The sequence below is a fragment of the Cibotium barometz genome, chromosome 13, assembly GCF_041138505.1.
Source record: "Cibotium barometz isolate CiBa-2024 chromosome 13, ASM4113850v1, whole genome shotgun sequence".
NCBI classification, from domain to species: Eukaryota; Viridiplantae; Streptophyta; class Polypodiopsida; order Cyatheales; family Cibotiaceae; genus Cibotium; species Cibotium barometz.
The window spans coordinates 58,125,055-58,197,143 of record NC_141058.1 but is presented as its reverse complement, the minus strand read 5'-3'; positions in this window follow the sequence as shown (position 1 = coordinate 58,197,143).

The following is a 72,089-nucleotide window of genomic DNA, read 5'->3' as shown; positions in this document are numbered from 1 at the left end:
GTATTTCATGAATATTGATGATTCAATCCATTATGGATTAATGATCAAATTAGGGATCATTCTAATTATTTCCTTAATGATAAGCTTTATCCCTTAGAAAAATTGAGATTTATCAGTCATAGCACCAGAGCTATGGCAAAATTTTTATAAGAATTACACATAAAATAATTTCATTCAAAGCATAAAAAGAGGACTTCCTACCATATTCTAGGAATTATCATCCTAGATTAATTGAAAGATATTTATTGTAATCCTAGAGAAATTATTTTTTATATTATGCATAATTGATTTTCATGCATAGAGGTATGCATAAAAGATTATTATTTTAACATAAAAGTGTTACTTTTATCATAATTGGATTTCATGCATAAAGGTATGCATAAAAGATTATTATTTTAATATAAAAGTGTTACTTTTATCATAATTGAATTTCATGCATAGAGGTATGCATAAAAGTTGATTATTTTATTGTAAAAGTGTTACTTTTATCATATTGGATTTCATGCATAGAGGTATGCATAAAAGATATTCTTTTTGTACTAAAAGTGTGATTTTTCATCATAAATGGATTTTATGCATAACTTAGATGCATAAGAGAAATTCTTTTATTCTAAAAGTGTAATTCCTACCAAATTGAATTTATGCATAAGAAGATGCATAAAAGAGGTGATAAGATGCTTATGAAATAAGTTAGGAGGTGATAAGATGAACTAAGATGTGATAAGATGCGTATGGGATGAATTAAGAGGTGATAAGATGAATTAAGATGTGATAAGGTGTGTATGGGATGAGGTAAGGCGAGAATGGATGTGATGTAAAAGATTAGATGTGAAGACATATAGGGTTATATGAATGGGAATGTAAAAATGGATGTATGTATGTGGATGTGTGGATGTGGAGATGGGAGTGTGGATGTATGAATGTGAAAATGGATGTATATATGAAGATGTATATGCATAGATGTGAATGTGGATGTAGATGTGGATGTATAGATGTGAATGGGAATGTGGATGTAGATGTATGTGAATGTGGATGTAGATGTGGATGTATAGATGTGAATGAGGAATGTGGATGTGGATGTATGTATGTAGATGTATAGATGTGAATGGGAATGTGGATGTGGATGTATGTGAATGTGGATGTATAGATGTGAATGTGGAATGTGGATGTGGATGTGGATGTATGTATGTATGTGGATGTATAGATGTGAATGGGAATGTGGATGTGGATGTATGTGAATGTGGATGTATAGATGTGAATGTGGAATGTGGATGTGGATGTATGTATGTATGTGGATGTAGATGTGGATGTATAGATGTGAATGGGAATGTGGATGTGGATGTATGTATGTATGTGGATGTGGATGTATGAATGAGGACGTGATAAAGGATGTATGCATGTGGATGTGGATGTATGGATGTGGATATGGATGTGTATGTATGAATGTGGATATGGGATGTGGATGTATAAATGAGGATGTGAAAATGGAGGTAAGCATGTAGATGTGGATGTATGGATGTGAATGTGGATGTGGATGTGGATGTGGATGTGGATGTGAATATATGATATGTGATGTGAAGGAATCTGAAGTGAAGAGATGGAAAATGATGTGATTGGATGAGTACACGTATGAATGGAATGTGGAATAAGTAATGTGGATTAATGAGGGATAATGTGGAAAAATGAGAGTTAATATAGAAACTGTATTTGTAAATGCTGTTTGTAAATGGCTGTTTTATATGTCAAGAATGATGGGGAAGCATTTTGACCGTCTTGTGATTAAGGTCGTGGAGACCTAACTGATAAAGTTGCAACTGCTGGACGGAGAGTCAATGGAGGACGTCTCGCGTAGCAAAGTCGGCCGAGGTCTTGACCAGCCTCGGTTCGATTAAAATGGTGAGCTTCCGGTACGGTGGATGAGGGACCAAGGAAGCGGCCTATGAGTGAAGCGCTAGGTCACCTGCGAAGGATGCTAGAGGGTGCTGACCATACGGTGCTCGGGCTCTGGGTCGCCTAGGATACCCACGCGTGCGTTGAGGAAGATATCGGAACAAGGAGTAAGAGTTGTTTTCTGAAACCGGGCATGGATTTGGTTGATTGACCTTGCTGGTCTTCAATGGATGAGTCCATGGCTCTTTTTATGGATCTCTTGGTTGATCTTGCTGATCTTCAACGAGAGTCCATCTTGATTGTTATAAGTGATTATATTGCCGAGTATTATGGGCTAGGAATTATTGAAAAGGCTCCTGAGTGGACAGGTGGTGAGCGTTCTAGTTGCCAATGATGCCCTAGATACTCCGATGAAGGGATGATGGGAAATTAAGAATCAACCGGATAAATTGGAAGATTGTGATCAGTGGTACTATGGTTTCATTAAAAGATCGTTTTAAAGTTAGCTGATGCTAAGAAAAAGGCAATTTCACATTGGGTGTGTAAGTGGTGTGGCTAGTTTTATGTTTGCATGAACTTCCGGCTAGGGGGCCTGGGAACTCTTTTCCTTGGTACCCGGGACAAAACCTAACCAAATTTCAAATTTGATCCCATCACTACAGTGGTTGGGCGGTTGGCTAACCCATGGGATCGGATGGGGTTAGGCTGGACTGATGGATCCATAAATCGAGACTCAATTTTTGTTACTACGATAGATAAAGTAAATCCCGGATAGTAATTGTTCTATGGATAGGAATCAACGGCTGTGCCTCTTGATGGGGAAAAAAGCGTTGATCCCAATGATCCAAGTGCAAGTTTCTCCTTGATCTGACCGAGTATCTTTATAGGTGCAGTCGGATCAGTTTGATCACTAATGGTCTTGACTACGTTAGAGTAAAAGTTATCCTGGAGGAATCACCCGTGCTTTCCGGATAAGGGAAGTTTTTCCGGGTCGGTTTTGGAAAAACCGATGGATTAGTCTCTTGTCCGGATATCCCTGGGCGAGGCCCCGAGTGTGGGACCCCTGTCCCGCACGAGAAGTGCTACTTCCGCTGCTAGTATCTTGAATCCGTTGCTCGGTGGGAACAGGGATCTCACAATGTAATATGGTACTTAACAAATTATCATGGAAAACGTAAGGGAATCAATCCTTTACGCAACCTAACCTATGATAGCAATTTTATAATCTTAGTATCGTCTTGTAGAATACCTCTATTCATCATGCACATTACTTCACATAAATCTTGCACCAATCCTCTTCTATTTACTCATAGAAATACTTGTTGAATTTGATTATCTTTAACCATGCTATCTCTATTTCTTGACCTAATTTTTGCTCTAGCTCATGATTCCTTGTAGCCAAGGGTGGGCTTGACGTTCCTCTTGAATTAGGGGACCTCTTCTTGATTAACATGGAAGGACTCATGTCCTTCTCGACACTTTCTATATATATAAAAAAACTCTATCAAAGTCTTTGGTTATAATTATGGCTTCTAAAATAGAGGATGGTTTTACATTCTTGATGAGGTTATTCAAAAGTAGATTAAGCTTCCAAATGAATCAATGGAGAAGAGTTACCTCATCCATCTTTGGAGCAAATCGGAGAAGTCTAACAAAAGTTTGGTGGTATTCTTTTAGGGTCTTCCCTTCTTGGATTAGCTCCAAAAATTCATTCATTTTATCCTCTCAAAATCCTGGAGGACAAAACCTTTCACGAAGGTGTAATTTCATGGCATCCCATAACTGATTCTGGTACTAGTGGGGTTAGATTGACAACAATGCTTCCAACTAATTTGGCATTTCTTACGATTTTTAGACATGAGCAAGGGTGAGCTTGCTTCTTTCATTGTATCCAATAAAAGTTCAGAACTATCAAATACTTATCATAGCACCACATTTGAAGGCAGTCATGATGAATACATCTAATATCTTCATTTTTTTGAGAATTACACATCTGGTGCCTTGGGATTGACACATCCAAAGATTATCAGGATTGACACATCTGAGATGATTAGTTTTCTGAAAATTACACATCTAGTATCTTGGGATTAACACATCTAAGAGCATGATCCTCTAGGAATTACACATTCGAAGTTAGACCAATGTTTGTCTGAGATGGGTTCAAGATCTTGGATGATCGTCCTAGTGTAAAGCATCCAATGGATGGCATTCACACGTCAACTATTCAAACCTTAATGAAGTTATAATCTTAATAATTTATAATATACAAGTTAATGAGATATATCCTGAAAATTTCTCTAAACAAAGTTTCGGTCTATCCTTCTAGTCATTCAGTCTCTAACTAGTTTCTTAATTTGATCGCCCTATGTTTTTCCTCAAAAGGTTTCCTCCCCAATCTTATTTCTCAAATTTATTGTACAAATATCTTGCGTGTGCACCCCCAAGATACAAGCATAATTTCATAGGATGATTGTCTCAACATGTGAGAATATTCAAATCACTTCTATGGCCAGTAGAGATGTTTGATTCATCCTCATATGATAAACAATCACTTGTTTTAATCCCTTGAGAGTTAACCTTTGAAAAACAAATCCTAGGAACTAAGATCGGCTCTGATACTACTTGTAAGGTTCCCCCCTTCCAAAAATAGGGGAAACACCTAAGATAGTCCACTAAGTCTTAACTTGGAGAAAATTTCCTACTCATCGACACCTTGACCATGCAGAGATTCAAGGATACGATTCATAGGTAAGACCTAATTCTATCCCGCAGAGGGAGCATGGTCTTCTAAAAATCAAATCACCCATAGGGTAATTGATCATAAATTGGGCAACTACAAGACTTGATTTCTAGAGGCAATGCTTTTTTCCTCATCCATGATGCCAGGCACAGCCCGCTGGCCTAGTCTTCTAGAATAGATTGCCCGAGAACCTATTTATCTAACGTAGGGCTTTCACTTAATATGTTGGAAAGCTACCCGACTAATCGGGTCCACCCGTCCGTAGGATGGTGCCGTCAGGGCATTCCATCCTCCCACTTTCCACCCTACTCATGCGTTAATTTTTTTTCTAATTAATCCTACCACATTGTTGACATAAATAAACATGTTTCTTAATTAAGGCCTTTTTCACAAGGTTTACTCACAAGGTTTACTAAAACAGCCTTTTTTCACAGTACAATAATGCCAAGACAAGATTTATACCTGTATCTTAATTTAACCAAGATATCAATCCATTTACTCACTAAACCATAGGACTAGGATCCATGTCACCTTCTTTAAGAAAATAATCCTTTTCACAAAGATTTTAGCATTTCAACTTGAGATTGCGATAAGACATTCTTTATTAGGGCATATGCTATTGCTTAAAAGAATACAAACTTTAAATAGTAAATCAATCAAACAGATCACTATTAACAATTAATAGAGAAGCCGGGGCCATACCTCAACCCCTAAGAATGATATATAATTGCAAAACAAAATATGTATATACCTTAAAGAAATTTGTTGTTTATCGTTGTCTTTGCTGGTTAACAAGAGCTTTAGAACTTGACATATGAGAATAGAGCCTTCTAATACCTTATCTTACGATTGAAATCATCCAATCATTCCCAAGCTTTATCTCTTCTTACTCATACTGTGACTCTTCTCTCTTTCTAAGGTCTATGGCAAAATAGCCTTCTCTTACAGGACTACGGCATACTATTCTTTCTCTAAAAGAATTTTGTTGAGAATTATTGGGTAGATATGTATACTAAGTATGGCTTACTTGCAAAAGTACATACCTTTTGTTTTAGCCCATCAAATCAAAACAAAGATATATAGGCAGCCAAAGCATTCTAGATTTCTGAGTTAAGCCCAGAAGTGCCCTTCTCCCTCCTTGTTAAGAGGATTCTCCATGGATTCCTCACTACTTGATGATTCCGAGATAGTTTAGCCAGTGCACAAAAAACACACTACTTTGTATGTGCTGGCCACGCGTTGCTTCCTTGTTGGGAGGAGGATCCTGGTTGGCTAGATGCATTGTATCATCAAAGGAAATGTTGTCACAAGCCTTCCAGACCTTACGTGCATGAAATGGTTTTCATTGTCTAAAAAGTTAGATTTGCACAGATCCATCCTGTAAGGTTCCCCCCTTCCAAAATAGGGGAAACACTTAAGATAGTCCACTAAGTCTTATCTTGGAGAAAATTTCCTACTCATCGACACCTTGACCATGCAGAGATTCAACGATACGATTCATAGGTAAGACCTAGTTCTATCCCGCAGGGGGAGCGTGGTCTTCTAAAAATCAAATCACCCATAGGGTAATTGATCATAAATTGGGCAACTACAAGACTTGATTTCTAGAGGCAACGCTTTTTTTTTTCTCATCCATGCAAGGCACAGCTGCTAGCCTAGCCTTCTAGAATAGAATTGCCCGAGAACCTATTTATGTAACGTAGGGCTTTCACTTAATATGTTGGAAAGTTACCCGACTAATCGGGTCCACCCGTCCTTAGGATGGTGCCGTCGGGCATTCCATCCTCCCACTTTCCACCCTACTCACGCGTCAATTTGTTTTCTAATTAATCCTACCACACTGTTTGACATAAATAAACATGTTCCTTAATTAAGGCCCTTTTCACAAGGTTTATTAAAATAGCATTTTTCCATAGTACAATAATGCCAAGACAAGATTTAAAAGAAAAGTTTATACATGAATCAATTTCATACAAGCTAAATCGGTTCTCTTATTCTTTTCCTTTATACCGCCGATGATCTAGAATTCGGCCTTCCAGCCTCTACATGCTGGGCAAAACCCTACGGGACCATACACCTCGTCGTCGGCCCCGCTGGCGAGGACTCAAGCCGGCCTGTCGCCCTCTGAGGCTCCATCGCTCGATCCTCCCGCCCCTCAGAGGGATGTCTGCGCACTAGGGTGGGCTAATTCACCGCACTAGCCTGGGCCCTCAGAACTAGGCAGCATCACAATCACTCGCCTCAATCGGCAAACCTCATTCTCCCAATGGTATGAGGGATACCATGGGCCAACTCCGGGCCTTACTAACATCTCCGTCATCTGGCTATACAAGCACAAGAACGGGGTAGCGTCAAGGCAAGGAGAGTTGTACCTGTACCTTAATTTAACCAAGATAACAATCCATTTACTCACTAAACCATAGGACTAGAATCCATGTTACCTTCTTAAGAAAACAATCCTTTTCACAAAGATTTTTGCATTTCAACTTGAGATTGCGAGAAGACATTCTTTATTTAAGGCATATGCTATTGTTTAAAAGAATACAAACTTTAACTAGTAAATCAATCAAATAGATCACTATTAACAATTAATAGAGAAGCCGGGGCCATACCTCAACCCCTAAGAATGATATATAATTGAAAAACAAACCCATGTATATATCTTATAGAAATTTGTCGTTTATTGTTGCCTTTGCTCGTTAACAAGAGCTTTAGAACTTGACATATGAGAATAGAGTCTTCTAATACCTTGTCTTTTGATTGAAATCATCCAATAATCCCCAAGCTTTATCTCCTCTTACTCGTTTTTTCTCTAAAAGAAAAGCTATGAAGTTTTGGTCTCTTCCTTCGAAAGACCATAGAAATCTAGCCTTATTTTCTAAGAAATTAGATAAGAATGAAGGGATATATACATCTCAAGCTCTAGGATTACCTTGAGGCTACTTGCTGCCTTCTTACAGTTTTCCCTGTGTAGAGACCCTGACAGAATCAGCAAATTGTTTCAGCCATAACTCTGATAAAAACTCAGAATATGGTCATATAACCAGTCAAAAGAACCGGAAGGCATCTAGTTTACAAAGATCCGGAAGGCATCTAGTCTACAAAGAGCTAGCGTGGGTAAAATAGGCAAAAACGTCTCTATATAGCCACAAACGCGCCATCTTTAGAAACTTATTGTTTTTCCACATTTTTAGTATGCATGGACTCTAAATATGTAAAAGTACTCTAAATACGACCTCCTATCACCTAAATTCCAATTTCTATTTTTGGAGATACTTATCTCTTAATAGAACTATTCTTATCTTCGTATTTCTTTTAGGATTTTTGGAGCTAATATTTTTATTCTAACACTTTCTTAATGTTTCTAGCCTTATTGTCTCACTCTTCTCTAAGTGCACTCTCTTTCCTTCTTGAAATCTATATAAAAGAGACACATACATACGTGGCTTGGGAGAGACCTTACACATCCAGAATCATGCTCGTGTGATAAGAAATTGTGGGCGTGATCACGACAGGAATCACATCAAAATTACTAGTTATTCTCAGACCTCAAAACTTAACATAGTGTTAAGAAGTCCCTACGTGCTTCTCTTCTGGATTCTGAAGATATTAGTGAGCTTGATTTTGCAAGGTTTAGAGTCACAGCCATGATCCTCTTTAGAATCACAATGATGGTCTTCACCCAAAGCAGCCCAACAAATTGTTCAAATGGGTTTCCTGATACCCCTAAGAAGTATTTCAGATGTCTATCTTATTAAACTATCAAGTTTACGCGGTGGTGTGCTTCCGCTTTGTTTTGTTGCTTGTATGCATGTTTGGAGGGAAGAGTTTGGGTGTCATAGGTATGCATCTGGTCTCTTGGAATGCACTTATCGCATGATATTACCAACTATTTTTTTAAGAGGATTCAATGTCCTAACCTCTATTTTGACGAAGTGGGGTTGGTGGGAAATAGTGGTGTCACCGACAACATATTGGGCTTGGTGGGAAATAGTGGGTGTGAGATCCCTGTTCCCACCGCGCAACGGATTCGGGGTACTAGCAGCGGAAGTAGCACTTCTAGGGGCCTCGTCCACGGATATCCGGACAAAAGACTAATCCGTCAGTTTTTCCAAAACCGAACCCGAAAAAATTTTCCTTATCTGGAAAGCACGGGTGATTCCTCCAGGATAACTTTTTACTCTAACGTAGTCAAGACCATTAGTGATCAAACTGATCCGACTGCACCTATAAAGATACTCAGTCAGATCAAGGAAGAAACTTGCACTTGGATCATTGGGATCAACGCTTTTTTCCCCATCAAGAGGCACAGCCGTTGATTCCTATCCATAGAACAATTACTATCCGGGACTTACTTCATCTATCGTAATAACAGAAATTGAGTCTCGATTTACGGATCCATCAGTCCAGCCTAACCCCATCCAGTCCCATGGGTTAGCCAACTACCCAACCACTGTAGTGATGGAATCCGATTAAGAATTTGGTTAGGTTTTGTCCCGGGTACCAAGGAAAAGAATTCCAAGGCCCCCTACTAGCCGGAAGTTCATGCAAACATAAAACTAGTCACACCACTTACACACCCAATATGAAATTGCCTTTTTCTTAGCATCAGTTAACTTTAAAACAATCCTTTAATGAAACCATTATGTCACTGATAACAATCCTCAAAGTCTCTGGTTGAATCCTTATTTCCGGTCATTCATTCATCGGTATACTTATGGCATCATTGGCAACCAGAACGCTCACCACCTGTTCACTCAGGGGCCTTTTCCATAGTTCCTAGCTCATAGTAACCGGCAATATATTCATATAATAGAATGGAATCTCCATGGAAGATCAGCAAGATCAACCCATAGATCCATATAAAAGAGCCATGGACTCATCTGTTGAGGACCAGCAAGGTCAATCAACCAGATCCATGCCCGGTTTCACAAAACAACTCTTACTCCTTGTTCCAATATCTTCCTTGACGCACGTGTGGGTATCCTAGGCGACCCAGAGCCCGAGCACCGTATGGTCAGCACCCTCTAGGATCCTTCGCAGGTGACCTAGTGCTTCACTCATAGGCCGCTTCCTTGGTCCCTCATCCCACCATACCCGAAGCTCACCATTTAAATCAAACCGAGGCTGGTCAAGACCTCGGTCGACCTTGCTACGTGAGACGTCCTCCATTGACTCTCCGTCAGCAGTTGCAACTTTAACAGTTAGGTCTTCATGACCTTAATCCACAAGGCGATCAAAATGCTTCCCTAGCATTCTTGACATAAAACAGTCATTTACAAACAGTCATAAATACAGTTTCTAAATCGAACTCTCGTCTTTCCACATTATCCCTCCTTAGTCCACATTACTTATTCCACATTCATTCAATGTGTACTCATTCTCATCCATTTCCTCATATCAACAACGACACATTAATTCACATACACATTCACATTCACATCCATACATCCACATCTACATGCATACATCCATTTTTACATCCTCATTTATACATCCACATCCCATATCCACATTCATACATACACATCCATATCCACATCCATACATCCACATCCACATTCACATTCACATCCATACATCCACTATCACGTCCTCATTCATACATCCACATCCACATACATACATACATCCATATCCACATTCCCATTCACATCTATACATCCACATCTACATCCACATACATACATACATCCACATCCACATTCCACATTCACATCTATACATCCACATCTACATTCACATTCACATACATCCACATTCACATTCCCATTCACATCTATACATCCACATCTACATCCACATCTACATCCACATACATACATACATCCACATCCACATTCCACATTTACATCCATACATCCACATCTACATCCACATTCACATACATCCACATCCACATTTCTATTCACATCTATACATCCACATCTACATCCACATACATACATACATCCATATCCACATTCCACATTCACATCTATACATCCACATCTACATCCACATTCACATACATCCACATCCACATTCCCATTCACATCTATACATCCACATCTACATCCACATTCACATCTATACATATACATCTTCATGCATACATCCATTTTCACATTCATACATCCACACTCCCATCTCCACATCCACACATCCACATACATATATCCATTTTCACATTCCCATTCATATAGCCCCATATGCCTTCACATCTAATCTTTTACATCACATCCATTCTCGCCCTATCACAACCCATATACATCTTATCCTATCACATACACTTCTTACCTCATCCCATACACATCATATCACATCTTAATTCATCTTATCACCTCCTAACTTATTTCATAAGCATCTTATCACCTCTTATCCCATCCTACACCTCTTATCACATCCTATCACATCTCATATCTATTTATAGAGTACAAGAGAATTCTTATATTTGATATAAGATTTCTTTACACATTTATTTATGCATAAATTCCATTTAAGGAGATTAATACTTTCGAAGTAAAAATCAATCTTTTATGCATCTTCCTATGCATAAATTCATTTTAAATGAAAATGACACTTTTGAATTAAAATTCAATCTTTTATGCATCTTCCTATGCATAAATTCACTTTATATGAGAATGACACTTTTGAATCAATCTTTTATGCATCTTCCTATGCATAAATTCAATTTGGTAGGAATTACACTTTTAGAATAAAAGAATTTCTCTTATGCATCTAAGTTATGCATAAAATCCATTTATGATGAAAATCACACTTTTAGTATAAAAAGAATATCTTTTATGCATACTTCTATGCATGAAATCCAATATGATAAAAGTAACACTTTTATAATAAAATAATCAACTCTTATGCATACTTCTATGCATGAAATTCAATTGTGATAAAAGTAACACTTTTATAATAAAATAATCAACTTTTATGCATACCTCTATGCATGAAATTCAATATGATAAAAGTAACACTTTTATAATAAAATAATAATCTTTTATGCATACCTCTATACATGAAATCCAATTATGATAAAAGTAACACTTTTACATTAAAATAATAATCTTTTATGCATACCTCTATGCATGAAATCCAATTATGATAAAAGTAACACTTTTACATTAAAATAATAATCTTTTATGCATACCTCTATGCATTAAATCCAATTATGATAAAAGTAACACTTTTACATTAAAGTAATAATCTTTTATGTATACCTCTATGCATGAAATCCAAATATGATAAAAGTAACACTTTTATGTTAAAATAATAATCTTTTATGCATACCTCTATGCATGAAAATCAATTATGCATAATATAAAAATCAATTTCTCTATGATTACAATGAATATCTTTCAATTAATCTAGGATGATAATTCCTAGAATATGGTAGGAAGTCCTCTTTTCATGCTTTGAATGAAATTATTTTATGCGTAATTTTTATAAAAATTTTGCCATAGCTCCGCTGCTATGACTGATAAATCTCAAATTTTCTAAGGGATAAAGCTTATCATTAAGGAAATAAATAGAATGATCTCTAATTGGATCATTAATCCATAATGGATTGAATCATCGATATTCATGAAATACATAAACTAAAAGCATAGAAAAAAACCATTAATTTGGCCTCAAGTATAGATTAATCTTGGATTAAGGAAAAGCTTTATGAAAAGCTTCATTTGGATTGAGAATGGGTCATGAGTATGACCATTTCTTGAGTGAGAGAGAGAAATTACATAAAAACCATTTGAATTAAGCATAAATAGAAATTTATGTAATTCTTAACTATCATTAATCAATTAACTTCAATAGCATTCATCAAATTATGTAACTCTTCACTACCATTCATCAATTAACTTCAATAGCATTAAAAAACCATTCCAATTAAGCTTCTCAAGCTTGAGAGGGGTTGAGAAGAGAGAAACATTGAGAAATTATAGAAAAGATCAAAATTCATCATTTACCTTACAAATTGCTTGATTCTTTGTTCACGGTAGAGGCCCCCAACCAATCAATTGGTTAAGTATGTTGATGGAGCCACCAATGGGGATTGAAGAAAGAGGGAAGCTCCAATTTCTTCAATTTGGAGAGAATTTTAGAGAATAGTAGAAATTAGCATTATTTCAGCACATAACTCTAGTATAGTAAAATTCTTTCCTTTTTTCAAAGGACTCATGTTCTATTTATAGGAGAGGGAAGCTCTAACCAAAGCTAACTAAATTCTAGAATTTTCCAGATTCAGTTTGGTTGAATTTGGACTAGATTTGGATCTAGTTTGGTTACTTTTTGATTCGGTTTGGTTTCATTTTGATTTGGTTTGGTTCAAGAGAGAGGAGAGATAAAAATATCACATTATTTTTGAGTTTAAAACTCATTCAAGCATGTGAAATATGCACCTCCTTTAATGGACTCCCCTTCCTTATATATGTGTCAAAATGGAATCATTATACCCAAAATATCTCATATTTTTAATATTGCTCATAGTTTTTTTACTAATAAACCTTGTACATTTTCAACTCTTCATCTTGTGTGAGCATTTACTCATTTTTGGATACCCAAAATATCTCATATTTTTAATATTGCTCATAGTTTCTTACTAATAAACCTTGTACGTAGTCAATTCTTCATCTTATGTGAGCATTTACTCATTTTTGGGTATCTTCTTTTACAAATTGAATTTATCTCCTCCCCACACATGGATTGATGCTATTGGCCCATAGGAACCTTAATTGGACCATAACCCAAAATTTTTTAAAAATCTAGACCCTTAGGCTAAGGTCCTTTATACCCATTTCCAATAAATTTCAATTGCACATTGGAAAGTTCTTTTTGAATTTCTGTTTTAGGGAAATTTATTTTAATAATATGAGAAATTTTTCTATCTAAAAATATTCAAAATCTGAATATTCTCTCTCTAGAATATTTTCTCTCTCTATGTCAAAATAGGCAGAGACAAGATCTTTTATATTTCTGAAGAGGGGATTGATTACAGGGAAAGATGCTGGACATCTTGAGATGCTGGGGAGGAATCTTACATTCTCTCCCACTTGAAAAATGCGAGATGTCCGCATCTCGCAAACTGGGGGTAATTTTGCAAGATGCACGAATATGAGACTGAGAGAAAATTTAATTAAGATTAACCACCAAGAAAAGTCTCAAAGAGAGCAAGATTCAAGACAAGAACAAGATTTCAACTTTATTCATTCTTGGAACATATACAGTAAAGATGGAAGAACTCTTTACACTTCCATAAGCCCGTCCATCATATGGTCACAAAAACAGCACTCACAAGCTGCGCACGTATAAGGTAACTCATCTATGGGAATAATTCGGCTGGTTATTGCTGCACCTACCTCAGTGGTATGAGGTGATCTAACAAAAGAACCTCTGAGAGGCAAGCCAAAAAACGGGGTAAAGGTATATCTTCTGATGAGGAAGAAAACATGCCAGTAAGAAGACCCGCTCAGAAAATCCAATATGCCTTGATCTCATCACGCAGTAGTATCGGGGACCCAAACCCAAAGCTTCAATAACCATAGCCAAGCGGACATTGTTACGAAAGTGCTGTTGACCCCACGGTGTTACCCTAGTTATGTCTTGATAGGTCCGCCATTTGGTCTGAGCTACTGAAGTTCCCAAGTGAGGGAAAAGTGAGCGCTCATACAGTTCTATAAAATCCTTCTTCACAGACTCGCTTGCGTCTTGAAGGTGAGAAATCATCATGGATAAAACCAATTCCTGCTGCCAAGCCATAAAGGAGATTAAGAAAGAAAGGAGATCGATGGAAGTAAGATTACTGCGAGCGGCAAGTAAAAATTACGACTTATGTAAAGGAAGTAGATAGCGTAACTTAGAAGCCAACGGTATCTTGCCACTAAAGTTTTACCGTCTTTCCATGATTTGGTTTTGGCACATTTTTCTATAGAAGGCATTAAGAATTTTGAGATGAGGAGATAAAAGAAGTTCATAGGCTAAGTCACCTACTTTCTTTGGTCCACAATATCTGGGGGATAACTACTTATACTCCCCAAGAGATAAAGAACTTCTTTTGGTCCGTACTCAATGAAGACCATATGTGCTTCTTTGAATTCTCTGACAGTCCTCTTCTTATCTGTATATTGTTTCTGTCGATCCTGGGCAGCTTTTATATCTTTATGAATTGCCTGCATCTGCTGCTCCATGTCGTCAAGCATTTGACTGGTCATCTCGACCCTGATCAATGGGTCGGACCTAGTTAATGGAGTTAAGCAATCTTGTCCGAGACGGATCCTTGATTAGATTGGTATGAAGGAATTGGTCTCTGAATTTGGGTTCTAGACTTCCCTATGCCCTTTTCATGGTAGGAGTCGGGCAGTCTTTTAACTGATGACCAAAACCTTGGCATCCAAAACACCGGTTCTCACTTCTGAACTTGTAAGATTCCTCCCCCACCCCCTTTTTGATGTCTAGTATCTTCCCCTATAATCAATCCCTCTTCAGAATTATAAAGACCTTGTTTCTCACTATTTTAACCTAGAGAGAGAAAATATTCTAGAGAGAGAATATTCAGATTTTGAATATTTTTGGATAGAAAATGCTCACATAAGATGAAGAGTTGAAAATGTACAAGGTTTATTAGTAAAAAAACTATGACACATATGTAAGGAAGAGGAGTTCTTTAAAGGAGGTGCATATTTCACATAAGATGAAGAGTTGAAAATGTACAAGGTTTATTAGTAAAAAACTATGAGCAATATTAAAAATATGAGATATTTGGGTATAATGATTCCATTTTGACACATATGTAAGGAAGGGGAGTTCTTTAAAGAAGGTGCATATTTCACATGCTTGAATGAGTTTTAAACTCATAAAAATTGAGATATTTCATCTCTCCTCTCTCCTCATTCAAGTCTAGTTCCAAAAAGTTAGCTTAACTGACCTAAAAATGGTCAAAAATTGACCAAACTGATTTGGAAAATGCTAGAATCAGTTTGTTTGGTTAGGAGCTCAATTTTTCCTATAAATAGAAGCCTACCCCTTGTTGAAAAATATATAGTGTTTATGCATCGTTACTCTACTCCACCTAAGCCAAGAAGAACTGTGAATTCATTAATAATTCACTAGTTTTTGGAGCTTCCCTCTTTCTTCAATCCCCATTGGTGGCTCCATCAACATACTTAACCAATTGATTGGCTGGGGGCCTCTACCGTGAACAAAGAATCAAGCAATTTGTAAGGTAATTAGTGAATTTTGATCATTTTCTATAATTTCTCAATGTTTCTCTCTTCTCAACCCCTCTCAAGCTTGAGAAGCTTAATTAGAATGATTGATGAATGGTAGTGAAGAGTTACATAATTTGATGAATGCTATTGAAGTTAATTGATTAATGATAGTTAATTAATTAATGATAGTTAAGAATTACATAAATTTCTATTTATGCTTAATTCAAATGGTTTTTATGAAATTTCTCTCTCTCACTCAAGAAATGGTCATACTCATGACCCATTCTCAATCCAAATGAAGCTTTTCATAAAGCTTTTCCTTAATCCAAGATTAATCTATACTTGAGGTCAAATTAATGGCTTTTTTCTATGCTTTTAGTTTATGTATTTCATGAATATTAATGATTCAACCCATTATGGATTATTGATCCAATTAGGGATCATTCTAATTAATTCTTAATGATAAGCTTTATCCCTTAGAAAAAATTGAGATTTATCAGTCATAGCAGCGGAGCTATGGCAAAATTTTTATAAAAATTACGCATAAAATAATTTCATTCAAAGCATGAAAAGAGGACTTCCTACCATATTCTAGGAATTATCATCCTAGATTAATTGAAGATATTCATAGAGAAATTGATTTTTATATTATGCATAATTGATTTTCATGCATAGAGGTATGCATAATAGATTATTATTTTAACATAAAAGTGTTACTTTTATCATAATTAGATTTCATGCATAGAGGTATGCATAAAAGATTATTATTTTAATGTAAAAGTGTTACTTTTATCACAATTGAATTTCATGCATAAAAGTATGCATAAAAGTTGATTATTTTATCATAAAAGTGTGACTTTTATCATATTTAAATTTCATGCATAAAAGTATGCATAAAAGTTGATTATTTTATCATAAAAGTGTGACTTTTATCATATTTGAATTTCATGCATAAAAGTATGCATAAAAGTTGATTATTTTATTATAAAAGTGTGACTTTTATTATATTTGAATTTCATGCATAAAGGTATGCATAAAAGTTGATTATTTTATTTTAAAAGTGTGACTTTTATTATATTTGGATTTCATGCATAGAGGTATGCATAAAAGATATTCTTTTATACTAGAAGTGTGATTTTCATCATAAATGGATTTTATGCATAACTTAGATGCATAAGAGAAATTCTTTTATTCTAAAAGTGTAATTCCTACCAAATTGAATTTATGCATAAGAAGATGCATAAAAGATTGATTTTTACTTCGAAAGTATTAATCTCCTTAAATAGAATTTATGCATAAATAAATGTGTAAAGAAATCTTATATCAAATATAAGAATTCTCTTGTATTCTATAAATAGATATGAGATATGATAGGATGTGATAAGAGGTGTATAAGATGTGACAAGAGGTGATAAGATGCTTATGAAATAAGTTATGAGGTGATAAGATGAATTAAGATTTGAGAAGATGTGTATGGGATGAGGTAAGAAGTGTATGTGATAGGATAAGATGTATATGGGTTGTGATAGGGCGAGAATGGATGTGATGTAAAAGATTAGATGTGAAGACATATGGGGTTATATGAATGGGAATGTGAAAATGGATGTATGTATGTGGATGTGTGGATGTGGAGATGGGAGTGTGGATGTATGAATGTGGAAAGGGATGTATGCATGAAGATGTTTATGCATAGATGTGAATGTGGATGTAGATGTGGCTGTATAGATGTGAATGTGGAATGTGGATGTGGATGTATGTATGTATGTGGATGTATAGATGTGAATGGGAAGGTGGATGTGGATGTATGTGAATGTGGATGTAGATGTGGATGTATAGATGTGAATGTGGATGTAGATGTGGCTGTATAGATGTGAATGTGGAATGTGGATGTGGATGTATGTATGTATGTGGATGTAGATGTGGATGTATAGATGTGAATGGGAATGTGGATGTGGATGTATGTATGTATGTGGATGTGGATGTATGAATGAGGACGTGATAGTAGATGTATACATGTGGATGTGGATGTATGGATGTGGATATGGATGTGTATGTATGAATGTGGATATGGGATGTGGATGTATAAATGAAGATGTAAAAATGGAGGTAAGCATGTAGATGTGGATGTATGGATGTGAATGTGGATGTGGATGTGTATGTATGAATGTGGATATGGGATGTGGATGTATAAATGAGGATGTGAAAATGGAGGTAAGCATGTAGATGTGGATATATGGATGTGAATGTGGATGTGGATGTGTATGTATGAATGTGGATATGGGATGTAGATGTATAAATGAGGATGTGAAAATGGAGGTAAGCATGTAGATGTGGATGTATGGATGTGAATGTGGATGTGGATGTGGATGTATGGATGTGAATATGAATGTGGATGTGGATGTATGGATGTGGATATGGATGTATGGATGTGAATGTGGATGTGGATGTGGATGTATGGATGTGGATATGGATGTGAATATATGATATGTGATGTGAAGGAATCTGAAGTGAAGAGATGAAAAATGATGTGATTGGATGAGTACACATATAAATGGAATGTGGAATAAGTAATGTGGATTAATGAGGGATAATGTGGAAAAATGAGAGTTAATATAGAAATCATATTTGTAAACTGTTTGTAAATGCTGTTTGTAAATGGCTATTTTATGTCAAGAATGCTGAGGAAGCATTTTGACCATCTTGTGATTAAGGTCGTGGAGACCTAACTGATAAAGTTGTAACTGTATTTGTAAATGCTGTTTGTAAATGGCTGTTTTATATGTCAAGAATGATGGGGAAGCATTTTGACCGTCTTGTGATTAAGGTCGTGGAGACCTAACTGATAAAGTTGCAACTGCTGACGGAGAGTCAATGAAGGACGTCTCGCGTAGCAAAGTCGGCCGAGGTCTTGACCAGCCTCGGTTCGATTAAAATGGTGAGCTTCCGGTACGGTGGATGAGGGACCAAGGAAGCGGCCTATGAGTGAAGCGCTAGGTCACCTGCGAAGGATGCTAGAGGGTGCTGACCATACGGTGCTCGGCTCTGGGTCGCCTAGGATACCCACGCGTGCGTCGAGGAAGATATCGGAACAAGGAGTAAGAGTTGTTTTCTGAAACCGGGCATGGATCTGGTTGATTGACCTTGCTGGTCTTCAATGGATGAGTCCATGGCTCTTTTTATGGATCTATTGGTTGATCTTGCTGATCTTCAATGAGAGTCCATCTTGATTTTTATAAGTGATTATATTGCCGAGTATTATGGGCTAGGAACTATTGAAAAGGCCCCTGAGTGGACAGGTGGTGAGTGTTCGAGTTGCCAATGATGCCATAGATACTCTGATGAAGGAATGATGGGAAATTATGAATCAACCGGATAAATTGGAAGATTGTGATCAGTGGTACTATGGTTTCATTAAAGGATTGTTTTAAAGTTAGCTGATGCTAAGAAAAAGGCAATTTCATATTGGGTGTGTAAGTGGTGTGGCTAGTTTTATGTTTGCATGAACTTCCGGCTAGGGGGCCTTGGAACTCTTTTCCTTGGTACCCGAGACAAAACCTAACCAAATTCCAAATTAGAATCCCATCATGGAATTTGGAATCCCATCACTACAGTGGTTGGGCGGTTGGCTAACCCATGGGATTGGATGGGGTTAGGCTGGACTGATGGATCCATAAAGCGAGACTCAACTTTTGTTATTACGATAGATAAAGTAAATCCCGGACAGTAATTGTTCTATGGATAGGAATCAACGGGTGTGCCTCTTGAATGGGAAAAAAAGCGTTGATCCCAATGATCCAAGTGCAAGTTTCTTCCTTGATCCAACCAAATATCTTATAGATGCAATTGGATGAGTTTGATCAGAAATGATCTTGACTACGTTAGAGTAAAAAGTTATCCTGGTGGAATCGCCCGTGCTTTCCGATAAAGGAAGTTTTTTCGGGTTCGTTGGTTTTGGAACAACCGACAAATTAGTCTCTTATCCGGATATCCGTGGGTGAGGCCCCGAGTGTGGGACCCCTGTCTCGTGCGAGAAGTGCTACTTCCGCTGCTAGTACCCTGAATCCGTTGCTCGGTGGGAACAGGGATCTCACAGAACTCATCGTTCTGAATCCTTAAAACAGGTGGGCTCCTGAGAAGGTATTCTGGGGAAAGTGTCTTCCCTTTTTAAACAGAATCTTTCTTTTATTTTAGAGAGGGAATAATTATAAGATCAGAAAGGGAGATTCTTACTCCTGCATACCTCGAAGGTGGGGGAGGAATCTTACATTCTACCCCACTTAAAAAGTGCGAGATGTCCTCATCTCGTAAGGTAGAGGACAACTCTTTTTCTTAAGATCCAATTTATTATGGGGTTCCTTATATTCTGGTCAACCCAACAGGATACGGGGATAAATATCCCTTATATAGAACTCATCATTAAATAACAATTCATTTAGATCATATCATCCATATTTTTAACACGATAATGGTCCATTAGACCGAAAAATTTCATTCTAAACATTCCTCCACGGAAATTTCAGTCAAGCAAGTTCTCAATTTGTCATCCCTTAACTTGATCTACCAGTCAAGTGTTAACAGTAGCAATCTGATAGCACAATCCACTAATCTCATAGCGATTTGCTGAACTCATTATTATCATTCCAGTTATGAATATCATCACAGGGACTTGTCCCATTCATCCTCATTGTGGTTTCGCTCAGGTTATTATATTTCCACTAAATTTCAGAGAAATCATCATTTTTCAATCAGAATCCAAATCAATTCATCAATTCTCAAACAGAATTAAAAATCATATCAACCACATTCGAATTCATCATCTGGATAGCATTAACGCTTATAATTTCAAGTCTTAGATTTACTCATATATACTGTCAGTAAAGAGCTGTAGTTATACTCTCGGTATATACGGTAGTCACGGCCCTTGGAATTATAAGGTAAATACCATCATGTCTAGGCCTCAAGCAAGTCAGAGATTCTATATCATTGCGGTACTTCCATCTGAAGACCCAATTACCAAATTACGAATTTCAGTTTGAATATCAAATTGTATGAATTATATCACACAATTATAATCTTTTTGTGCTTCTTGATAAATTTTTGACATATTTGGCTTCTCAATTAATCTTTATTAGCCAATTGCTCTGATACCAGAATACCTTCTCAGGAGCCCACCTGTTTTAAGGATTCAGAACGATGAGTTCAGAAGTGAGAATCAGTGTTTTGGATGCCAAGATTTTGGTCATCAGTTAAAAGACTGCCCGACGCCTACCATGAAAAGGGCACAGGGAAGTCTAGAACCCAAATTCAGAGACCAATTCCTTCATACCAATCTAATCAAGGATCCGTCTTGGACAAGATTTCTTAACTCCATTAACTAGGTCCGACCCATTGATTAGGGTCGAGATGACCAGTCAATTGCTTGACGACATGGAGCAGCAGATGCAGGCAATTCATAAAGATATAAAAGCTGCCCAGGATCGACGGAAACAGTATACAGATAAGAAGAGGACTGTCAGAGAATTCAAAGAAGCAGAATGGTATTCATTGAGTACGGACCAAAAGAAGTTCTTTATCTCTTGGGGAGTATAAGTAGTTATCCCCCAGATATTGTGGACCAAAGAAAGTAGGTGACTTAGCCTACAAACGTCTTTTATCTCCTCATCTCAAAATTCTTAATGCCTTCTATAGAAAAATGTGCCAAAACCAAATCATGGAAAGACGATAAAACTTTAGTGGGTAAGATACCATTGGCTTCTAAGTTACGCTATCTACTTCCTTTATATAAGTCGTAATTTTTACTTGCCGCTCACAGTAATCTTACTTCCATCGATCTCCTTTCTTTCTTAATCTCCTTCATGGCTTGGCAGAGCAGGAATTGGTTTTATCCATGATGATTTCTCACCTTCAAGACGTAAGCGAGTCTGTGAAGAAGGATTTTATAGAACTGTATGAGCGCTCACTTTTCCCTCACTTGGGAACTTTAGTAGCTCAGACCAAATGGCGGACCTATTAAGACATAACTAGGATAACACCGTGAGGTCAACAGCACTTTCGTAACAATGTCCGCTTGGCTATGGTTATTGAAGCTTTGGGTTTGGGTCCCCGATACTACTGCGTGATGAGATCAAGGCATATTGGATTTTCTGAGCAGGTCTTCTTACTGGCGTGTTTTCTTCCTCATCTCAGAAGATATGCCTTTACCTCGTTTTTGGCTTGCCTCTCAGAGGTCCTTTTGTTAGATCACCTCATACCAGTGAGGTAGGTGCGGCAATAACTAGCCGAATTATTCCCATAGATGAGTTACCTTATACGTGCGCAGCTTGTGAGTGCTGCTTTTGGGACCATATGATGGACGGGCTTATGGAAGTGTAAAGAGTTCTTCCATCTTTACTGTATATGTTCCAAGAATGAATAAAGTTGAAATTTTGTTCTTGTCTTGAATCTTGCTCTCTTTGAGACTTTTCTTGGTGGTTAATCTTAATTAAATTTTCTCTATCTCATATTCGTGCATCTTGCGAAATTACCCCCAGTTTGCGAGATGAGGGCATCTCGCGTTTTTCAAGTGTGAGAGAATGTAAGATTCCTCCCCAGCCTCTCAAGATGTCCAGCATCTTCCCCTGTAATCAATCCCCTCTTCAGAAATATAAAAGATCTTGTCTCTACCTATTTTGACATAGAGAGAGAAAACATTCTAGAAAGAGAATATTCAGATTTTGAATATTTTTAGATAAAAAAATTTCTCATATTATTAAAATGAATTCCCTTGAAACAGAAATTCAAAAAGAACTTTCCAATGTGCAATTGGAATTTATTGGAAATGGGTATAAAGGACCTTAGCCTAAGGGTCTAGATTTTCAGAAATTTTTGGATTATGGTCCAATTAAGGTTCCTATGGGCCAATAGCATCAATCCATGTGTAGGGAGGAGATAAATCCAATTTGTAAAAGAAGATACCCAAAAATAAGTAAATGCTCACATAAGATGAAGAGTTGACTATGTACAAGGTTTATTAGTAAGAAACTATGAGCAATATCAAAAATATGAGATATTTTGGGTATCCAAAAATGAGTAAATGCTCACATAAGATGAAGAGTTGAAAACTTACAAGGTTTATTAGTAAAAAACTATGAGCAATATTTAAAATATGAGATATTTTGGGTATCCAAAAATGAGTAAATGCTCACACAAGATGAAGAGTTGAAAATGTACAAGGTTTATTAGTAAAAAAAACTATGAGCAATATTAAAAATATGAGATATTTTGGGTATCCAAAAATGAGTAAATGCTCACACAAGATGAAGAGTTGAAAATGTACAAGGTTTATTAGTAAAAAACTATGAGCAATATTAAAAATATGAGATATTTTGGGTATAATGATTCCATTTTGACACATATGTAAGGAAGGGGAGTTCTTTAAAGGAGGTGCATATTTCACATGCTTGAATGAGTTTTAAACTCAAAAATAATGTGATATTTTTATCTCTCCTCTCTCTTGAACCAAACCAAATCAAAATGGAACCAAACTAGATCCAAATCTAGTCCAAATTCAACCAAACTGAATCTAAAAAATTCTAGAATTCAGTTAGCTTTGGTTAAAGCTTCCCTCTCCTATAAATAGAACATGAGTCCTTTGAAAAAAGAGAAGAAATTTACTCTACTAGAGTTATGCTGAAATATTGCTAATTTCTACTATTCTCTAAAATTCTCTCCAAATTGAAGAAATTGGAGCTTCCCTCTTTCTTCAATCCCCATTGGTGGCTCCATCAACATACTTAACAATTGATTGGTTGGGGGCCTCTACCGTGAACAAAGAATCAAGCAATTTGTAAGGTAAATGGTGAATTTTGATCTTTTTTATAATTTCTCAATGTTTCTCTCTTCTCAACCCCAAAGATTATTATTTTAATGTAAAAGTGTTACTTTTATCATAATTGAATTTCATGCATAGAGGTATGCATAAAAGATTATTATTTTATTATAAAAGTGTTACTTTTATCATATTGAATTTCATGCATAGAGGTATACATAAAAGTTGATTATTTTATTATAAAAGTATTACTTTTATCACAATTGAATTTCATGCATAGAAGTATGCATAAGAGTTGATTATTTTATTATAAAAGTGTTACTTTTATCATATTGGATTTCATGCATAGAAGTATGCATAAAAGATATTCTTTTTATACTAAAAGTGTGATTTTCATCATAAATGGATTTTATGCATAACTTAGATGCATAAGAGAAATTCTTTTATTCTAAAAGTGTAATTCCTACCAAATTGAATTTATGCATAGGAAGATGCATAAAAGATTGATTCAAAAGTGTCATTCTTATCTAAATTGAATTTATGCATAGGAAGATGCATAAAAGATTGAATTTTAATTCAAAAGTGTCATTTTCATTTAAAATGAATTTATGCATAGGAAGATGCATAAAAGATTGATTTTTACTTCGAAAGTATTAATCTCCTTAAATGGAATTTATGCATAAATAAATGTGTAAAGAAATCTTATATCAAATATAAGAATTCTCTTGTATTCTATAAATAGATATGTAAGATTCCTCCCCAGCCTCTCAAAATGTCCAGCATATTCCCCTGTAATCTATCCCTCTTCTGAAATATAAAGACCTTGTTTCTAATTGTTTTAACCTAGAGAGAGAAAATATTCTAGAGAGACAATATTCAGATTTTGAATATTTTTGGATAGAAAATTATCTCATCTTATTAAAATAAGTTTCCCTGAAATAGAAATTCAAAAAGAATTTTCCAATGTGCAATTGGAATTAATTGGAAATAGGTATAAAGAACCTTAGTCTAAGGGTCTAGATTTTTAGAAATCTTTGGATTATGGTCCAATTAAGGTTCCAATGGGCCAATAGCATCAATCCATGTGTAGGGAGGAGATAAATCCAATTTGTAAAAGAAGATACCCAAAAATGAGTAAATGCTCACATAAGATGAAGGGTTGAAAATGTACAAGGTTTATTAGTAAAAAACTATGAGCAATATTAAAAATATGAGATATTTTGGGTATCCAAAAATGAGTAAATGCTCACATAAGATGAAGAGTTGAAAATGTACAAGGTTTATTAGTAAAAAACTATGAGCAATATTAAAAATATGAGATATTTTGGGTATCCAAAAAGGAGTAAATGCTCACATAAGATGAAGAGTTGAAAATGTACAAGGTTTATTAGTAAAAAAAACTATGAACAATATTAAAAATATGAGATATTCTGGGTATAATGATTCCATTTTGACACATATGTAAGGAAGGGAAATTCTTTAAAGGAGGTGCATATTTCACATGCTTGAATGAGTTTTAAACTCATAAAAATTGAGATATTTCATCTCTCCTCTCCTCTCATTCAAGTCTAGTTCCAAAAAGTTAGCTTAACTGACCTAAAAATGGTCAAAAAGTGACCAAACTGACTTGGAAAATTCTAGAATCAGTTTGTTTGGTTAGGAGCTCAAATTTTCCTATAAATAGAAGCCTCCCCTTGTTGAAAATAGATAGTGTTTACACATTATTACTCTACTCCACCTAAGCCAAGAACTGTGAATTCTTTAATAATTCACTAGTTTTTGACACTTCTCTCTCTCTTCAATTCCCATTGGTGGCTCCATCAACATACTAAACCAATCGATTGGTTGGGAGCCTGTACCATGAATAAAGAATCAAGCAAATTGTAAAGTAAGTATGGTGAATTTTGATCTTTTCTCAATGTTTCTCTCTTCTTAACCCCTCTCAAGCTTGAGAAGCTTAATTGGTATGGTTTTTGAATGCTATTGAAGTTAATTGATTAATGATAGTAAAGAATTACATAAATTTTTATTTATGTTTAATTCTAATGGTTTTTTCTCTCTCTCACTTAAGAAATGGTCATACTCATGACCCATTCTCAATCCAAATGAAGCTTTTCATAAAGCTTTTTCTTAATCCAAGATTAATCTATGCTTGAGAATAAATTAATAGTTTTTTTTATCTATGCTTTTAGTTTATGATTACTTTTGATTAAGGATTAATGATCCAATTAGGGATCATTCTAATCATTCCCTTAAAGATAACCTATCTTTTAAAATAATTGAGATTTATTAGTTATAGTAGCGGAGCTATGGTAAAATTTTATAAAAATTTACACATAAAATAATTTCATTCAAAGCATGAAAAGAGGATTTCCTATCATATTCTAGGAATTATCATCCTAGATTAATTGAAAGAATTTCATAGTAATCATGGAAAAATTAAATTTTTATATTATGCATAAAAGATAAATATATTATTATAAAAGTGTTACTTTTAACATAATTGAATTTTATGCAGAGGTATGCATAAAAGATAAATATTTTATTATAAAAGTGTTACTTTTAGCATAATTGAATTTTATGCATATAAGAGGTATACATAAAAGATGAATATTTTATTATAAAAGTGTTGCTTTTAGCATAATTGAAATTCATGCATAGAGGTATGCATAAAAGATGAATATTTTATTATTTTATTATAAAACTGTAAAGAAAAAATGATGATTATTTTATTATAAAAATATTATTTTCATCATATTGAATTTCGTGCATAGAAATGAAAAAAATAAATAAATTATTATTATAAAAATATTATCAAAAAATGATTATTTTATTATAAAAATGTTATTTTCATCATATTGAATTTCGTGCATAGAAATGAAAAAAATAAATAAATTATTATTTTATTATAAAAATATTACAAGAAAAAAATGATTATTTTATTATAAAAGTGTTACTTTTATCACAATTGAAATTCTTGCATAGAGGTATGCATAAAAGATGAGTTAAGATGTGTATGGGATGAGATAAGAAGTATATGTGATGAGATAAGATGAATATGGGTTGTGATAGGGTGAGAATGGATGTGATGAAAAAGAATAGATGAGAAGGCGTATGGGGTTATATGAATGGGAATGAGGAAATGGATGTATGTATGTATGGATATATGCATGTAGATGTGAATGTATGCATGTGGATGTGTATGTATGGATGTATGTATGTGGATGTGGATGTATAAGTAAGGATGTGAAAATGGATGTATGCATGGATGTGTATGAAGAATAATGAAGGTGAATGTGTATGGGAAATAATGTGTCGTTGATATGAATGAATGGATGAGAATGAGTACATATGAAGGGAATGTGGAATAAGTAATGTGGATTGAGGAGGGATAATGTGGAAAGACGGAATTCGATATAGAAACTGTATTTTGTGACTGTTTGCAAATGCTGTTTGTAAATGACTGTTTTATGTCAAGAATGCTGGGAAAGCATTTTGACCATCTTGTGATTAAGGTCGTGGAGACCTAACTGATAAAGTTGCAACTGCTGACGGAGAGTCAATGAAGGACGTCTCGCGTAGCAAGGTCGGCCGAGGTCTTGACCAGCCTCGGTGCGATTAAAATGGTGAGCTTCCGGTACGGTGGATGAGGGGCCACGGAAGCGGCCTATGAGTGAAGTGCTAGGTCACCTGCGAAGGATCCTAGAGGGTGCTGACCATACGGTGCTCGGGCTCTGGGTCGCCCAGGATACCCACGCGTGCGTCGAGGAAGATATTGGAACAAGGAGTAAGAGTTGTTTTCTGAAACCGGGCATGGATCTGGTTGACTGACCTTGCTAGTCCTCAACAGATGAGTCCATGGCTCTTTATATGGATCTGTTGGTTGATCTTGCTGATCTTCAACGAGAGTCCATCTTGATAAGTGATTATATTACCGAGTATTATGGGCTAGGAACTATTGAAAAGGCCCCTGTGTGGATAGGTGGTGAGCGTTCTAGTTGCCAATGATGCCATAGATACTTTGATGAAGGAATGATGGGAAATTGAATCAACCGGATAAATTGGAAGATTGTGATCAGTGATACTATGGTTTTATTAAAGGATTGTTTTTGGTTAAATCTGTAAAAAGGCAATTTCATATTGGGTGTGTAAGTGGTGTGACTAGTTTTATTTTTGCATGAACTTCCGGCTAGGGGACCTTGGAACTCTTTTCCTTGGTACCCGGGACAAAACCTAACCAAATTCTTAACTGGATCCCATCACTACAGTGGTTGGGCGGTTGGCTAACCCATGGGACTGGATGGGGTTAGGCTGGACTGATGGATCCGTAAATCGAGACTCAAATTCTGTTACTACTATAGATAAAGCAAATCCCGGATAGTAATTGTTCTATGGATAGGAATCAAAGGCGGCTGTGCCTCTTGATGGGGAAAAAAGCGTTGATCCCAATGATCCAAGTGCAAGTTTCTTCCTTGATCTGACCAAGTATCTTTATAGATGCAGTCGGATCTGTTTGATCAGTAAGGGTTTGACTACGTTAGAGTAAAAGTTTTCCTGGTGGAATCACTCATGCTTTCCAGTAAAGGAAGTTTTTTCGGGTTTGGTTTTGGAACAACCGACGGATTAGTCTCTTATCCGGATATCTGTGGGTGAGGCCCCGAATGTGGGACCCCTGTCCCGTACGAGAAGTGCTACTTAAGTTACCAGTATCCTGAATCCGTTGCTCGGTGGGAACAGGGATCTCACAAGATATGAGATGTGATAGAATGTGATAAGAGGTGTATAAGATGGGATAAGAGGTGATAAGATGCTTATGAAATAAGTTAGGAGGTGATAAGATGAATTAAGATGTGATATGATGTGTATGGGATGAGGTAAGAAGTGTATGTGATAGGATAAGATGTATATGGGTTGTGATAGGGCGAGAATGGATGTGATGTAAAAGATTAGATGTGAAGGCATATGGGGTTATATGAATGGGAATGTGGAAATGGATATATGTATGTGGATGTGTGGATGTGGAGATGGGAGTGTGGATGTTTGAATGTGAAAATGGATGTATGCATGAAGATGTGAATGTGGATGTATAGATGTGAATGGGAATGTGGATGTGGATGTATGTGAATGTGGATGTAGATGTGGATGTATAGATGTGAATGTGGAATGTGTATGTGAATGTGGAATGTGGATGTGGATGTATGTATGTATGTGGATGTAGATGTGGATGTATAGATGTGAATGGGAATGTGGATGTAGATGTATGTGAACGTGGATGTAGATGTGGACGTATAGATGTGAATGTGAAATGTGGATGTGGATGTATGTATGTATGTGGATGTAGATGTGGATGTATAGATGTGAATGGGAATGTGGATGTGGATGTATGTGAATGTGAATGTAGATGTGGATGTATAGATGTGAATGTGGAATGTGGATGTGGATGTATGTATGTATGTGGATGTAGATGTGGATGTATAGATGTGAATGAGAATGTGGATATGGATGTATGTATGTATGTGGATGTGGATGTATGAATGAGGACGTGATAGTGGATGTATGGATGTGAATGTGGATGTGGATGTATAGATGTGAATGGGAATGTGGATGTGGATGTATGTGAATGTGAATGTAGATGTGGATGTATAGATGTGAATGTGGAATGTGGAATGTGGATGTATGTATGTATGTGGATGTAGATGTGGATGTATAGATGTGAATGAGAATGTGGATATGGATGTATGTATGTATGTGGATGTGGATGTGGATGTATAGATGTGAATGAGAATGTGGATATGGATGTATGTATGTATGTGGATGTGGATGTGGATGTATGAATGAGGACGTGATAGTGGATGTATGGATGTGCATGTGGATGTGGATGTGGATGTATGGATGTGGATATGGATGTGTATGTATGAATGTGGATATGGGATGTGGATGTATAAATGAGGATGTAAAAATGGATGTATGCATGTAGATGTGGATGTATGGATGTGAATGTGAATGTGTATGTGAATTAATGTGTCGTCAATATGAGGAAATGGATGAGAATGAGTACACATTGAATGAATGTGGAATAAGTAATGTGGACTAAGGAGGGATAATGTGGAAAGACGAGAGGTCGATTTAGAAACTGTATTTGTGACTGTTTGTAAATGACTGTTTTATGTCAAGAATGCTGGGGAAGCATTTTGACCGTCTTGTGGATTAAGGTCATGAAGACCTAACTGTTAAAGTTGCAACTGCTGATGGAGAGTCAATGGAGGACGTCTCGCGTAGCAAGGTCGACCGAGGTCTTGACCAGCCTCAATTCGATTTAAATGGTGAGCTTCCGGTACGGTGGATGAGGGACCAAGGAAGCGGCCTATGAGTGAAGCGCTAGGTCACCTGCGAAGGATCCTAGAGGGTGCTGACCATACGGTGCTCAGGCTCTGGGTCACCTAGGATACCCACACGTGCGTCGAGGAAGATATTGGAACAAGGAGTAAGAGTTGTTTTCTGAAACCGGGCATGGATCTGGTTGATTGACCTTGCTGGTCCTCAACGGATGAGTCCATGGCTCTTTTATATGGATCTGTGGGTTGATCTTGGTGATCTTCCACGGAGATTCCATTCTATTATATGAATATATTGCCGGTTACTATGAGCTAGGAACTATGGAAAAGGCTCGTGAGTGAATAGGTGGTGAGCGTTCTGGTTGCCAATGATGCCATAAGTATACCGATGAATGAATGACCGGAAATAAGGATTCAACCAGAGACTTTGAGGATTGTCATCAGTGACATAATGGTTTTATTAAAGGATTGTTTTCAAGTTAGCTGATGCTAAGAAAAAGGCAATTTCATATTGGGTGTGTAAGTGGTGTGACTAGTTTTATGTTTGCATGAACTTCTGGTTAGGGGGCCTTGGAACTCTTTTCCTTGGTACCCGGGACAAAACCTAACCAAATTCTTAATTGGATCCTATCACTACAGTGGTTGGGCGGTTGGCTAACCCATGGGACTGGATGGGGTTAGGCTGGACTGATGGATCCATAAATCGAGACTCAATTTCTGTTATTACGATAGATGAAGTAAGTCCCGAATAGTAATTGTTCTATGGATAGGAATCAACGGCTGTGCCTCTTGATGGGGAAAAAAGCATTGATCCCAATGATCCAAGTGCAAGTTTCTTCCTTGATCTGACCGAATATCTTTATAGGTGCAGTCGGATCAGCTTGATCACTAATGGTCTTGACTACGTTAGAGTAAAAAGTTATCCTGGAGGAATCGCCCGTGCTTTCCGGATAAGGGAATTTTTTCGGGTTCGGTTTTGGAAAAACCGACGGATTAGTCTTTTGTCCGGATATCCGTGGACGAGGCCCCGAGTGTGGGACCCTGCCTCGCGCTAGAAGTGCTACTTCCGCTGCTAGTACCCCGAATCTGTTGCGCGGTGGGAACAGGGATCTCACAGTTGGTATCAGAGCAGGTTTAAAACTAATACGGATAAGCAAATTCTTATCATAAATTGATAATAAAAATTCAGAAAAAGCATTTTTCATAATGTATTTTCATTCCGTAAGCCTCTTTAATGAAGAATTTTTAATCAAATAAATTTTTTTATAGATGGAAGTTCCCTACTTATCTAGTATTCCCGACCTCACCCAGTCTCAAGATATGACTGCGTTCGCCTTCGAACATCTCATCTCTTCCGCTTCAACCCAAACAAGCCGAGCAAGACTCGCACGCCATTTCGCGGATTTATATTTTCCTACCCCAGCGAAGAGAATACAGCATAAGTGGTTTGCAAGGCAATATGTCCACGCCCCTTGCGACCACCGTACAATGCTGTGGCAGAATCTCTCATTGACTATGATCCTATTAAAGCTGAAAATGGTGCGTGGTGTCATTCTATATCATTCGACGCCTCGAAATTTCAGACTTTCATGTCAAATTTATAGACTTAGTCGATTTATCCCTAAGGAGAAAATAATAGCTCCCTTCGCAGTTAGAGAACTTATGTAACAGGGCATGACTATGGCCCAGTACGATCCTCTTATATGTCTTCCAAGGAGATTTTGAACTCAGAGCCGAGTTGCTCTATGTACATATTGCAACTTTTATATAAATGAAGAAATGTTTTTCGATGAAAAAATTCGTGTTGGATAAATGATTGTTTATGCGGACGATCTGCTGATAAAGAAAAAAAAATCTGTTATCGGACATATGTCATAGATCTCCATTAAGATCTTGTCTTGTATAAGAAATTGTTTTCCGAACTCTTAAGTCTTAGGATCTCGTGAATAATATCAAAATAAAAATTTAATAATATATAAATTTTGGCATAATCATGAGACGAGGAAACTGTGGTCATCAGCTAGACCCTGTCTCTAAAGATGACGAGCTTGAACTTGATGTTCGCAAGGCTCTTCATAGGACTCAGCCAGGACCCTTCAAAGGAGAAGGGGAGAACCTGGGCGAGGCTGTGGAGAAATGGGTGGAAGCCTTGGAAGAGTATTTTAACGTCACAGGATACAATCATCAGAGCAATTGACTAATAAAGATCAACTGAGAAGCCAAATATGTCAAAAATTTATCAAGAAACACAAAAAGGTTATAATTGTGTGATATAATTCATACAATTTGATATTCAAAATGAAAAATTCGTAATTTAGTAATTGGGTTTTCAGATGGAAGTACCGCAATTGTATTGAACCCTGACTTGCTTGAGGCCTAGACATGATGGTATCTATCTTATAGTTCCAAGTATCATGACTACCCGTATATACCGAGAGTATAACTGCAGCTCTTTACTGACAGTATATACGAGTAAGACTTGAAATTATAAGACTTGAAATTATAAGCGTTAATGCTATCCAGATGATCTTATAGTTCCAAGTATCATGACTACCCGTATATACCGAGAGTATAACTGTAGCTCTTTACTGACAGTATATACGAGTAAATCTAAGACTTGAAATTATAAGCGTTAATGCTATCCAGATGATGATTTCGAATGTGGTTGATATGATTTTTAATTCTGTTTGAGAATTGATGAATTGATTTGGATTCTGATTGAAAAATGATGATTTCTGAAATTTAGTTGAAATATAATAACCTGAGCGAAACCACAATGAGGATGAATGGGACGAGTCCCTGTGATGATACTCATAACTAGAATGATGATAATGATTTCAGCAAATCACTATGAGATTAGTGGATTATGCTGTCAAATTGTTGCTGTTAACAGTTGTCACGGTAGATCAAGTTAAGGGATGACAAATTGAGAACTTACTTAACTGAAGTTTCCGTGGAGGAATGTTCAGAAGGAAATTTTTTGGTCTAATGGACCATTATCGTATGAATGATATAAATGAATTATTATTTAATGATGAGTTCTATAAAAGGAATATTTATCCTAGTATTTTGTTGGGTTGACCAGAATATAAGGAACCCAGAATAAATTGGATCTTAAGAAAAAAGAGTTGTCCTCTACTTTGCGAGATGAGGACATCTCGCGCCTTTTTAAGTGGGGTAGAATGTAAGATTCCTCCCCCAACCTTCGAGGTATACAGGAGTAAGAACCTCCCTTTTTGATCTTATAATTATTCCCTCTCTAAAATAAAAGAAAGATTCTGTTTAAAAAAGGAAGACCTTTCCCCAGTCTTGCCACTGAAGTTTTATCGTCTTTCCATGATTTGGTTTTGGCACATTTTTCTATAGAAGGCATTAATAATTTTGAGATGAGGAGATAAAAGAAGTTCGTAGGCTAAGTCACCTACTTTCTTTGGTCCACAATATCTGGGGGGATAACTACTTATACTCCCCAAGAGATAAAGAACTTCTTTTGGTCCGTACTCAATGAAGACCATATCTGCTTCTTTGAATTCTCTGACAGTCCTCTTCTTATCTGTATACTGTTTCTGTAGATCCTGGGCCTGCATCTGCTGCTCCATGTCATCAAGCATTTGACTGGTCATCTCGACCCTGATCAATGGGTCGGACCTAGTTAATGGAGTTAAGAAATCTTGTCCGAAGACGGATCCTTGATTAGATTGGTATGAAGGAATTGGTCTTTGAATTTGGGTTCTAGACTTCCCTATGCCCTTTTCATGGTAGGAGTCAGGCAGTCTTTTAACTGATGACCAAAACCTTGGCATCCAAAACACCGGTTCTCACTTCTGAACTCATCGTTCTGAATCCTTAAAACAGGTGGGCTCCTGAGAAGGTATTCTGGGGAAAGTGTCTTCCCTTTTTAAACAAAATCTTTCTTTTATTTTAGAGAGGGAATAATTATAAGATCAAAAAGGGAGATTCTTACTCCTGCATACCTCGAAGGCTGGGGGAGGAATCTTACAGTGGGGTCATTTGACAGCATATTAGTGGATTATGTGCTTATTAAATGCAGTGCCCTTGCAAAGAAGCGTCTAGGAAGGATTAAAAAATGTTTGATCAGCCACCACACCAGCATTTAATATATGAGCAATGCATACACAGTGATCCATACATGAGCATACCCCAAGTGTGAACTGATGATGAGACAATCTCATTGCATCTTGGAAATCTTAAAAGACTCCTAGAGTACATGTCAAGAGCGGTATTCCAAAATGGAACATCCTAAAAGGGCCCACGTTTGTGAATATCCTCTCATGAACTTTTCTACTATTCGCTGGAATCTTCTCACATCCAACCATCCTACACTTGCACATTTTGACTCTAAAAGATATCATTTCGTTGAAAATTACTAGGTAGATATGTATACTAAGTATGGATTGCATGCAGAAGTACATACTTTTCTTGCTTAACGCCCATCAAATCGAAGCAAAGATATAGGCAGCCAAAGCATTCTAGATTTTTGGTCTAAGCCCAGAAGTGCTCTTCTTCCTTCCTTAAGAGGATTGTCCATGGATTCCTTACTACTTGATCATTCCACGAGAATTGAGGGTGGCCACGGAGCGAGCCCATTGCAGCGAGCCAATTTGCAAATTATTTTCAAATCAATACGAGATGCGAGCAGTTTCTTGTCATGTATCCATTGAAAGTGAGCAAGAATGACACATGGCATACCAAAAAAAAAGCAGGCTTACTACATGACATGCCATACCACCTTCAAGACATACCACCTTCAAGACAATGTATTCAAGACACAAAATAAAAGCAGGCTTACTACATCCACCAAAAATGCTACATCCAAACTGTCTTTAAATAAAAGTTCAAATATCACGCTACATCCACCAAAAATGCTAATATATAAACTGTCTTTAAATGTCTTTAAAAAAAAGTTCAAATATCACGCTACATCCACCAAAAATGCTAATATCCAAAATGTCTTGTGTCTTCACAAAAAATGCTAAGATCCAAAATGTCTTTAGTCTTCTTCAAACTGCAAAAAAGTAAGAAATTAATGAACATTGCATTTATAGAGGATTATGGGGTATTAACAGTGCCTTGTCTTATTAATTTGGGAATTACCTTTGTAGAATATGGCTCCAATAGCTTATTATATATGCGATGGTCCTTTTCAAAGATAATAACATTACGTTCCATGACCGCTGCAATAAGGCCAAGAGTTCCAGTCCCAGCAAACAAGTCAACAATAGTATCCCCTGTCTTTGAAAAGAGAGATACTATGTACTTGCATAGCCTCTGCCCTCTTTGGCAACCACCTCTCCAAGGCTTTCCCTTTCGTTTTACCATATCCTCTTCAGGAACACTACATAAACACAGAGATGAGAGACCCAAAAACCTAAACCCTAAATACATAGACATTGTTTTTAATCACAGATCCAGAGTCGATCCCTTACATATCTTGAATGAGGTCTTGTTCCAGATCTAATTCACTCCCAAGATTTTGCTCTTCCACCTTATCTCCATACATCCGTAAATACTGCCTTGGTGTACTTGAGCGTACAAAAACAGATAGAATAAGACATGCAACCTGTAATGAAATCCATTCAAATAGTAGTGAATTCCTTAGGCTATAAGTTGAAATAGACATAGACATAAGAATTTTTGTAGAAGAGAAATGTGCAGCTACCTTTGTTACAAGTTGTCCCATCTTCTTTCCCACTGGTGGAGTGCATTTGACCACTTGTCGATGAAAGACCACAAATCCTCTAGATGTTGCCTCATGCTCTATCTTCACTCCTTCTTCCATTGTATAAAGGCATGTTATGAAGCCATGATCATTAAGACAAAAGTCTACAAATTGAAAAGTTGCCTCATATAGACTTTTGCTAACCACATTCCAAGGTGGCACTCTGTGTCCCAAACAACCCTCAACAACGAGGTTTGAGGGGAAGTCTACAAACACCATCTCCACACAATAGTCAGTCCTTTTCCCATGGACCTTTCCTTTATTACAAAGCACATTCATGGCTTCCAAAACATGTTTGAATAGAGGGGATGGCCCTTCTATGTTCTTACAGTCCCTTGCAAGGTCCTCGATGGAGGTATTGAATGCATATACCATGCCTGCGAATTCCCACAATGCAAGAAGAAACACAGAAGAAGATTGATTGGTAAGAGAAAAATATTTATCACCCCAATAAACATACACTACTGTTAACGGCATGATATCTCACCTTTCAAAGGTGCTGGTTGGATCATAGACGAGGCTACATGTACATTGCCCGAAGTACTTGTTGTTTGATGTACTTCTCTTTGTCTCCTATTTGCATCCAATGCTTGACTCACTATATCCCTCCCTAGGTTAACTGGTAGAGGGTGCATTCTAGATGTAGAGGCTATAGATGTGGCATGAGAGCTCGTAGAGCAGCCACGTACTGCAGTCAATGGTATACTCTGCACAAAGACAACTTATGGTTATAAATTACCTCATCAAAAAACTTTATCATCGTGCAAAAATGGAAGGGCCAACTTATGGTTACCTCATCAGAACCCTCCACTATGGTCATCTTAGCCAATATAGCTAAGTGTTGATCATGTAATTGAATTTCTTCATCTGGCACAACAAACCTCTCCATGTCTAGCCACCAGGGGCATCTTGTCTTTTCAACACTTGATAGAGGCTAACCATGCATTTCAAAAATAGAAACGTTTTATCATCATACATACATTTTATCATCATGACCATGATTACAAAAAACACTTACTCTCCCAAGGTGCAGATCCGCATATATATATCGTGGAGTATCCTCGCAAATCCATAACAACACAAGAGGTGGTATGGCCTGTACTACACCACTATCCACCTCTTTCAGCAGCCATCTAAATTCCAAATGGAAAGGAAAACTAAAGTCAATAGGCTATATAAGAAGCATAAGGGGAAGAAATAAAATTGACCAAGTTTTTTTTTTACCTATAAACAACTCGATGTGTTGCAGAGCGTAGCCCTTTTTGTGTGTCAATATCATTGTTAAATTTTATATCCCCCTGATGAACTCTGAAAGCTTTTTTGAAATACTTTCGTCGATGAAAGATGACATAGTTTATAAAGGAATTAATGGAAGGTAAGGAGATTCTATCACAATTTTCAATCTCCTCCAGAAGCTTGGAGCCATAAGAACTTATTTGTAGCCAGAACACAAATGAATGTAGCCACTCTCTAGCTTTTGCTTTGTCTTTAGGCAAGTACTCTATCTCTCGAATGCTAGCTTGTGAATTATCCAACATTCGAACTAAGAATGCCTTATCTTCATCCCTAACTTGTGCAGCCCCAATCATGTTCAGTTTCTCTTCTGTCGCAATATGGGTCCCTGCTGCATGCCAAGGAAGTGACAAAACAGCACGCCAAAAGTATTCTCCATTGGCAGGGTCTGCTATGCGGGCAAACTTTCCCACCCTATTCTTATACAGAATTTCTACCTCTCTTATCACCTTAGCCCTTCCATCTACATCCATGCCCTTAGCCTTGACCTCGATTTTCATCTCCATATCGTCCTACAGAGTCCATTTAATTACAAAATTACTCTTGCATACATTAAACATATTTTGCATAATTAAGTAGATCTTGCATACCTTTAATATCTTGCATACCTTAAACACAAGCCATGCCAATATATTTATTGGAACAGAAAACCAGCTTTTTTTGCCACGAGTGGGGCACTTTTTCATTTCATTCTCCATCCAAGCCTTGTCCTCATCATCGAGCTCTGCAAGGAGGGTAGTCTTATCGGACTCACCAATTCTCCTTATTTGGAAGAGCCTATCCCCAAAAGTTGTTGGTACAAAGGCATAGTCATGCATCCTAGTACAACCAATGCAGAGAGTTGAAGCAACATCATGCAATCAATGCCAAGAGCAAAAAAGAGAAAAATAATAAAACATATACTTATTCAATCTGGAAAGAGAAAACATCAGCTCTCCAACGTCAGCCTTCTCGAATTGTAGAAAGTCACAGGCCACCAGACAATGCTTAGAGATGTCATTTGGAAATTCTGAGTAAAAGGAAAGAAGATGATAAAATTATATTAGATGCATACATAAAATTGTATAAATAGATAAAAACATTTCAAATCACCCTCACCTTGAGCAATCAAATCCATCCAAGATTTATAGCGGTTGTTTCCATCCAGTACATGTATCATTTTACCCTGGATGAACGGTCCCCATTCTGGCATATTTCTGAGAGACTCTTCAAAAGTTCCATTCACATCCCTCCATGTTGAACTCCATGACAATGTTGTTTCTTCAGTCAGAGGAGTCTCCTCTCCATCCAAATCAAACATGGACACCGTGAACGCCCCCTTGCTTTCAAGATACCCACCAAGGTTCTTGAATGCTCGACCAAGGTTCTTATCAGTACTGGGGCATAGTCTCCTTATGGCCTCTGTTGGAAGAAGCCTACACAAGGGGATCTTGGGGGGGGGTGCTGAATCTAACTCTAATTCGATCGATGAATGCAGTTGGAGTAGAGGTTTTAAGGATCTTTCCGAAAATTTCTGCTTTGATGCTCTCTGTTTTTCTTGTCTCAGTTGTCAATGTGTCTCCACCTTCTTCTTCTTCATTATCATCCTCTCTATCATTCCCATCTTCTTGTCTATCATCACCCTCTCTCTCATCCTCCTGTCTATCATCCTCCTGTCTCTCTCTATCATCATTCTCTCTCTCATCCTCCTCTCTATCATCCTCTCTATCATCTTCTCTGTCATCATCCTCTCTCTCATCCTCCTGTCTATCTTCCTCTCTATCATCATCCTCTCTCTCATCCTCTTGTCTCTCATCCTCTCTATCATTCTGTCTCTCATCCTCTTCTTGTCTGTCATCCCTGTCTCTCTCATTCTCCATCAACACTTGGCCTTGACTCTGAACTTCCTCATCAAACAATCCTCGAGACACCCTGTCGGTTGTTCTTGCCTGTAATTTTTTGGAGCGTTTAGTAGGAGGTAGTAAGGAATCCATACCAGCAAAACAACAATCTTTTTGAGAACAAGAAGATCTAGTCACATAACGTTGGGAGTTGGTGTCCATTTTCAAAGATATAACTCTTCTCACAAGAAGTAAAGTAAACTACGCGAATTATTCTAGGTAGTATAATCATGGGTTGGCATGGGTTGGCATGGGTTGGCACAAAGTATACGGATTATTTAATCATGGGTTGGCAGGGTTGGCGCAAAATATACGGATTATTCAAGGTTGAAAATAATCTCGGGTTGGCACAAAGTATACGGATTATTCAAGGCTGTAAATTCCTAATCATTAATAACAAAGTGCTCGAAAAATCCTTTTCCCAAAAAGGATTTCATTCCTCTGCAACGGCTGGAAGGAAAGGTACACTCGTGCATTTTCTACGACCATTTTCTACGACTATCCTCTGCAGCTATCGTCTTCTACAACTAGTTATCTTCTACTCTATTCTCTGCAGCTGTCGTCTACAACTATCCTCTTCTACAATTATCACCTGCAAATATCCTCTGCGTGTTTGCAAGCATGTAAGTCCCCCTCTCTCTATCTCTGTGCTTGCAATAATGTACTGCTATTGATTACAATCTGGCCAATGTAAAAACTCCTTCTCTACAATGACTATGATGGCATAGTCATGGCTCTGCAGATGAAGTCTCGAGATAGCTCTGTAGTGGCCATGTTTAGCTCTACAGTGGCCATATTGAGGATCAAAACATGTCTATGTAGGGCCTCCAAGATCAACTGCGCTGAGCGCACTTGATCCTGGAAGCTCTACAATGACAAGGATGGCTCTGCACATGCAAGTCTCGAGATAGCTCTACAGTGGCCATATTGAGGATCAAAACATGTCTATGTAGGGCCTCCAGGATCAACTGCGCTGAGCGCACTTGATCCTGGAAGCTCTACAATGACAAGGATGGCTCTGCACATGCAAGTCTCGAGATAGCTTTGCAGTGGCTATGTTTAGCTCTCTGCTTGTAATAATGTACTGCTATTGATTACAATCTGGATTTTAATGGCCAATGTAAAAACTCATTCTCTTCAATGACTATGATGGCATATTATCTGCAGAGCTAACATGGCTATTGTAGAGCTTCCTGGATCAGTGCGCTTGATCCTGGAGGCCCTACATAGACATGTCTTGATCCCCTACATAGACATGTCTTGATCCAGTAAAAAATTCACCTTACATAGACATGGCTACTTACTGTAGAGCTAAACATGGCCACTGCAAAGCTATCTGGAGGCTTCATCTGCAGAGCCATTGTAGAGCTTCAAGGATCAAGTGCGCTCAGTGCACTTGATCCTAGAGGCCTTACATAGACAGACCTACATAAACATGGACCTACATAAACATGTCAACAAGGACCTACATAAACATGTCTTGATCCAGCAGAAAATTTACACCTCAATATGGCCACTGCAAAGCTATCTCGAGACTTGCATGTGCAGACCCATGACTGCATCATAGTCATTGTAGAGCTTCCAGGATAAAGTGCGCTCAGCGCACTTGATCCTGGAGGCCCTACATAGAAATGTTTTGATCCTCAATATGGCCACTGTAGAGCTATCTCGAGACTTCATCTGCAGAGCCATGACATAAGCCAATGTTTAGCTCTACAGTGGCCATGTTGAGGTCTAAATTTTTTGATGGGCATGTTGGGCACTTATTTTTAATAAAAACATAGACATCTTTTGCTAATGTGGATGCCTCCATGGATAGACAAGACATGCCTGTGTAGGGCCTCCAGGATCAAGTGCGCTGAGCGCACTTGATCCAGGAAGCTCTACAATAACCATTTTAGCTCTGCATAAGCCAATGTTTAGCTATACAGTGGCCAAGGGTGAGCTCAACATGCCCATCAAAAACATAGACATCTTTTGCTAGACAAAATGTGGATGCCTCCATGGATAGACAAGACATGCCTGTGTAGGGCCTCCTAGATCAAGTGCGCTCAGCGCACTTGATCCTTAAAGCTCTACAATGACCATCTTGTGCCCCACACACAAAATACAAACGCAAGTAAAAAACGCACATTTAAAAAACGTAAAAGAACATACTCTCTTTCGGGCAGGTGATGCTCGGGCAGGTGATGCTCGGGCAGGTGATTGCCTTTGTCGTGAGGGTGAGAGTTGCAACATGAGCGCAGCAGACATCTTCATCTTCAACGTTGTTGTACTTCACAACGTTACTGTGCAGATACAGTAGGTCTTCCAATAGATTACAGTAGGTCGTGTAAATATTTCTAAAAAGGACTTCTTCTAAAAGTCGTGTAAATATTCGTGTGAATATATATTATTGTGCTTACTTGAACATTAAACCACTAAAAATTAAACCACTGTAGTACAAGGAAAAATGTGCAAATTATACTTCAAAATCGTACTGGGAGAATTACAAAACAAAATCCTTCTGGGAAAATTGCAGTACAAAATTACAAAAACAAAATCCTACCTGGGAAAATTACAAAACACTATCGTACTGGGCAAATTTAGTTGGAGTCCTACTGGGGAAAATTACAGGGCAAAATCGACAAAATCCTACTAGAAAAATTGCAGGACAAAATTGTGGGGAAATTTATGCATCCCCATCTTCCTCACTGTCATCTTCTTCACTGTCATCCCTATCTTCTTCACTGTCATCTTTCTCACCGTGGGAGTCGGGGATGTTCTCTGCATCTGCATCATAGCCTGTGCCTGTGTCTGCCTCGGACATTTCAATGGGCATTTCTTTATGTTCTGCTTCCTCTTCCTGCTCGGGCATTTCTTCAGGCATTTCTTCATATTCCTCCTCTTCCTCCTCTTCCTCCTCTTGTATTTCCTCTTCCTCTTCTTCTTCCTCGAAAGGAAAATTGTACCAGTCCACCCGAGAATATTCTGTGGTGGAATCGCTATCTGCGATTCCATCATGGCAGCTCTCATACCATTCAGCGGGTGGGGTATCTGGCTCCTCTGGAGCCATTTCACTATTTTCACTAATGTCACTATTTTCTTCTTCAGAGGTATCACCCTCTGAAAATGTTGAGAAAACTAGAGATAGTAATATATAAATAGAAAGACAGAGCAGCTCCATTGTATCTTAAGAAGCTTGAGGGTGAACTAATAAGAAGCAATGGCAACCTAATAAGAAGCAATGGCAAAACAGTGCATGAGAAATAACATATAAAGAGAAGGAGTTTTACCACGAGTTGATTGATTGCAACATCTAGAAAAATATACTAAAAAATAGCTTTTCTAGCTTGTCCTTTCATTAGACTTTCATTCCAAAGGAAGCCTATGCCTTTTTCTCACGTGTAATGTATATAGTATTACTTTGTTTTGAATATTATACTTTCTTTTTCTCACGTGTAATGTATATAGTATTACTTTGTTTTGGATATGTGTGCTCACATTATACTTTCTTTTGGAATGTATTCCTGAAATGTAGGGATTCTGAGTCAGATGTTCAGATTTTTCTACACAAAGTTGGAGGCCCTCTTTTTAGACTGTCATTTTCACATGGGAAATGTTTATTATCAGCCGAATTAATGAAAGAAAAACTAGGTACAGAACATGAAATTTTTATTGAAGGTCTATTGCAAACTGATGATGGTTTTGAGAGCATAGGGACAATTCCCTTGTACCATGGGATTGGTGAACATGGGTATTATATCTTAGATAATACCCTGTCATCATTTTATGTTGCAAAAGTAGCCATTACATCAACACCACTCCCTACCCCTGGGGATATTCCTTCTGGATCTGGCAGCAAGACCTCACCTATGTGAGTGATTTCAACTTTTGAAACATGGTAAAATATAGTGAGGTTATCTTTCTTGTTTCAATTGTTGACTTTGGATTGTTGATTTTTTTCCTAGTGACTTGGATGAAGAGGACATGGAAAAGGTGGTGCATGCAGATAATTTAATTGACATTGAGGAGGGTGATCCTGCATTTGACACTGCAGTATCTGCCTTCCAAATTGTTCGTACTTTGCCGCCCAATGACATATTCCATAATATTATAAATGAATGCACATTCAAAGGAAAAGTCAAGGAGCTCCCTAAGAAGTATGAAGAAAATTGCATTTATGAGCTTTTAGATGGGAAGGGCATGGAGGGTATGGAGCACAAATATGAAGGAAATGCATGGACAAAACCCCAGACACAAACAAGAACTAATAAATCTTTTATTTTGAGAAAGAGTTTTTGTGGGGGTACCTTCCAGTGTATGAATGAAAGATGCACTTATCGATTTCGAAACAAATCACCGAATAGGCTCCATTGGAATGGCCAATCATTGAAATCCCCAAATGAAGGATGTTTGGCTTTGGGAAGTTATGGAAACTTAGAGTGTTTCTTTTGTAAGCATGTTCCAATGTGCATAAAAACATGTTCAGTGTCTGCCTACTATTTTATGCCTAAAGATCACTCCCATAGTAGATTGTTCCTTCACTATGGGAAACATACACACACAATTGCTAGAGGCATGTGTCGAGCATCTATGCGAAACATTAAAGCCTTAGTAGCTCGTGTTGTTCAGATGGACCATAATGCGGGTCCACGAAAGGTGCAAATGATTGTTGCCAGGGAGTTCGTTTTGAAGGCTTTCACTGACGATGATAAAGTGATTGGAGAGTTTATGTCAGAGAGGGAACTCCAGGAGATGTCTCAAGAGCTAATATCTTTAATAAATCTCAAAAAGTAAGTTCTTCTCTATTGAATATATATATATATATATATATATATATATATATATATATATATATATATATATATATATATATATATATATATGTAATTTCTTAACCAACTTGGTAAATGTAGGGTGAAGCAGATGGTAATGCAAAGTCGAAAGACAAGTCGAGCACTAGGTGATGGATTTGAGGCTATCCTAGAGTTAAAAAGAAAATGCCACTTTCAGTTCTTCCACGGATCAAGGTTTCCCTTGCAAGCAACCAAAAGTGATGAGAGGTGCTATCTTTTCAAGATGTCCACAACTGGCCCTGGCTCTGGCGTTGATACTGTCAATAGAATGGATGCTGCGGGGGATCGAGACCTTCGACATTCATGGGTTTGTTTTGATCATGTACACCGAGTGGAGAATGATTGGCACACAATGGGTGCACATGTGTATGATCACACGTATGTTTTAATTTTTATTCTCTTTTCAAAATGAAATGACTGTTCGACTGAGTTGTTACAATACAATAATCTTCCAAATACTCTTCTTGCAGGATTGGAGAGCTACTCACAATTGCAACTTGTGAGTTTAGAGAGGAGGATGAGACAGCACAGATAATGTTTTGGGAAAATTTGAATGCAGTTATGATCGACCATACTGGGAAATCAGCAAACTTTTTTGGCTTCATGGCCGACGAAGCAGGTGCAAATTGGAATGCTATTAGGTCAGTATATAACAATGGAGATGAGATGGTAGGAAAGGAGAGATCTTGCCTTTTTCATTGGAAGGACAATCTTCGAGTGCATACACAAAAGTATATATATGCTCAACATATGGAAAAACACAATGAAATGTGTGAGAGGTGGAGGACTGCACCAACCAAAGAGGATGCTTTAGTGCTATTCCATAAGATACGTGCATGGTGGGCAACAGGAAAGGCAGCAGACAGAAACATTCCCAAGCTAGATAGTTGGCTTAGTTGGTGGCACTATAGAGCAAGTCGTTGGGGTCATTTTATTATTAAGGTATGTTATGTATGTTTTTTTTTTCTATGAACTTATTTCAATAGCAGTAATTAAAAAACCTACTGGTTTGGGTTTATCTTTGTGCAATGGGTTTTCAATGAACAGGATGGTGAGCCTATTGTAAATGCTCTGGTACCACGGACGAACCTCTCTGAAGCCAAGCATGCTAGTTGGCTAGCAGGAGAAGGATACAAACATAAAATTAGTTTGTACGATGCATGTGTTTCAGATCTCATCAATGCTTACTTCCAGTGTGCTCGTCAAATGGCTTTTATGGAAGGAAAATATATAGGTGGAGGGCCTGACCTAGAGATATTAATTGAGAGAGCTCTTTCCAGACAAACTTCAAGCCCTTCTCCAGCTGCTACTTCAAGGGCAATTGATGATGCAGTGATGGGCACTCCAATGTTTACAAACAGGATAAATTTCAAGGGTGAGAAAAAGACTATTCGAGCTAAACGTCCACTTCATGAGGTCCATGAGGGGAATGTAGGGAGCTCTAGCCACCGACCAGAGTTTGTTTATGTGACAGTGGATAAGCATGAAAAAGGGCAAGCATCAATAAATCCAGAAGAAGGTGACGTAGCACTTCAATCATTAGAGCAAGATATTCATCAGACAAAGTGGGCATTGCACAGGATTCCGATCTTCAATAGAGTAGAATGTAACCATTGGGTAGGAGGAAAAAAATGTAGCAGAAAGCTACGAGGCGGAGAAGTGGCACCATGCTTTTGGAGTGATTGTCAATTATCTTCTTGGAGGAAAGAAAAGTACTGCTATTTCTGTAATAATGATGTTCGACACACTTGGAAGCCTACAAAGACAATCTTACATCCACCTGCAAGTGTTCCTAATGTTTGGCCAATAGCAACAGGTACACACTTGAAAGTCAGGGAAGCTCATGATTTAGTAAAAGCTGGATTTGAGATTGGTGTACAGATTCCAAATAGTTTGCTTCAAGAGAGTGAACAAAACAAGCAAAAAATTCTTGAGGAAGATAAGCAAAAATACCCCTATCGAAAAGGTATATCTAAAGCTGCATATGCACAGATCAGTGCTGCGTTAGATATGAATGTAGAAATTATGGGAGGACATGTTCAAATGGAAGGGCAGAAGGAAATATTTAAAGTGAGGGAAATCCAGAACAAAGAAGCCCTACCCATTGAAGTAACCATTCAGAACCACCCAATATGTTCGTGTGCAGAATTCAATGATAGGTTAGTCAAAAGAAAACCATATCTTGCCTGCAAACATATCTACTTTGTTTTCCTGATGATTCTTGGACAGGATGTGAACAATAATATGCATATCCATCAGCCAAAGATTCCTAATTATATTTTGAAAGAGATGCTCACAAGATCTCAGAGGAGCCACCCACAACAATTATAGGATATACTTATAATGTTTTGACAATATTTTGAGAATATCAATTAAACTTTTTGTACTCTGTGCGCTATATAAATAACACACTTATATTGATTGATTTAATTAAGTTCAGTGTTATGTCAATGTTTTCAGTCATTTAATAATTAAGTTCAGTGTTATGTCAATGTTTTCAGTCATTTAATAATTAAGTTCAGTGTTATGTCAATGTTTTAGAGAGCAGCACAAGCACAAATCTGCTCGCTTGAAGGGGATAATCTATTTTTGTATTCTGTGTGATTTTTGCTCTTATTTTTGTATTCTGTGTGATTTTTTGCTCTCGGCTCGCTGCCCTGGGCTCGCTTTATTGACGCACTCACGAGAATTTAGCCAGTGCAAATAAAACACACTCCTTTGTGTGTGCTGGCTGCGCATTGCTTCCTTGGGAGGAGGATCCTGGTTGGCTAGATGCATTGTATCATCAAATAGTGGTGTCACCTGACAACATATTGTGCTCGGTGAGAAATAGTGCGGTCATTTGACAACATATTGGTGGATTATATGTATATTAAATGCAATGCCCTTGCAAAGGAGCATCTGAGAAGGATTAAAAAGTATTTTATGAGCCACAACACCATCATTTAATATATGATTAATGCATAGACCCCCTGATCCATACATGAGCGTACCCCAGGTGTGAACTGATGCTGAGACAATGTTCATTGCATCGTGGCAATCTTAAGAGCCTCCTAGAGTACATGTCAAGAGTGGTGTTCCAAAATGAAACATCCTAAAAGAGCCCACATTTGTGAATATCCTCACGAATTTTTCTACTATTAGCTGGAATCCTCTCACATCCAACCATCCTACACTTGCACATTTTGACTCTAAAAGATATCATTTTGTTGAAAATTACTAGGTAGATACGTATACTAAGTATGGCCTACTTGCAAACGTACATACTTTTTTTGTTAGCCCATCAAATCCAGACCAAGAAATAGGTGGACAAAGCATTCTAGATTTTTGAGATAATCCCAGAAGTACCCTTCTCCCTCCTTGTTAAGAGGATTCTCCCTCACTACTTGATGATTCCAAGATAATTCAGCCAGTGCAAAGAAAACACACTCCTTTGTGTGTGCTGGCTGCGCGTTGCTTCCTTTTTGGGGGGAGGATACTGGTTGGCTAGATGCATTGTATCATCACAGGCAATGGTGTCACAAGCCTTCCAGACCTTACGTGCATGAAATGGTTTTCAGTGTCTAAAAATTTAGATTTACACAGATCCATCTAGAATCATGCTCGTGTGATAAGAAATCATGGGTATGATCATGACAGGAATCACATCAAAATTATTGTTTATTCTCAGACCTCACAACTTTCCATAGTGTTAAGAAGTCCCTACGTACTTCTCTTCTCGATTCTGAAAATACTAGTCGACTTAAAGCAGCCCATCGAATTGTTCAAATGAGTTTCCTAATACCCCTAGGAACTATTTCAGATGTCTATCTTATTAATTATAAAATTTACGCGGTGTGCTTCCGCTTTCTTGCTGCTTGTATGCATGTTTGGTGGGAAGAGTTTGGGTGTCACAGGTATGCATCTTGTCTTTTGGAATTCACTTATAGCATGATATTACCAACTTTCTTTAAGAGGATTCAATGTCCTCACCTCTATTTTTTCAAAGTGGGGTTGGTGGAAATAGTGGTGTCACCTGACAACATATTGGGCTTGGTGGGAAATAGTGAGGTCACTTGACAACATACTGGTGGATTATGTGTATATTAAACGTAGTGCCCTTACAAAGGAGCATCTAGGAAAGATTAAAAAATGTTTGATCAACCACCACAGGAGCATTTAATATATGAGCAATGCATACACACTAATCCATACATGAGCATACCCCAAGTGTGAACTGATGATCAGACAATCTCATTGCATTGTGGAAATCTTAAGAGACTCCTAGAGTACATGTCAAGAGTAGTATTCCAAAATGAAACATCAGCAAAGAGCCCACGTTTGTGAATATCCTCATAAATTTTTTTACTATTGGTGGCTGGAATCTTCTCACATCCAACCATCCTACACTTGAACATATTGACTCTAAAAGATAAGATTTTGTTGAAAATTATTGGGTAGATATGTATACTAAGTATGACTTACTTGCAGAAGTACATGCCTTTTGTTTTAGCCCATCAAATCCAAACAACGATATATAGGCAGCCAAAGCATTCTAGATTTTTAAGTTAAGCCCAGAAGTGCCCTTCTCCCTCCTTGGTAAGAGGATTCTCCATGGATTCCTCTCTACTTGATGATTCCGAGACAATTCAGCCAGTGCACAAAAAACACACTCCTTTGTGTGTGTGCAGGCCGCGCGTTGCTTCCTTGTTGGGAGGAGGATCCCGGGTTGGCTAGATGCATTGTATCATCAAAGGAAATGTTGTCACAAGCCTTCCGGACCTTACGTGCATGAAATGGTTTTCATTGTCTAAAAAGTTGGATTTGCACAGATCCATCAAGAATCATGCTCGTGTGATAAGAAATGGTGGGCATGATCAGACAAGAATCACATCAAAATTACTAGTTATTCTCAGACCTCAAAACTTTACGTAGTGTTAAGAAGTCCCTACGTGCTTCTCTTCTAGATTCTGAAGATATTAGTGAGCTTGATTTTGCAAGGTTGAGAGTCACAACCGTGATCCTCTTTAGAATCACAATGATGGTCTTCACCCAAAGCAGCCCAACGAATTGTTCAAATGGGTTTCCTGATACCCCTAGGAACTATTTCAGATGTCTATCTTATTGAATTATCAAGTTTACGTGGTGGTGTGCTTCCACTTTCTTGTTGCTTGTATGCAAGTTTGGAGGGAAGAGTTTGGGTGTTATAGGTATGCATCTTGTCTCTTGGAATGCACTTATCGCATGATATTACCAACTATTTCTTTAAGAGGATTCAATGTCCTCACCTCTATTTTGTCGAAGTGAGTTTGGTGGGAAATAGTGGTGTCACCGACAACATATTGGGCTTGGTGAGAAATAGTGGTGTCACCGACAACATATTGGGCTTGGTGGGAAATAGTGGGGTCACTTGACAACATATTGGAGGATTATGTGTTTATTAAATGCAGTGCCCTTTCTAAAAGCGTCTAGGAAGGATTAAAAAATATTTGATCAGCCACCACACCAGCATTTAATATATGAGCAATGCATACACAGTGATCCATACATGAGCATACCCCAAGTGTGAAGTGATGATGAGACAATCTCATTGCATCGTGGAAATCTTAAGAGACTCCTAGAGTACATGTCAAGAGCGGTATTCCAAAATGAAACATCCTAAAAGCGCCCGCGTTTGTGAATATCCTCTCATGAACTTTTCTACTATTAGCTAGAATCTTCTCACATCCAACCATCCTACACTTGCACATTTTGACTCTAAAAGATATCATTTCGTTGAAAATTACTAGGTAGATATGTATACTAAGTATGGAGTGCTTGCAGAAGTACATACTTTTCTTGCTTAACGCCCATCAAATCCAAGCAAAGATATAGACGGCCAAAGTATTCTAGATTTTTGGTCTAAGCCCAGAAGTGCTCTTCTTCCTTCCTTAAGAGGATTGTCCATGGACTCCTTACTACTTGATCATTCCAAGAGAATTTAGCCACCAGTGCAAAGAAAACACACTCCTTTGTGTGTGTTGGCTGCGCATTGCTTCCTTGGGAGGAGGATCCTGGTTGGCTAGATGCATTGTATCATCAAATAGTGGTGTCACTTGACAACATATTGTGCTCGGTGAGAAATAGTGCGGTCATTTGACAACATATTGGTGGATTATATGTATATTAAATGCAATGCCCTTGCAAAGGAGCATCTGAGAATGATTAAAAAGTAATTTATGAACCACAACACCATCATTTAATATATGATTAATGCTTAGACCCCTTGATCCATACATGAGCGTACCCCAGGTGTGAACCCCAGGTGTGAACTAATGCTGAGACAATGTTCATTGCATCATGGCAATCTTAAGAGCTTCCTAGAGTACATGTCAAGAGTGGTGTTCCAAAATGAAACATCCTAAAAGAGCCCACATTTGTTAATATCCTCATGAATTTTTCCACTATTAGCTAGAATCTTCTCACAATTAACCATCCTACACTTGCACATTTTGACTCTAAAAGATATCATTTTGTTGAAAATTACTAGGTAGATACGTATACTAAGTATGGCTTACTTGCAAAGAGATCGTGGGTATGATCACGACAGGAATCACATCAAAATTACTATTTATTCTTAGACCTCACAACTTTCCATAGTGCTAAGAAGTCCCTACGTGCTTCTCTTCTCGATTCTGAAAATATTAGTCGACTTAATTTTGCAGGGTTTAGAGTCACAGCCGTGATCCTATTTCGAATCACTGTGATGGTCTTCACCCAAAGCAGCCCATCGAATTGTTCAAATGAGTTTCCTAATACCCCTAGGAACTATTTCAGATGTCTATCTTATTAAATTATAAATTTTACGGGGTGTGCTTCTGCTTTCTTGCTGCTTGTATGCATGTTTGGTGGGAAGAGTTTGGGTGTCATAGGTATGCATCTTGTCTCTTGGAATGCACTTATCGCATGATATTACCAACTTTCTTTAAGAGGATTCAATGTCCTCACCTCTATTTTGTCAAAGCGGGGTTGGTGGAAAATAGTGGTGTCACCTGACAACATATTGGGCTTGGTGGGAAATAGTGAGGTCACTTGACAACATACTGGTGGATTATGTGTATATTAAACGCAGTGCCCTTACAAAGGAGCATCTAGGAAGGATAAAAAATGTTTGATCAACCACCACAAGAGCATTTAATATATGAGCAATGCATACACACTGATCCATACATGAGCATACCCCAAGTGTGAACTGATGATTAGACAATCTCATTGCATCGTGGAAATCTTAAAAGACTCCTAGAGTACATGTCAAGAGCGGTATTCCAAAATGAAACATCCGCAACAAAGAGCCCACGTTTGTGAATATCCTCATAAATTTTTTTACTATTGGGGCTGGAATCTTCTCACATTCAACCATCCTACACTTGAACATTTTGACTCTAAAAGATAAGATTTTGTTGAAAATTATTGGTGGGTAGATATGTATACTAAGTATGGCTTACTTGTTGCAGAAGTACATGCCTTTTGTTTTAGCCCATCAAATCCAAACAAAGATATATAGGCAGCCAAAGCATTCTAGATTTTTGAGTTAAGCCCAGAAGTGCCCTTCTCCCTCCTTGTTAGGAGGATTCTCCATGGATTCCTCACTACTTGATGATTCCGAGACAATTTAGCCAGTGCACGGAAAACACACTCCTTTGTGTGTGTGTGCAGGCCGCGCGTTGCTTCCTTGTTGGGAGGAGGATCCTGGTTGGCTAGATGCATTGTATCATCAAAGGAAATGTTGTCACAAGCCTTTCGGACCTTACGTGCATGAAATGGTTTTCATTGTCTAAAAAGTTAGATTTGCACAGATCCATCCAGAATCATGGTCGTGTGATAAGAAATCTAGAATCCTCTTAACAAAGAGGGAGAAGGGCACTTCTGGGCTTAGCTCAAAAATCTAGAATGCTTTGGCTACCTATATATCTTTGTTTGGAAAGGTATGTACCTCTCCAAGTAAGCCATACTTAGTATACATACCCAATAATTTTCAACAAAATCTTATCTTTTAGAGTCAATATGTTCAAGTGTAGGATGGTTGGATGTGAGAAGATTCCAACCAATAGTAAAAACGTTCATGAGGATATTCACAAACGTGGGCTCTTTGTTGCAGATGTTTCATTTTAGAATACCGCTCTTCACATGTACTCTAGGAGTCTCTTGAGATTTCCCTGATGCAATGAGATTGTCTAAACATCAGTTCACACTTGGGGTATGCTCATGTATGGACCAGTGTGTATGCATTTCTCATATATTAAATGCTCCTGTGGTGGTTGATCAAACATTTTTTTATCCTTCTTAGATGCTCCTTTGCAAGGACACTGCGTTTAATATACACATGTGATAAGTGCATTCCAAGAGACAAGATGCATACCTATGGCACCCAAACTCTTCCCACCAAACATGCATACAAGCAGCAAGAAAGCAGAAGCACACCATGTAAACATTATAATTTAATAAGATAGACATCTGAAATAGTTCCTAGGGGTATCAATAAACTCATTTGAACAATTCGTTGGGCTGCTTTGGGTGAAGACCATCACAGTGATTCTAAAGAGGATCACGGCTGTGACTCTAAACCCTGCAAAATCAAGTCGACTAATATCTTCAGAATTATGAAGAGAAGCACATAGGGACTTCTTAACACTATGGAAAGTTATGAGGTCTGAGAATAAACAGTAATTTGATATGATTCCTGTCGTGATCATGCACACGATTTCTTATCACATGAGCATGATTCTGGATGGATCTGTGTAAATCTAAATTTCTAGACAATGAAAACCATTTCATGCACATAAGGTCTGGAAGGCTTGTGACACCGTTGCCTGTGATGATACAATGCATCTAGCCAACCAGGATCCTCCTCCCAAAAAGGAAGCAATGCACAGTCAGCACACACAAAGGAGTGTGTTTTCTTTGCACTGGCTGAATTATCTTGGAATCATCAAGTAGTGAGGAATCCATGGAGAATCCTCTTAACAAGGAAGGAGAAGGGTACTTCTGGGCTTATCTCAAAAATCTAGAATGCTTTATCCACCTATATCTTGGTCTAGATTTGATGGGCTAACAAAAAAAGTATGTACGTTTGCAAGTAAGTCATACTTAGTATACATATCTACCTAGTAATTTTCAATAAAATGATATCTTTTAGAGTCAAAATGTGCAAGTGTAGGATGGTTGGATGTGAGAAGATTCTAGCTCTAATAGTAGAAAAATTCACGAGGATATTCACAAATGTGGGCTCTTTCAAGATATTTCATTTTGGAACACCACTCTTGACATGTACTCTAGGAGGCTCTTAAGATTGCCACAATGCAATGAACATTGTCTCCAGCATCAGTTCACACCGGGGGTGCGCTCATGTATGGATCAGGGGGTCTATACATTAATCATATATTAAATGATGCTGTTGTGGCTCATAAAATACTTTTTAATCCTTCTCAGATGCTCCTTTGCAAGGGCATTGCATTTAATATACATATAATCCACCAATATGTTGTCAAATGACCGCACTATTTCTCACCGAGCACAATATGTTGTCAGGTGACACCACTATTTGATGATACAATGCATCTAGCCAACCAGGATCCTCCTCCCAAGAAAGCAATGCGCAGCCAGCACACACAAAGGAGTGTGTTTTCTTTGTACTGGCTAAATTCTCTTGGAATGATCAAGTAGTAAGAATCCATGGACAATCCTCTTAACGAAGGAAGAAGGGCACTTCTGGGCTTAGACCAAAAATCTAGAATGCTTTGGCTGCCTATATCTTTGCTTGGATTTGATGGGCGTTAAGCAAGAAAAGTATGTACTTCTGCAAGCAATCCATACTTAGTATACATATCTACCTAGTAATTTTCAACAAAATGATATCTGTTAGAGTCAAAATGTGCAAGTGTAGGATGGTTGAATGTGAGAAGATTCCAGCTAATAGTAGAAAAGTTCATGAGAGGATATTCACAAACGTGGGCCCTTTTAGGATGTTTCATTTTGGAATACCGCTCTTGACATGTACTCTAGGAGTCTTTTAAGATTTCCACGATGCAATGAGATTATCTCATCATCAGTTCACACTTGAGGTATGCTCATGTATGGATCAGTGTGTATACATTGCGTATATATTAAATGCTCCTTGGGTGGTTGATCAAACATTTTTTATCCTTCCTAGACGCTCCTTTTCAGGGGCACTGCGTTTAATATACACATAATCCACCAATATGTTGTCAAACAAGTGACCCCACTATTTCCCACCAAGCCCAATATGTTGGCAGGTGACACCACTATTTTCCACCAACCCCACTTTGACAAAATAAAGGTGAGGACATTGAATCCTCTTAAAGAAAGTTGGTAGTATCATGAGATAAGTGCATTCCAACCACGTAAACCTTATAATTTAATAAGATAGACATCTGAAATAAATCCTAGGGGTATCAATAAACGCATTTGAACAATTCATTGGGCTGCTTTGGGTGAAGACCATCACAGTGATTCTAAAGAGGATCACGGCTGTGACTCTAAACCCTGCAAAATCAAGTCCACTAATATCTTGAGAATCGAGAAGAGAAGCACGTAGGGACTTCTTAACACTATGGAAAGTTATGAGGTCTGAGAATAAACAATAATTTTGATGTGATTCCTGTCGTGATCATGCGCAGCACGATTTCTTATCACATGAGCATGATTTTGGATGGATCTGTGTGAATCTAAATTTCTAGACAATGAAAACCATTTCATGCACATAAGGTCTAGAAGGCTTGTGACACCATTGCCTATGATGATACAATGCATCTAGCCAACCAGGATCCTGCTCCAAAGGAAGCAACGCGCGGCGAGCACACACAAAGGAGTGTGTTTTCTTTGCACTGGCTGAATTCTCTTGGAATCATCAAAAGTAGTGAGGAATCCCTGGAGAATCCTATCGCGATCATGCCCATGATTTCTTATCACACGAGCAGCATGATTCTGGATGGATCTGTGCAAATCTAACTTTTTAGACAATGAAAACCATTTCATGCATGTAAGGTCCGGAAGGCTTGTGATGACAACATTTCCTTTGATGATACAATGCATCTAGCCAACCAGGATCCTCCTCCCAACAAGGAAGCAACGCACGGCCAGCACACACAAAGGAGTGTGTTTTCTGTGCACACTGGCTAAATTGTCTCGGAATCATCAAGTAGTGACGAATCCATGGAGATCATGCCCACGATTTCTTATCACACGAGCATGCTTTTGGATGGATCTGTGCAAATCTAACTTTTTAGACAATGAAAACCATTTCATGCATGTAAGGTCCGAAAGGCTTGTGACAACATTTCCTTTGATGATACAATGCATCTAGCCAACCAGGATCCTCCTCCCAACAAGGAAGCAATGCACGGCCAGCACACACAAAGGAGTGTGTTTTCTGTGCACTGGCTGAGTTGTCTTGGAATCATCAAGTAGTGAGGAATCCATGGAGAATCCTCTTAACAAGGAGGGAGAAGGGCACTTCTGGGCTTAGCTCAAAAATCTAGAATGCTTTGGCTGCCTATATATCTCTGTTTGGATTTGATGGGCTAAAACAAAAGGTATGTACCTCTGCAAGTAAGCCATACTTAGTATACATACCCAATAATTCTCAACAAAATCTTATCTTTTAGAGTCAATATGTTCAAGTGTAGGATGGTTGGATGTGAGAAGATTCCAGCCAATAGTAAAAAAATTCATGAGGATATTCACAAACGTGGGCTCTTTGTTGCGGATGTTTCATTTTGGAATACCGCTCTTGACATGTACTCTAGGAGTCTCTTAAGATTTCCACGATGCAATGAGATTGTCTGATCATCAGTTCACACTTGGGGTATGCTCATGTATGGATCAGTGTGTATGCATTTCTCATATATTAAATGCTCCTGTGGTGGTTGATCAAACATTTTTTTATCCTTCTTAGACGCTCCTTTGCAAGGGCACTACGTTTAATATACACATAATCCACCAATATGTTGTCAAGTGACCCCACTATTTCCAACCAAGCCTAATATGTTGTCATCAGGTGACACCACTATTTTCCACCAACCCCACTTTGACAAAATAGAGGTGAGGACATTGAATCCTCTTAAAGAAAGTTGGTTATATCATGCGATAAGTCCAAGAGATAAGATGCATACCTATGGCACCCAAACTCTTCCCACCAAACATGCATACAAGCAGCAAGAAAGCAGAAGCACACCGCGTAAACCTTATAATTTAATAAGATAGACATCTAAAATAGTTCCTAGTAGGGGTATCAATAAACTCATTTGAACAATTCGTTGGGCTGCTTTGGGTGAAGACCATCACAGTGATTCTAAAGAGGATCACAGCTGTGACTCTAAACCCTGCAAAATCAAGTCGACTAATATCTTCAGAATCGAGAAGAGAAGATGTAGGGACTTCTTAACACTATGGAAAGTTATGAGGTCTGAGAATAAATAGTAATTTTGATGTGATTCCTCTCGTGTTTCATGCACATAAGGTCTGGAAGGCTTGTGACACCGTTTCCTGTGATGATACAATGCATCTAGCCAACCAGGATCCTCCTCTCCCAAGGAAGCAACGCGCGGCGATGTGTTTTCTTTGCACTGGCTGAATTCTCTTAGAATCATCAAGTAGTGAGGAATCCATGGAGAATCCTATCGCGATCATGCCCACGATTTCTTATCACAGGAGTAGCATCATTCTGGATGGATCTGTGTAAATCTAACTTTTTAGACAATGAAAACCATTTCATGCATGTAAGGTCCGGAAGGCTTGTGACAACATTTCCTTTGATGATACAATGCATCTAGCCAACTAGGATTCTCCTCCCAATAAGGAAGCAATGCACGGCCAGCACACACAAAGGAGTGTGTTTTTTGTGCACTGGTGGCTGAATTGTCTCACAATCATCAAGTAGTGACGAATCCATGGAGAATCCTGTCGCGATCATGCCCACGATTTCTTATCACACGAGCATGATTCTGGATGGATCTGTGCAAATCTAACTTTTTAGACCATGAAAACCATTTCATGCACGTAAGGTCCGTAAGGCTTGTGACAACATTTCCTTTGATGATACAATGCATCTAGCCAACCAGGATCCTCCTCCCAAACAACAAGGAAGCAACGCGCGGCCAGCACACACAAAGGAGTGTGTTTTTTGTGCACTGGCTGAGTTGCCTCGGAATCATCAAGTAGTGAGGAATCCATGGAGAATCCTCTTAACAAGGAGAGAGAAGGGCACTTCTGGGCTTAGCTCAAAAATCTAGAATGCTTTGGCTGCCTATATATCTTTGTTTGGATTTGATGGGCTAAAACAAAAGGCATGTACCTTTAGTAAGCCATACTTAGTATACATACCCAATAATTTTCAACAAAATCTTATCTTTGAGTCAATATGTTCAAGTGTAGGATGGTTGGATGTGAGAAGATTCCAATCAATAGTAAAAAAATTCATGAGGATATTCACAAACATGGGCTCTTTGTTGCGAATGTTTCATTTTGGAATACCGCTCTTCACATGTACTCTAGGAGTCTCTTAAGATTTCCCTAATGCAATGAGATTGTCTAATCATCAGTTCACACTTGGGGTATGCTCATGTATGGATCAATGTGTATGCATTGCTCATATATTAAATGCTCCTGTGGTGGTTGATCAAACATTTTTTTATCCTTCTTAGACGCTCCTTTGCAAGGGCACTGCATTTAATATACACATAATCCACCAATATGTTGTCAAGTGACCCCACTATTTCCAACCAAGCCCAATATGTTGTCATCATGTGACACCACTATTTTCCACCAACCCCACTTTGACAAAATAGAAGTGAGGACATTGAATCCTCTTAAAGAAAGTTGGTAATATCATGCGATAAGTGCATTCCAAGAGACAAGATGCATACCTATGGCACCCAAACTCTTCCCACCAAACATGCATACAAGCAGCAAGAAAGCAGAAGCACACCGCATAAATCTTATAATTTAATAAGATAGACATCTGAAATAGTTCCTAGGGGTATCAATAAACTCATTTGAACAATTCGTTGGGCTGCTTTGGGTGAAGACCATCACAGTGATTCTAAAGAGGATCACAGTTGTGACTCTAAACCCTGTAAAATCAAGTCGACTAATATCTTCAGAATCGAGAAGAGAAGCACGTAGGGACTTCTTAACACTATGGAAAGTTATGAGGTCTGAGAATAAATAGTAATTTTGATGTGATTCCTGTCGTGATCATGCGCACGATTTCTTATCACATGAGCATGATTCTGGATGGATCTGTGTAAATCTAAATTTCTAGACAATGAAAACCATTTCATGCACATAAGGTCTGGAAGGCTTGTGACACCGTTGCCTATGATGATATAATGCATCTAGCCAACCAGGATCCTCCTCCCAAAAAGGAAGCAATGCGGAGCCAGCACACACAAGGGAGTGTGTTTTCTTTGCACTGGCTGAATTATCTTGGAATCATCAAGTAGTGAGGAATCCATGGAGAATCCTCTTAACAAGGAGGGAGAAGGGTACTTCTGGGCTTATCTCAAAAATCTAGAATGCTTTGTCTGCCTATATCTTGGTCTGGATTTGATGGGCTAACAAAAAAAGTATGTACGTTTGCAAGTAAGCCATACTTAGTTTACATATCTACCTAGTAATTTTCAACAAAATGATATCTTTTAGAGTCAAAATGTGCAAGTGTAGGATGGTTGGATGTGAGAAGATTCCAGCTAATAGTAGAAAAATTCATGAGGATATTCACAAATGTGGGCTCTTTCAAGATATTTCACAAATGTGGGCTCTTTCAAGATATTTCATTTTGGAACACCACTCTTGACATGTACTCTAGGAGGCTCTTAAGATTGCCACGATGCAATGAACATTGTCTGAGCATCAGTTCACACCTGGAGTATGCTCATGTATGGATCAGGGGGTCTATGCATTAATCATATATTAAATGATGGTGTTGTGGCTCATAAATTACTTTCTAATCCTTCTCAAATGCTCCTTTGCAAGGGCATTGCATTTAATATACATATAATCAACCAATATGTTGTCAAATGCCCGCACTATTTCTCACCGAGCACAATATGTTGTCAGGTGACACCACTATTTGATGATACAATGCATCTAGCCAACCAAGATCCTTCTCCCAAGGAAGCAATGCGCAGCCAGCACACACAAAGGAGTGTGTTTTCTTTGCACTGGCTAAATTCTCTTGGAATGATCAAGTAGTAAGAATCCATGGACAATCCTCTTAAGGAAGGAACAAGGGCACTTCTGGGCTTAGACCAAAAATCTAGAATGCTTTGGCTGCCTATATCTTTGCTTGGATTTGATGGGCATTAAGCAAGAAAAGCATGTACTTCTGCAAGCAATCCATACTTAGTATACATATCTACCTAGTAATTTTCAACAAAATGATATCTTTTAGAGTCAAAATGTGCAAGTGTAGGATGGTTGAATGTGAGAAGATTCCAGCTAAAAGTACAAAAGTTCATGAGAGGATTTTCACAAATGTGGGCCCTTTTAGGATGTTTCATTTTGGAATACCACTCTTGACATGTAGTCTAGGAGTCTCTTAAGATTTCCACGATGCAATGAGATTATCTCATCATCAGTTCACACTTGGGGTATGCTCATGTATGGATCAGTGTGTATGCATTGCTCATATATTAAATGCTCCTGTGGTGGTTGATCAAACATTTTTTTATCCTTCCTAGATGCTCCTTTGCAAGGGCACTGCGTTTAATATACACATAATCCACCAATATGTTGTCAAGTGACCCCACTATTTCCCACCAAGCCCAATATGTTGTCAGGTGACACCACTATTTTCCACCAACCCCACTTTGACAAAATGAAGGTGAGGACATTGAATCCTCTTAAAGAAAGTTGGTAATATCATGCGATAAGTGCATTCCAAGAGACAAGATGCATACCTATGGCACCCAAACTCTTCCCACCAATGTGCATACAAGCAGCAAGAAAGCGGAAGCACACCGCATAAACCTTATAATTTAATAAGATAGACATCTGAAATAGTTCCTAGGGGTATCAATAAACTCATTTGAACAATTCGTTGGGCTGCTTTGGGTGAAGACCATCACAGTGATTCTAAAGAGGATCATGGCTATGACTCTAAACCCTGCAAAATCAAGTCGACTAATATCTTCAGAATCGAGAAGAGAAGCACGTAGGGACTTCTTAACACTATGGAAAGTTATGAGGTCTGAGAATAAACAATAATTTTGATGTGATTCCTCTCGTGATCATGCGCACAATTTCTTATCACATGAGCACGATTCCGGATGGATCTGTGTGAATCTAAATTTCTAGACAATGAAAACCATTTCATGCACATAAGGTCTGGAAGGCTTGTGACACCGTTGCTTGTGATGATACAATGCATCTAGCCAACCAGGATCCTCCTCCCAAGGAAGCAATACGCAGCCAGCATACACAAAGGAGTGTGTTTTCTTTGCACTGGCAAAATTATCTTGGAATCATCAAGTAGTGAGGAATCCATGGAGAATCCTCTTAACAAGGAGGGAGAAGGGTACTTCTGGGCTTATCTCAAAAATCTAGAATGCTTTGTCCACCTATAGCTTGGTCTGGATTTGATGGGCTAACAAAAAAAGTCTGTACGTTTGCAAGTAAGCCATACTTAGTTTACATATCTACCAGTAATTTTCAACAAAATGATATCTTTTAGAGTCAAAATGTGCCAGTATAGGATGGTTGGATGTGAGAAGATTCCAGCTAATAGTAGAAAAATTCATGAGGATATTCACAAATGTGGGCTCTTTCAAGATGTTTCATTTTGGAACACCGCTCTTGACATGTACTCTAGGAGGCTCTTAAGATTGCCACGATGCAATGAACATTGTCTCAACATCAGTTCACACCTGGGGTACGCTCATGTATGGATCAGGGGGTCTATGCATTAATCGTATATTAAATGATGGTGTTGTGGCTCATAAAATACTTTTTAATCCTTCTCAGATGCTCCTTTTTACAAGGGCATTGCATTTAATATACATATAATCCACCAATATGTTAATAAATGACCGCACTATTTCTCACCGAGCACAATATGTTGTCAGGTGACACCACTATTTAATGATACAATGCATCTAGCCAACCAAGATCCTCCTCCCAAGGAAGCAATGCGCAGCCAGCACACACAAAGGAGTGTGTTTTCTTTGCACTGGCTAAATTCTCTTGGAATGATCAAGTAGTAAGGAATCCATGGACAATCCTCTTAAAGAAGGAAGAAGGGCGCTTTTGGGCTTAGACCAAAAATCTAGAATGCTTTGGCCGCCTATATCTTTGCTTGGATTTGATGCGTTAAGCAAGAAAAGTATGTACTTCTGCAAGCAATCCATACTTAGTATACATATCGACCTAGTAATTTTCAACAAAATGATATCTTTTGGAGTCAAAATGTGCAAGTGTAGGATGGTTGGATGTGAGAAGATTCCAGCTAGTAGAAAAGTTCATGAGAGGATATTCACAAACGTGGGCCCTTTTAGGATGTTTCATTTTGGAATACCGCTCTTGACATGTACTCCAGGAGTCTCTTAGGATTTCCACGATGCAATGAGATTGTCTCATCATCAGTTCACACTTGGGGTATGCTCATGTATGGATCAGTGTGTATGCATTGCTCATATATTAAATGTTGGTGTGGTGGCTGATCAAACATTTTTTAATCCTTCCTAGACACTTCTTTGCAAGGGCACTGTTGCATTTAATATACACATAATCCACCAATATGTTGTCAAGTGACCCCACTATTTCCCACCAAGCCCAATATGTTGTCGGTGACACCACTATTTCCCACCAACCCCACTTTGACAAAATAGAGGTGAGGACATTGAATCCTCTTAAAGAAAGTTGGTAATATCATGCGATAAGTGCATTCCAAGAGACAAGATGCATACCTATGGCACCCAAACTCTTCCCACCAAACATGCATACAAGCAGCAAGAAAGCAGAAGCACACTGCGTAAACTTTATAATTTAATAAGATAGACATCTAAAATAGTTCCTAGGGGTATCAATAAAGTCATTTGAACAATTCGTTGGGCTGCTTTGGGTGAAGACCATCACAGTGATTCTAAAGGGGATCACGGCTGCGACTCTAAACCCTGCAAAATCAAGTCGACTAATATCTTCAGAATCGAGAAGAGAAGCACGTAGGGACTTCTTAACACTATGGAAAGTTATCAGGTTTGAGAATAAATAGTAAATTTGATGTGATTCTTGTCGTGATCATGCGCACGATTTCTTATCACATGAGCATGATTCTGGATAGATCTATGTAAATCTAAATTTCTAGACAATGAAAACCATTTCATGCACATAAGGTCTGGAAGGCTTGTGACACCATTGCCTCTGATGATACAATGCATCTAGCCAACCAGGATCCTCCTCGCAAGGAAGCAATGCGCAGCCAGCACACACAAAGGAGTGTGTTTTCTTTGCAATGGCTGAATTATCTTGGAATCATCAAGTAGTGAGGAATCCATGGAGAATCCTCTTAACAAGGAGGGAGAAGGGTACTTCTGGGCTTATCTCAAAAATCTAGAATGCTTTGTCTGCCTATATCTTGGTCTGGATTTGATGAGCTAACAAAAAAAGTATATACGTTTGCAAGTAAGCCATACTTAGTATACATATCTACCTAGTAATTTTCAACAAAATGATATCTTTTAGAGTCAAAATGTGCAAGTGTAGGATGGTTGGATGTGAGAAGATTCCAGCTATCATGAGGATATTCACAAATGTGGGCTCTTTCAAGATATTTCATTTTGGAACACCACTCTTGACATGTACTCTAGGAGGCTCTTAAGATTGCCACGATGCAATGAACATTGTCTCAGCATCAGTTCACACCTGGGGTACGCTCATGTATGGATTAGGGGGTCTATGCATTAATCATATATTAAATGATGCTGTTGTGGCTCATAAAATACTTTTTAATCCTTCTCAGATGCTCCTTTGCAAGGGCATTGCATTTAATATACATATAATCCACCAATATGTTGTCAAATGCCCGCACTATTTCTCACCGAGCACAATATGTTGTCAGGTGACACCACTATTTGATGATACAAATGTATCTAGCCAACCAGGATCCTCCTCCCAAGGAAGCAATGCGCAGCCAGCACACACAAAGGAGTGTGTTTTCTTTGTACTGGCTAAATTCTCTTGGAATGATCAAGTAGTAAGGAATCCATGGACAATATTCTTAAGGAAGGAAGAAGGGCACTTCTGGGCTTAGACCAAAAATCTAGAATGCTTTGGCCGCCTATATCTTTTCTTGGATTTGATGGGCGTTAAGCAAGAAAAGTATGTACTTCTGCAAGCAATCCATACTTAGTATACATATCTACCTAGTAATTTTCAACAAAATGATATCTTTTAGAGTCAAAATGTGCAAGTGTAGGATGGTTGAATGTGAGAAGATTCCAACTAGTAGTAGAAAAGTTCATGAGAGGATATTCACAAACGTGGGCCCTTTTAGGATGTTTCATTTTGGAATACCACTCTTGACATGTACTCTAGGAGTCTCTTAAGATTTCCACGATGTAATGAGATTATCTCATCATCAGTTCACACTTGGGGTATGCTTATGTATGGATCAGTGTGTATGCATTGCTCATATATTAAATGCTGGTGTGGTGGTGGATGATCAAACATTTTTTAATCCTTCCTAGACACTTCTTTGCAAGGGCACTGCATTTAATATACACATAGTCCACCAATATGTTGTCAAGTGACCCCACTGATTCCCACCAAGCCCAATACGTTGTCGGTGACACCACTATTTCCCACCAACCCCACTTCGACAAAATAGAGGTGAGGACATTGAATCCTCTTTAAAAAATAGTTGGTAATATCATGCGATAAGTGCATTCCAAGAGACAAGATGCATACCTATGACACCCAAACTCTTCCCTCCAAACATGCATACAAGAAACAAGAAAGCGGAAGCACACCACCGCATAAACTTGATAATTTAATAAGATAGACATCTGAAATAGTTCCTAGGGGTATCAGGAAACCCATTTGAACAATTCGTTGGGTTGCTCTAAGAATAACTAGTAATTTTGATGTGATTCGTGTCGTGATCATGCCCACAATTTCTTATCACACGAGCATAATTCTGGATGGATTTGTGCAAATCTAACTTTTTAGACAATGAAAACCATTTCATGCACATAAGGTCCGGAAGGCTTGTGACAACATTTCCTTTGATGATACAATGTATGGTCAACACCCTTTAGGATCCTTCGCAGGTGACCTATCGCTTCACTCATAGGCCGCTTCCTTGGTCCCTCATCCACCATACCGGAAGCTCACCATTTTAATCGAACCGAGGCTGGTCAAGACCTCGGCCGACCTTGCTATGCGAGACATCCTCCATTGACTCTCCGTTAGCTGTTATCAGATTGGGTCTCCACGACCTCATTCACAAGATGGTCAAAATGCTTCCCCAGCATTCTTGACATAAAACAATCATTTAAAAATAGGTCATAAATACAGTTTCTATAACAAACTCTCGTCTTTCCACATTGTTCCACATCAATTCTCATTTATTTCATATGTATTCCCATTCTCATCACATCATTTTCCATTTCATCACATCTTTTCTCACTTATCCGCATCAGATCTCATCCACTCGCATATCACATCATTTTCCATTTCATCACATCTTTTCTCACTTATCCGCATCAAATCTCATCTACCCATATCCACATCTCATTACATCACATTCATTCACATCTCATTCATTTTACCTCACATCTCATTCATTCACATCTATCCCGATTCACATTCCATCACATCACATTCATTCATATCCGTCACATTCACATTCATTCATTCACATTCACATTCACATTCATTCATATCCATCACATTCACATTCATTTATATCCATCACATTCATTCTCATCACCATTATATCACATCACGTCTATCCACATCATATCTCATTCATACACATCTCATCTCATTCATCCACATCCATCCAATCGTTCACATGTACGACTTCTTACATCTATCTATACATTCATATCCATCACTTCACATCAACATATATTTATGACACATCACATCTCTTTCCATCACGTCACATTCTTTCACATACACATCTATATCCATTCTTTCACATACTCATTCACATCCATTCTTCACATACACATTCACATCACATTCTTTCACATACACATCCACATCCATTCTTTCACATACATATCCACATCAATTCTTTCACATATACATACATTCACATCCATTCTTCACTTATACATTTACATCCATTTTTATCACATAACATCCACTCATATCCCATATCATTCATTTACATCCTGATTCACATGACATCACATCTCATCCATTCCTTCACATCTAACTGATTCACATCACATCTTATCACATCTACTCACCTCACATCTCATCACCTCTATTCACATCACAACCAACCATCCATTCATTCACACTTATCTGATTCTCATCACATCTCATTACATCTATTCACCTCACATCTCATCACCTCTATTCACATCACATCCATCCATCCATCCATTCACATCTATCTGATTCACATCACATCTCATCATCATATCTATTCACCTCACATCTCATCACCTCTATTCACATCACATCCATCCATCCATTCACATCTATCTGATTCACATCACATCTCATTACATCTATTCACCTCACATCTCATCACCTCTATTCACATCACATCCATCCATCCATTCACATCTATCTGATTCACATCACATCTCATCACATCTATTCACCTCACATCTCATCACCTCTATTCACATCACAACCACCCACCATCCATTCATTCACACTTATCTGATTCTCATCACATCTGATCACATCTATTCACCTCACATCTCATCACCTCTATTCACATCACATCCATCCATCCATTCACATCTATCTGATTCACATCGCATCTCATCACATCTATTCACATCACATCCATCCATCCATTCAAATCTATCTGATTCACATCCATCCATCCATTCACATCTATCTGATTCACATCACATCTATTCATAGAATTTAAACATAGAATTTAAGAGAATTCTAATTTTTGATATAAAGATTCTTTACACATCTATTTATGCATAAAAATCAACTTCAGTGGGAATAACACTTTTATAAAGATCCTTTTGTGCATCTATTTATGCATAAATTCAATTTTAAGAAAAATAACACTTTTGAAATAAAATTAAATCCTTTATGCATCTTTCTAGACATAAAATCAATTTTAATGAAAATAACACTTTTGAAATAAAAATAAATCCTTTATGCATCTTTCTATGCATAAAATCAATTTTAATGAGAATAACACTTTTGAAATACAAATAAATATTTTATGTTTCTTTCTATGCATAAAATTAATTTTAATGAAAACAATACTTTTATAATAAAAATTTCCATTATGCATCTTTCTATACATAGAAATTAAATTCAATGAAAACAACACTTTTATAAATAAAAATTTCCATTATGCATAGAAATTAAATTCAATGAAAACAACACTTTTATAATAAAAATTTCCATTATGCATCTTTCTATGCATAGAAATTAATTTTTATAATTAATATCACTGATATCCATGCATATTCATAGGTGAATATGTACATGGAGTAAATTAGAATATTTCTTTTAGAATGCACAAACGGTGGGAATTACTCTTTTAGAATAACATAAAAATAAACTTTCTTTTCCACAAAAATTTTGCCATAACCTCCTTTGTATAGCTGACCATTTCTCAATTTTTAACATTCTATTTTCTATTTAAATTAACCCCAATAAGATATAAAGGACTCTAATCTACACAATTTTCAATTTCAAGAGAGTAAACAATAAGAAAAGTTTAATCAATTTGTTTGTTAATCATTCTAGGATAAAGAAAGGCTGAATTGTAAGGAAGAGAAGGGGATGGCCATTTCATCAAGGCATAGCATCAGAATTTAATTTAATCAACTATAAAAAACAAGAAGATTAAGAAAACCATAGATTTAAAATTTAAAAGTAAGAAGAATTTAGTTTACATAGATTTGTAAGCTTTCCTTTGGCTTGAGGGATTGAGCGTTCTACTCTTGTTTGGATCAAGAGTGGCCACCAATTACTTTGGAGAGGATTAAGCCAAAAACAATTGAATTATCAAGAAAATTCAATGTCTGGGTAGGAGTAGAGTAACAGTGCATAAACACTATTAACCTTTTACAAAGGGAGTGGCTTCTATTTATAGGAAAAAATGAGCCTCTAACCAAGTAAACTGATTCTAGAATTTTCCAAATCAGTTTGGTCAATTTTTGACCATTTTTGGGTCAGTTTAGCTTACTTTTTGGATCTAGTTGAAACAGGAGAGAGGAGAGATGAAAATATCTCATTATTTATGAGTTTAAAACTCCTCCACGCATGTGAAATAGGTGCCTCCTTCATGAGGGGAGATCCCCACACTGTGTCAAAAATGCATCATTTCCTCTAAATATCTCTTCTTTTTTAACTAATAAACCTTGTCCATCTTATGTGAGTATTTACTCATTTTTGGGGGTCTTTCTTTTATTATTCAATTTATCTCCTCCCTACATTTGGATTAATCCTATTAGTCCATAGGAACCCTAATTAGACCATAATCCAAATTTTTTTGAAAATCTGGACCCTTAGGCTAAGGTCCTTTTTATCTATTTTCAATTAATTCCATTGGAAAGTTCTTTTTGAATTTCTGTTTTAAGGGAAACCATTTTAGACACTAGGAGGGTTTTTATATCCAAAAATATCTCAGTTTTGAATTATCTCCCTCTAGATATTTTCTCTCTCTAGGCCAAACAGGGTAAAACAGGATCTTTCTTTTATTTCAGAGAGGGGAATAATTATAAGATCAGAAGGGGAGGTTCTTACACCTGCACACCTCAAAAGCCGGAGGGAGGAATCTTACAATATAAAGGTGCCTAGGAAAAGTCCAACTTTATGCCCTCATGAGCTACAAGAATCTTCTATAAGGCTAAAAAAAGGTTCTTTTCCCTTCCTTGAGTACATAAGAGAAGAACGTAAGAATGCACTAATCTATCCATGGTATAGCTCAATGATTTAAGGTTTTACTTTAATGACTCCAAATCTAAGCAATGAAAGTGACTTACCATAGTATGGAGGATCATAGGTTGTTCCACCAAGTGATGTAAAAAATGATCCACAAGAGTCTCTCTCATCTATGAAGAAAGTTTAATGGAGGACAAACATTAGAAATGATATAAAAGAAAGCACCACATTAAGCCCTAATCCCTCTTGGGTGTACAAGTGCATTTTAGCTTGAAGATTCAACGTGACCCTCCATAGGTTTTGACCTTTTTTGAAATCAAGAGATTGAAATGAAGGAAGCCTTGCAAGAGAAGCCATGTGAGGTTGGAGAGATAAAGAAATAGAATGGAAAACCAGCCCCTTTCTTTTTTCAAAGTAAAGGCCACATTTTAAATCAATGGAACCTTAAGCAAGTGTAAAGTCTTTTTTTTGCAGGTGCTACAAAGTAGGTAATAATGGCCATAATAGGAGGTAGCCTCTCTAGAGACAAGAAAACTTCATTCACACTACAACCCAATCCACCATCTTTCAAGTCTTTCTCCATGTGACGTCAATAGCAATGAAAGGAAGTCATGATGGTTTTTTTTTAAGGAAGTATATATATATATATATATATATATATATATATATATATATATATAGTTATGTGAAGAGATGCACAATCAACCAAAGAATATTTTTTAGAGGGTAATATCAGCAGGGATAAGGATACATTGCAAAATAAGGTGGAAGTAATACTAGGCCAATTAGGGGAGGAGGCTAGCTTGAAGATGGTGTCCACATCATAGTTTCACATGAGTCCATCAACCTCTATAATGTGTGCAAAGCATGGCCATAAAATCTAAACCAACTACCTAACTCCTTGTTGGTGCCAATGTAAATAACTCATGAATGAGTTCATGGATGAGGTTGTGGAGGAAAACACCAATTTTCAGTAGTAAAGTATAATACCTTGTGTAAAGACTTCAAACTCATGCTTAATCAAGGCCAAAATCCGTGCTCGTTAAGCCTCAAAATCCTTTGTTGGTTAATCTCAAATCCTATGCTTTAATAAGCTTCAATCCACTCTTAATCAACGCGAAATCCACACTTGACTAAGCTTCAAGCTCCATGCTTACAAAGACTAAACCCCATGCATATTCAAGCTTAATACATGTCCTTGTTTCATGGACTAAACCCATGTCCATGCTTGATTTAGCTTCAACCCATGCTACTAATATTCCACACTATTCATATATTTCACTCAATACTACATCAAATTTGGTTGACTAATACCCAATATTGCTAGCTTGGAATTCTTCTTCACAAATTCTGCACCAATTTTTGGGTAACACTAGGTACTTCTCTTTTGCTTTAAAATCAACATTAACCCCATCATCAATAACTCCCACACTAACATTATCTTCTTCCCATTCACGTCTTCCATTATGTTTCACTCACTTCATATTCTTCCTTGCTCTTACTTTTCACATTACACAACACTCATCTCTTTTAATTACACAAATTATAATTTATTTACAGAACTCACATCTTACTAACATAAATAAATTTGCCTTCTTAAGCATCCCTGTGATGGGTCTATAAATATTAAATTCAAATGACCTAAACGGGGATTCACATCCACATTCACGTTCAACTAAGAAGTGGCTAAGATGGAGAGTACAAGAGACAACTCCAAGAGGCACTGTGATGAATTTGAACATGCCATAGTCAGGCCGCAAGAAAGACAAGATAGCTCGAGCAGAATCAAGAGGAACAAAGACAAAGTGAGGAAACATTGCTTTGCGCTAGTATTATACAAGATCAACTTAAAAAGGTAGCAACAATATGGAGCCCAACATCGTGTTCAAATATCAAAGATTTGAGTGCAAGCCGCAAAGGCTAAAGTAACCAAGGAATAAGAAGAAATCAAAGCCCACATGGATAGCTGCAAAGCCAATGCTAAGTATGAGTAGATTTTTAAAAAAAAACTAGAGGATCAAGAACAAAATATGAACCTTACGGAAGCCATGCAAAAGCTGGATAAGTATTATAGCAAGCTTTTCTTGATGTCCGAAGAACATGTGCATATGCTTGATATGGAAAATCAAATGCAGAACAAAGTCAAATACATGAACCTTGTTGAGATTACAAGGCCACTATTGGCAAGGAAAAAAGCAAAGAAAACGTCGTCAACCAATAGTGCCATATGCTTCACTAACATTTTCTCTTCATGACCCCCCAATACTAAATTTTCTCTATTAATTGTGAAGTAATCCATGATACTCATTAGCATTAGCATTGATAATGCAAAAGAAAAATTCAAAGAAAGAGACCCAAAATTAAAATTCAAAAAAAAAAAGGAGAAGACAAAACTATATTCTCAAGGAAAAAGAGTATCAAGGAAGCTCAATGTACTAATTGTTCTACATCATGACCTTCCTACAAGTGGATAACTCTACGATCAACCACTGACTAGAGATCCACTAACCCTCATACAAAATTCTTTTCTTCATCATAGCATCCCTACCTATCCCATCTTTATCGAAGGGGCCGCATAGAGATTTGAGAAACTTCTCTTACATCAATCACAAGGACATGATTGAGAAAAGAAAGAGGGATAGGTTAACCAATGGTTAACATGGATCACTCTAATTAACTCAACAATGTTCAATTTAGATCCACAAAAAGACCTTTTTGTGATGTCACCTTGTATTACAAAAATCTTTTCCATGTTGTACATATCCTTGGGATGGCCACACATCTTGGGCATCAAGCTTCTAACATGAGGAGCCCGACTTATGAGGCTAATCATATGTTTACATCCTAGAACTAGCAATGGGTACCCTCAAGCGACTTACTCTTAAGCACCCTATAGTGAAAAGACTTACGAAATATATAAGTCAATTTTCCTCTTGTTGTAAAAAGCATTCCCTATTGTGAAAATTCGAGAGAAAAGACTTGTGAAATCTAGATATAACTCAAATTTCCTCTTCTTGTAAAGAGCATTCCCTATTATGAAAACTCAAGTCTAGTCTCTTCGCTCTTGTGCTTTTATGCTTGCCATTCTCAAGCTCATGCTAGTGTGGTAGTGTGTGAGAGTTAAGAAAGAGAATGGCTTGTGACCTTATGTGAGAGTTACCTTCTTCTTCTCTTCTCCTTTACTCTACTTTCTTCTTAGTTATATCCGAGCAAGCAAGGTAGTGCAAGTAGAAGGTGCTCACATAGCTTCTATCATGTGCATTGATTCATACCCAAAAGAAGGAGAACCATGACAAAGTGTCAACGGCGTGGAAGTGCAATCGGAGTAACTTCTACCTTTGAAAGGTCAAGCTTTCTAATCAAGAAGTAAGTATCCTAACGACCCTTTCAATGAATATTTAAGAGAGCATCAAATAGATGGATACCATGAAGCAATACTTTACAATCCTTTTGAGTAGGTGATCCATGAAGAAGGCATGAAAAGAGGAGACCTTTGATGTACACCCTAGTAACAGAGAATTTACCACATTACTCTCGTACGTTTGCTTCATTAATAGAACATTACTCATTGTTTACTTACATAAGCTAAGAGGCATGTACAAAATGTGTGTGTGTGTGAGAGAGAGAGTTCAATCTTTTTCATGTATAGTATAGATTAAAGAGTTGACAATCATTATATTAAAAATCTTGATGGACATGGACATTGAAAAAATAAACTGTTATTTTTTCCAAATAATTAGATTTGTATTTAAGTAGTGCTATCATTTCTCTCAAATATAACTAGGTTTTGGCATTTACTTACCCTCTTCTTTGACATTTAGCTTTATTTGATAGAGCTTGGCATGCACCATAGTAAGGATCCTTATACACGTGCATCGTCTCATGTCATCACTATCAAAGGGGTGGGGCCAGCTACTCATTGAAGATCCAGGCCCTCCATCGCCTGCCAACCTCTCCACCCACCGTAGCATCCCATAGAGGCTATTGAGCACTTGTGTAAATGCCCAAGGAAGTACACTTGCCATGTGAGGACCAAGCATGCCATCATCCTTCCACACGATGTACGGTTGAGCCATCTCTCTCCAAAGACCTCCTAAAATATGATTTCGCAAAATCGAAAAATGTTCTTTACAAGATTTTTAAGACGAAGGGCACCTAAGTGCTTAAGTCTCTCCTTGTCAATCCAAGCTAAGTCTTCTAATTTTAAGCTAAGTCTTCTAATTTTCAAATTTTCAAGTTGATCACCAACCCATATCTCTCGTTATATCGTTGCGTTAATGTATGACAAGA